Genomic DNA, 71,040 nt, shown 5'->3' with positions numbered 1-71,040 from the left:
ACTTGGATCCTCAAAGATGTTGGATTAGCCCTGGCTGTGTTGCTTTTGTTGGTGCTGTGTGAAATAATTTTAAGTTTTTGGATATGGCCAAACATGGCATACCAAAAGCTTAAAAGATTTGGACTCACTGGGCCTTCTCCTAGTTTTCCTCTAGGAAACATTAATGATATGGTAGCAGCAATAAAAACAAATAAACAATCTCTTTCAACTACCAACGTAATCACACATGATGTTCATTCGAGAGTCTTTCCTTACTATGCTTTATGGCAAAAATCTTACGGTAAGTCTCGACTGTTTCGAAATCCTGGTTAATTCTTCTGTCACACTATTTTTATTTATGATGATTTTGATCATTTTTGCACGTTTTTGTGATTAAATATTTTTATGTATGTTTGGGCAGGAAAGGTGTTTATACATTGGCTAGGAACAGAACCATTTTTGTATGTTTCGGATGCGGAGTTTCTGAAGCAAATGTCTGCAGCTGTTCCGGGGAAGAGCTGGGGAAAATCAAATCTTTTCAGAAATGATAGGAAACCCATGTTTGGGAGTGGCTTAGTTATGGCTGAAGGTGAGGATTGGGTTCGTCATCGGAATGTTCTCACGCCAGCTTTCTTTCCGACCAACCTTAAGGTATAATTTTCGGAATATATTATTCCTTTTTAAAAGATATTTTTATTTTATCTTTTAAAGTAATGTAAATAATGAAAAAGTAATGGTAATATTTACGTGGTATTGTGGTAATAATATATTAGTGCCAGATTGGTAAATATTATATTTTCTTAGATTACTAAAAGTGAGAACGAGTATCTGCAGTATATATATTCATTTATCTGTTATTACCTGTGTTTGACTGATTTGCAGTATAACTAATTATTGACATATATTTTTACAAAATGGGCCTCTTGACTGATTTGCAGTATAACTAATTATTGACATATATTTTTACAAAATGAGCCAGAGGCCAATTTTAAGAGCACCCTCAACGGAGGGTCACTTGATATCTTGGGACTAGTAAAGTGGACTTCGACAATATTTAAAATGGATTTTACCATTGAATGAATAAAGAAAAAAGTGGGAAATCCCAACAAAATGGCCGAACCCAGTAAATTGTCATTTTATATCAATATTTAATTCAGAACCTGTTGTCTTTTCATTTTTTATGATATACCAAATAGGGCCACATGATCTTGTATAATAGTTTGTGCGTCGGATGATTTTATTAAGTTTGAAGCCTAAATCCACTAAAGATACTTATTTGGCAAGTTAGTGGGACCAATTAATGGGAAATGGGATCTCCCACTAAAGATATTCTAAGAGACGACTTAGTCACTGGACTAGACTAGACTAGGACCTCGAAAGTACTCTCATCATCCCAAATTAATTGTCCAGTTTGACTTTTACGTGTATTTTAAGTTGTCTTGACCGTATACATTTATTTTTAAGTTTTTTTATGAATAAAAATAAAAAATTTAAATTTTTATTCACAAAAAAATAAAAAATAATTAACAGAGATATGCGGTCAAGTCACCTTAGATTAATTTGAGATGGAGGGAGTATTATTTATGACCAGTAAGAGGTACCCAAAAATATTTTTCAAAATTTGTATCAAACGATATGGTCATCACAGGTTTTGATTTGTGAGCGGATATTATTATTATTGGGAAAGTTACCGGCTAGCTATATGAGACAAGGGGTCTACAGCATTTTCCAATATTTATTTTATAGTGTACAAGTACTGCTAATGAAGATGCCTGGAGAGGGAGAGGGGTGTAACTGTATATGAGGGCAACAAAAATTAATAAGATCCGTATTTTTCATAAAAATAAATTGCCAAACTTAACATGGCTGTAAATGATATGTCACAAATTATGTGCCAATGCTACTACCAGAGATGCTCTTTAGTTGCAGACTTTGTGGTGGTAACACATTCTGATGCTTTATATATGTGGGAATGGTATAATTAAGTTGAACAAACCTGAAACATGTAGGACTTGGCAAGCTTAATGGTAGCATCAACAAATGATATGATAGATAGATGGACCTCCATTATCAACTCCGGCCAGCAAGAAATCGATTTTGAAAAAGAAATAACCACCACAACCGGGGAAATTGTAGCCAAAGCAAGCTTTGGCATGACCAACGAGACAGGTAGAAAGGTTCTTGAGAAACTCGGAGTTCTGAAACAAACTCTGTTCAATTCCAACCGTTATGTTGGAGTACCATATAGCAAGTTTTTGTGCCTCAAGAAAAACCGTGAAGCAAAGAGACTAGGTGATGAAATTGATGCTCTTCTTTTGACGCTTATAAACGACAAAATTAAATCAAAGAAAGATGGAGATGGCTCTAGTGTTGCAGCCGACCGTGAGAAGAATCTATTGGGCATGATGCTGGCTGATTATGAAAGTGCCAAGTCATTAACAACTAAAGAAATAGTGGATGAGTGCAAAACTTTTTTCTTTGGAGGCCATGACACTGTTACTTTGGCACTAACATGGACTCTGTTTCTCTTGTCCGTGCATCCCGAATGGCAAAATCAACTCCGAGAAGAGATCAAACTAGTTGTAGGAGATCAAGTTGTAGATGCCAATATGCTTGCTGGACTTAAGAAGGTACATAAATGATTTTATCATATCTTACTACATTTTGTTTAGTAATTATTTCTAATTTGATCTGCATTTTTTTCAATTTTGTTGCAGATGGGATGGGTAATGAATGAAGCTTTAAGATTATATCCACCTGCGCCTCACCTACAAAGACAAGCAAGATATGACATTCAAGTTAAGGAGGTGATCATCCCTAAAGACACGAATATCGTGATTGATGTGATGGCAATTATGCATGATCGTGAGTTTTGGGGCGACACGGTGTACCAATTTAGACCTGAGAGATTTGAGGCTGATAACATATATGGAGGATGCGAACACAAGATGGGGTATGTCCCCTTTGGTTTTGGAGGGCGAATGTGCATCGGTAAAAACCTAGCAATTATGGAGTACAAGATTGTGTTGACCTTAATTTTGTCGAGGTTTTCGTTCTCGCTTTCACCATACTACAGCCATTCCCCTGCTATCATGTTGTCTCTCAAGCCTGCCAAGGGAATGCCCCTAGTAGTTCAGCCTTTATATTAGGTTAACAGATTGATTTTCAATCGCATGTTTTTTCAGGTAAGGTTGACAATTTAAAGCAAATGTATCTTAGACCTTGAATTGTTTTGGTGCTATAAGACAATTTCATTTGCTTGCTTATGTGTGTTTCTAGTAATTGTGTGGGCGTTTTGATCATCTTTTGCATCAGTAGATGAAAGTAAACATTATTTCCGAATATACGAACATGTAAAACTTATATTCCCCTATTCTTGTTGTTAACAATATATTATTTGTAATAGTAACATTTATAGTGTTTCTAATAAGGGTCTTAAGGGTCTTAATCCCGACAATACGTTACCGCATAAGACTTATCTAACATACCGTTCCAAAACCCTTATATCTATATTTTTAGGGCCCAAATTTAAGTTTCTTTTTTTTTGTGTTCCGCAGATATTTATAGCGGAAAGAATTTTCTACTTTTCTCGGATATTTTCCGCGAAAAGGAGAAAACCCTTTCTCCTATAAATATATGCGGAACACAATAAAAAAATCTTAAATCTGGGTCCTTAAAATATAGACTTGACGCTTGCGACCCATTCTAATAATTGTTGGTAGCCACATTACTCGTATCCTAAATTACCGAAGTATAAAAAATAGCCCTTAGCAGGGGGTGAGCGGAAAATCGGAAAAACTGCTCGCACCGTACCAATCTGCACCGCAAAATGTGGTTTCTGATTTCCGTGGTGTGGTTGCGGTTTGAAATTTTGACAAACCGCGCGGTGCGAGTTGCAGTTTTAATATTCTGAAATGCAGTTCAAATCGCATCGCAATAATTAATAAATATATATATATATATATATATATTAATGAATATTTATGAAAGTTTTGGTTAATCTGCAACTCCTTTCTTTTTTTATCGTAGTTAACCCGCAGCCGCTACCCTTTGGATGCGTACTGGGTAAAACCCGCAGCCGCTACCCTTCGGGTGCGCACCGGGTAAACTCTACAGGCTCACGGAATAACCTGCAAACCACGTGAACAAAGATAAGTGATTTAAATTTTAAGTCCAGATGCAGAGATAATCAGATAAATATTGAGAAACAGAAGATGCATGCTATCTCCCGGTAGCGTGCTACTTTTTTTATAGATATTTTTTTCATTATAATGGTGTCTCAAAAAGTTAAATTTTCATATGTACTTTAATTAAGAATGTGTGCCCCTCAGTGATAAATTTTAAAAGACCAGTTAAATTTAAATTTTGTTATTTATTTTAATTTTTCCACGATAATTTAAATTTGGATTTATGTACAAATTTAAATAATTAATCGAAGGTGTAAATCGCGATAAACCGCACCACACCGCATCACATTTTCGTGATGCGATTTATGCAGTTTTAAAATTTCGTGGTACAGTTGCGGTTTTATAATTGAAGAAAACCGCATAAGCGGTTTGGTTAGCGATTTCGGTAAAAAAACCGTACGGCCCGCAACACGATCACCCCTAAACTCACCTTAATCTCAAGAGAATAAAAACACGGGATGAAATGAATATTTAGCTTTTTTGATTTATCAAAGTGTACAAATGCTATCAACGATTTCTATAAACATGTATGTATGCTAAAATGACTAACATAAGATCCTAAATTTGAACCAATACTTTCTACACAATAAATAAACCAACGAGAATATAACTAATGAAATTAGTAATATAACCATCGGACCTTTTGAAACCTTGATTAGAGTAGCAAAATCTGCACATGAAAGATTTAGTTAACTTGATTAGTATGATCGCATTTGTGCTATGACTCAATGTAGTATAACGTCATTTGTGCTATGACTGCATTGTTGAATAATGAAGATCTGATTGTATGAGACGCCTTAGTATTAGCCTATTAGGTTGTGGCAAGTACTGTCACAAGGATAAGCACAGTCGATCTCCTTGGTGACCCTTCTCCCAAAATACCAATCACCGACAGCATCTGCAATTGTCTGCAAGAAATTCTGGTTAATGATAGTAGCAGAAAACCAGAAATCTTCGATGAGATATCACCAAAGCACAGTGTTTGGATGTTAAATATAGGTTCGATTCTTCTATTTAATGTAGTAACTTATAACATGTGGTGTTTGACTCTACAACTCCATCGCCACTGAACAAATAAATCTCAGACTGGCATGCTCCTAAAAAGTTGCAACTAATAGATTGCGCAAGTATAAAAGTGAATGATGGATTTTAGTTCATTAATAAATTTGATCATTAGCACAATACACGACATGCTACATTTCTTTTTTTTCCTGAAAACTGAATCATTTTCCTTGTACTGCTCAGTTTTTCACAAGGTAACGCAACCCCTTACAGAAAATTCAAATTGTAAAATAAAGATTGAATGATAGATTACAAACTTGAACATCTATCCTTTCTTGATATGCTAAACTAGCAACAAGATTGGCTCAAGCCTTACCAGACCACACGAATTTGCTTTGCTTCAAAAAGGTAACAAGTCAAATTACCATAATGGTCCGACTCTATTTTCTTTTAGAGTTAGTTTAGCATGGTATTAAGGCAGTCAAAGAAAATGAATAGTAATGACTGCAATTACCTTATTATGCTGCATGGGATGATTTAGATTGTGTACCTTATTGTGCACTCTTGGTGAGTCAGCTGCATACCAAGTATCTTGTGATTCACTTTGGCAGTGAGTAAAACAGGAATTTATAAACATCCCTCCCCTTCTTGAGTATTCATAGAAAAAATACAAAGCTGCCAGCATTTCTTTCCTAAGTCCTGAACAACCGAACTGTCAATTTAAATTTCTAATCATGTGATGGGTAAATCAATGTTGATAAAATCATTATATTATGAAAAGACATAAGTTCCAGAAGACCGACCTTGTAGAGTATCTATCTGTGCGGGACTACATGCTGCTGGATTAAGCTTGCAGTGATTCCAATGCCCATGTGGATCGGCAGAAGGTGGCACAAATGCATGATGAAACTGTGGACAGAAAAGATTGTTTTCACTTCCTATCATTTTCCCAAAATTAACAAGAGAATATATAGGTAACAGACTCTTAGGAATTGACACGAAGAATATGGAGAATATGTCTTACTTGGTACACATCATATGCTGAATTTAGAACAAATAAAGGTGTCCTAATGTATCTCATTGCATGCTGCGGGAAGAAACACTGCAAGAGAACTTCCTGTTATTAGTTAAAAGCTTAGTAAATCTTAAACTAAAGGAAGTATCTTCGACTTTTCATACTTGAGTCGGATAGTAGAGAGACATTGTGCAGTTTTTATCCAGGTTTTGTTCTACTCCCTGCAGCAATCACAGATCGAATAAGATATTCCTATATTTGCTCATGAGGAGTACGTGAACTAACGTCAATCTTTACAATTTCTAGTTCCTTAAACTACAAAGAAATAATGATAACCTAAGTTATGATTTAAATTAATATCCCATCTTTCCATACAATTTTAACCATTTACTTGTAAAAAAAGTGGCTGTATAAAGATGATATATTAATAACTAAAAAATCAAATATGTCCAAAATTCTTTTCTGACGAATGGTGTACCTGTAGGGAAATTAGGTCTTCATAAAAAGTTCTTGAAGTATGGTTCAACATTATGTCCCTCCTGCACAGGGGAACCCAGAAAATAAAGACAATGTAGGAAGTTGTGACAATTCTACTTAAGATATGAGTAACGTACACATCCAAGAAGAATCCGGCATCACTTAAGCATTTGATACTTGCATTATTTGGCAGATAACTGGTGAAGTTATCACAGTGTAAAAAGACTGCCAAACCCCCTGCAGAGCACCCGGAAAGTAAAGCCTGAACAAGACGAATCAAATTTACTAAATAAGAGTGTACATATCTGAAATTGTACATATCTGATCTAGTGAATCTCCGAGTCTTCATATTTTCAATTCATTTTAATTATATTGCCTTTAGTTCCCTTGATGAAATGACCAGTTGGTGCAAAGCATTTGATTTCAATGCAATAGCTTCTTACAAAATTAATATTACATTATTACTATTTGGTAAAATCCATGAATAGAAGAGTACCATAAGAAATGAATATATCACCTTAAGCAGAGGACTACACCTTTTTTGCATGACGTAGACCTTTGGGAAGAAGATCTAGAACAACAGATTTCCAGATCCTTTGCCCTCTAAAATAAAGTAATGATGTCTGTTTCCAATTCAAACAAGGAACATGAAAAATCAAAACATTGTTAGTAAGCATCATGAAAACTACAACTTCCTAAATATATAAACAAGGAAGGCCTAACAAAGACTTCTATCTTGTTTTAATTACATTAGTAGGTTCAACTAAATTATATGCATTTTGAAGGAGTATTAGAGACACTTTGCATTTCTCAGACTGAAAATTCTGGCCTTCGTAGAAGAAGAAAATCCTCTGGAGAGATAATTAAATGTTTCATTGTCATTATTATCTTGGTTTTCTTTTCAGGGAGAAGAAAGTGATGATATATAGTTTCAGAAGTTTTTTGAAGCTAAGGTTAATTTCAAATCAGCAGCAAATGAATATCTATTTAAACTACTTTTTAATAGCTACTTAGCCCTGGTAACACTATCCCAGAATACCAAGTCATGAACTTCAAACCAAATGTGAGGACTAAATTAATAGAGCATGTCCACAGATCACATACCCCATTGTCAAATTTGGCATCCCCCGCAAACGAAGCTCCATCACAGTATCTAATCTTCACACGGTTCCAATTGTAAAAATCTGCCAATAACACACATTCTTTAGTTTATTTTGTTACTAACATTATCATTATAAAGTTTAATTTTATGCAAGTAAACAAGATTATTTGAACTACTTAGTGTAAGATTATTCATACAGAACAAAATTAATCCCCTAATGGATAGCATCGTTGCATTGCATATAGACATTCTTATCACGGGGAAAAATACCGGGGCTGACTACGTAGTTCTGAATACTGACCAAAACCTCCAACAGAAAATTACATAAAAGTACTTAAAATACCAAAAAATTAGCCCTCCCAAGAACAAAAATATAAAAGATAAATATTAATTTTATAAATTTTTGTTTTTAGATCCATGTCTAAATTGTTCCGGTTTCACCACAGATGGCACTAATTCAGTGTTAACATGAGCAAGCCAGGGTGTAATGGATTATTTGATCAATGCGTTAAGCCACCTGCCCCAGTAGGTGAGTCTAATCTTGTACACATGTGGTGTCTTCATTAACATATAATTTTTGTAATAATGTTGATGGAGTGATGTCGGTGCCCCATGCACACCACAGACAACAACAAAAGATTAAAAAAGTTAGAAGGGGCATGATTATTAAAATGACAAAAGAGGTGATGGTGGGACTATGACTTGAGGAATGACTTTTAAAACTTGTAACTACTCTCTAGTTTAGGTGACGAGCACAAATAGAACATGGATAGTTTTGGCATTTAACAGTCTTGTACTGAAAGATTGGGCTGGCAATGGCAAAGAAGAGAAAAAGCTTCAAGGGACTGGGCTAGCACGGGTAGTGAAAGCTAGCTGGAAGGAAATAGCCACAAGCACAAAAGCAATTAGCTGTCTGCTTGTTGCACATACCTCAATTATTTATCACGTGAAAAGGTCGACAAATATGATAGTGACATTGACTGATTTCCTTTCTTCATATCATATCATATGATACCAAATCCTAGAATAGGCTTATAAGTTTTAAATATTTATCATTAATCATGAATTTGTACTTTTCTCGAAATTTATAATTTCGCACTTTATTTCTTCCACAACTTCAAAACTTATAATTTGACACTCTACTTCTTCCACGACCAACCTGGTAATTAGTATAATGTATCAATCAAAAATTCTCAATGGACAAACAAATTGAGTTTATAAGTTCATTAGAGCAACTTAAACACGACAAAGAAAAAACTCGAACCATTTTAAATTATGACTTTATAAACTTAAGTTTGCGAGAAAAAATACTAGAAAATAATGAATATAACTCGTAAAGTAATCATTTCCGAAATTAATATTCACTTCCCTCCAGGCTCCAACTAAGCATAGAAAACTAAAACTGGAGGCTTACCAGGATTCAGAGAAGCATTGTTGCTGAGAATGCCTGAGAAAACTTCCCATTTGTTCATGTAACGCGTCGATCCACGGCGTGTCTTGGCTCTATCCAAACATGAATTCAGGTCATTACACCACCCACCACCCTGTATATTAAATAAGAACTGGATATATTTAATACAGGAGTACATTATTCTTAAGTTCACGCATTTGTGTAGGATGTAACAATAAATGAACTACAACAATCTTCTTTCTCTTTGATTATTTGTTTCTTTATTGGGTAATGTGAATACAATTCTTTGATTGGATGCCTCAAATTACTCCCCCAACACTTTATTATCTACTTTGTAGCAGTACATCCGTCCCATTTTTGGGTCATTTCATTTATCTGAGATACTATATACAATATATTAATCATTTATATTAAGTTAAAACGGCAAGACGACGACTGAATTAATATGATTTTATACGACTTTTTAATCATATTGTAAATTTTTATACTAATTTTTACCAAATTGTTTCAAGTTAAGATATGGTGTTGTGGCATTCGCTAACATGATTTGAAAAAACAATTATATTTACGGAGATGACTTGAAATCCGAAAGATCACATTTACGAACATGACTTAAAACTCGGAAACAATGAGAATGTTTTAATTTAACGAATTATTTTAAGTTGAAACATAGGTGGGATAGTGCAAAGGATAAAGAACAAAACATTGACATACTCAAGAAGAAAGAGTGTCCCGTATTCCCCAATAATTACCTAATTTTTTTAAAACCTTTTTTTCTTCCAAATAAAATATAATTTCAAAAAACATATATAAATTAGTATAAAAAAATATATATAAAAATTGCGGAACTATACTTTATACAATTTTAATATGCATGCCAGAAAAAAATTGTAAAAATTAAGTGGGTCGGGGAATATAAGAAAAGTGACAAAAAACACAAAAGTTAAATAAACGTATTAGTTACAAAATTACATACATACCTCAAACTGCAAAAGCCAATTGTTAAGTCCAGCTCCGAAGCCTCTGTGCAAGTGATAAGCCGGTAAACTCCCATCCAAGCAATCTAAACGATACATATATAAGTATTGTGTACACGTAGACAAAATTATTGTAAATAAAAACTCACACAGAATTGAAATTATTGAAGCGTACAAGCGCCGAGAAGAGAAGCGTTTCGAACTAGAGTCATGTTCACGAGTAACCTGTTGTTATCGGAATAAACGTACGCCGGTGCGCACATTAGCACTAGTACTGCACAAAACATTAACATTTTCATTCTGCTTTCCAATTTATCTAAATCTGCTATATGTTGTGTGTGTGAGAGAGAGGGAGAGAGAGAGGGAGGGAGGGAGAGAGAGAGAGAGAGAGAGAGAGAGAGAGAGAGAGAGAGAGAGACGTTGAATGAAAGAAGTGATGAAGATTTACAAAAGAATTAAAATGAATGTATTTGTATGTAACAGAGCGCGAATGTTGATGATGTGAGAAGTGAAGGTGAAGAGAGAGAGAGTCGTACTTGTACTCCTATCTTCTTTATAGATTAGATGTTAGGAGTAAGAAGATGGGGGAATGAGGAGGGAAAAGTATGGTGATATTTATACACACGCCAAATAAATCGTGTGTAATGACCCTGCAGTTGGTATCACCTGTTCAGGAGCGCAAACCAGTTGAATTGAGCCGAATTTTCAATTATTTATTTTTTACTTAGTCTAAAAATCAAACTAATTTTTTTTCTTTGTATATCGATTCGTTAACAAAAAAATAATATTGTCATTTTGTTGAGCATGATGCTCAAGCTGATTTGCTATCTGTCGTAATGTCTGAATGTTCACCTAATAGAATTACTTCATTTCACAAAAATAAGACTTAATGAATTTTTGATTTTTAAAATATAGGAAATTTGACAAATAAACCAATTTTTGGATATTCATTTGCAAATATACTACCTTATTTAAAATTTTACAAATTTACTATATTTTTAAACCTACAAACAATTAAATTACAAAAATATCATCTCTCTAATCTCTTTATCGTTCTCATCCTTTCTCACCTCATCTTACTCCACCACAACCTCTTCCTCAACCTTCTCATCTTCCTTCATAACCACAACATCCCTCCGCCGCCTCAATCCACCTCGTCCTTTCCAATTCACCACATACGGCGACGGCGACACCGATTTCGACAACGAATAGACAATCGGCGTCGGCTCCGGCGTTATATACAATGCCGGTGAGATATTTTGTTATTCTTGTATTTTTAATTTGGCACATTTGTTGTTCTTTTAGTCTATTAAATTTGTTCTTTTAGTCTACGAAATTAGCTTTATAGAAATCAAATAAGCATGACAAAACAGAATTGAAATTAACATAAAAAGAGGCATTCAGATATTAATAGCCGAATTGCATCGATACAAAGGGAGATGGAGATTCAAATCGATACCGATAGGGTCGGAGCAGAGTAGTAGTAGCAAACTTAAGTATAATTTGATTTGCTTTTATTTGATTTCATGGTTACTTTTGTGATATTAGTATTGGCACCATATGTGCACTCATTTTTCGCCATTTGCAACCACTTGAGCAACTTATTTTGCAACTAAATATAATTTTCAACATATTTTTTCAAATTTGCATTCGTGGTTGCATATATGGTTGCTAGCAGTTACAGATGTGGTTGCAAATGCAATCTCCGCATTTTTGCAAATATTTTTTGAAAAATAGTATTTTTGCAATTTATTTTAAAAATTGCAATATTTTTACAAAAATTTTGTAAAACTTGTGTATTTATGAAAAAAAACCCTAAAATATATAATGTTACACTCATCAGTCCCAATAATTGAACTCGTAATTTTTAACCCTCAGAGTACGAGATTTCGTACCCTTTAATCCTTTTTACAATTACCGGTATAAATTGGAGGGGCGAAAAAACATTTTACCCTCCTCCGAGTTGTACCGTTATTAGTTAAAAGATACATTTCTTATACATTGAAGTCTTGAGGATGAAAAGTTACATCATAATATAATTTAAGGACTAATAGATATGTAAGTATAATTTTTGTATAAGTTTGGAACAATAACAAAAAACAAGATGATATTAGAGTCCTTGCTTGTTCTTTTTTTTCCCAGTTATTAACATCATGATTCTTGAGTTATTAAACATAATTTCAGCAGCCGAAATGACAAACCATTATCAGATCCGGGTCCGGCACAGTCGTGTATCACTCGTATCGCATAAGATATTCCGATAAAACACGATTGGAAGAAGGAATAGTTTATTTATAACATTAAAAGTTAGAAACCAAATAGGAGGTTTTCGACTTTCATTTGAGGATAATCAAGCCAGGAGTACTTGCAAGAATGGGATCTTGAACGTTTCGTGCTGATCGATTGAACAAATAGATGGAAAGAAGTATTGAAGGGCTATTTGTTCTAGTGAAGAGTATAAGCTTATAACTACTAGCTAGGAAAATATTAGTCACCTCAAACTCCTTCTACCTTGATGCCATAAATGAAGTAGATATGAATGATGAACCTAGAAATCTTACTCCCTCCGTCCCAGTCATTTGTATACAAATGGGTTGGGCACGGAGGACAAGAAACATATTAAAATATCTTTCTTACCCCGCCAATTTTTACCGTTAGCGGTAAAAAAGTTAAAGGGTACGAAACCTCATACCATGGGGAGTTCAATTATTTGAAACTGATGGGTATAACGCTATATACTTTTAGGATCAAAAGGTCACTAAGCCAAAAAATAAACTACTAAATTAATTCTTAGACAAATATATATACACACGATAATTTATTATCGTGTCATGAACACGTTCATGAAATTTGTTTAGAAGTACATGGAACACGAACTACGTTGCCAAGCTTGTTTACTAACAATGTTCGCGGACTTGTTCAATAAATTATATTAAAAAATATGTTAACAAAAACTACAACCAAAATTATTTGCGAATTTTCAAGCCTATATTATATTCCGGTTCATCTCACTTTTACACCGAACATTTAAATACATTCAAATTACGTGACTAAATTATAAGTCCAACCAAATTCGAACCGAAAATTTTCAAGTCAAACACCGAATTGCACGTAAACGTGCTCATTTAGAGCTCTAAGCATATAATTGCACTGTGACGATCTTGTATATTATTTTTATACAATACAAATGTGGCTCTTGTATAAAAGCTAATGTTTTATGAATTAAAATAATTAACTTTAAAAGACGACTAGAATAATGCATTTCTTTAATTTTAATTGATATATGTTAATTGTTTGGAATGTACTTGTCTAATATATTTGTTCGCTTTATTTTACTTCTGGTAGTACTTATTAATGAAGTATTTAGCTAGATTGAAACCAACACTTAGTGACACTAAATTTTCTCTCCAAATTATGAGATCTTTGTTTTCTCTCCTTTTTGTCAAACAGATCTGTGAGAGCGTCATGGCACATTATCAGAATATTGATGAGCAGATGGCTAATCTTAATATCGAAGAATAAGAGAACGAGGAGTTTGTGTTCGATGAAGGTATTGAGGAGGAAGTGAACAGATATGAGAAATGTCTGGTGGGTCGTTTCTTGACTGAGAAAAACGTAAATACGAAAGCCATGATGTCAAAGCTTGCAGATGTGTGGAAACCAACCATGGGAATCAACATCAAGGAACTAGAACCAGGCATATTTTTGTTTCAATTTTATCATAAGGAGGATTTGTTGTGGGTGATTAATGGAGGTCTGTGGTCATTCGATAATGTTATGTTGGTTATAAGTTGTATTCCGCCAGGGGAGGAACCAGTCAAGGTGTCTCTTATATTTATGGATATATGGATCCAAATACATGGCTTGCCAACTGGTTTTATGTCAGAAGCAGTAGGTCATCACCTTGGAAATTTCTTCGGGGAATTTTTAATGCATGACACGAAGAATAATTCTGGGATTTGGAAGGAGTATATCAGGGTGAAAATAAGGCTTGATGTGAGGAAACCATTGAAAAGAAAGAAGAGGATTACACGGAAGAATGGAACAGAGTTTATGGTGATATGCAAATATGAAATGTTAGGATAGTTTTGTTTCAAGTGTGGATTGCTATCGCATACAGAGCGGTTCTGTAGAAGGAACATTGATAATAGAAGTGAGGAAGGAGGTAAGGACTGGGAAAATTGGCTCAAGGCACCACCCAGACGTCCAACGGGGAAAGCAAAAAGCAAATGGCTGAGGGATGAAGGAGATGAGGATTGGGAGGCGAAGATTGGGCGGGATAACAATAATCCAAGATTTACGGGAGATAATTCAGGAGGGTCAAGTGAGGATTCAGTTAGCAGGCGAGATTTTAGGCCGGGGGGATCTTTTGTGAATAAAGATGTTGTGTTGACTATTTTGAGTGGTGATATGGGCCCAGAATCGGGCCAAGCACTACTTTTAAATAGAAGTCATGGGCTTGTAAACGAAGAAGAGGACGGGCTGGTTCTGCAGGAAAGGAAAAGAAGTAGGTGCGACCCAGATGTGCAAAATATTATGGATACTGATGACAATATTAAGTTGAATGAAAAACATGACGGTAACGTCTCAAACTTGGAAGTTTCGCTTTCTGGAAAGGATTGTGCTACTTCATCAAAATCTCTTTTGGCTACGCTTGCTCAACAAGCTAGCCAATCATTATAAATTAGCTTGGAACTGTCGAGGGTTGGGGAACTCTCGATCAGTTCGTATTCTTGGAGACCTTGTAAAGTCTCGTAAACCCAACTTTATTTTTTTGTCTGAAACACTGGTAACTAGCAATGAGATCGCAAGTATTTCTGTAAAGATAGGGATGCCTAATTTTTATGCAGTTGATAAGGTAGGGAGAGGAGGGGGTTAGCAATTTTGTGGAAGAACTATGTGGCTTGTACAGTCATGGACTCGTCTCTTAATCATATTAATGTCATGATTATGGATCAAACTATACCAAGTTGGTAACTGACGTGTTACTATGGTTATCCTGAAAGAGAGAGGCGTACCGAAGCGTGGGATTTCTTAAGGAACTTGGCTTAAAATGTGAATATGCCATAGTGCATTTTTGGATATTTTAATGATCTTTTATATGACACGGACAAGAAGGGGCCTAATCCTCATCCACATAATCTTATGGATGGGTTTCGTATGGTTGTAGCTGATTGTCGTCTGGATGAAATCAGCCTTTCTAGTGGTGAGTTCACATGGGAAAAGAGTAAGGGTTCTCCGGCATGGGTTAGAGAAAAGCTAGATAGAGATTTTGCAAATATGGCTTAGTGGCAGAATTATCCATTATGTAACCTTGTGGTTGAAGGGTTTTAGCACATAAACGCAACGAAAACGTAAATTTAAATCTTAAAAAAAACGAAACCCTCCGCAGGATCCATGCGAAAAATAATATTGAATTCGTAGTTCAGTATGTTTACCTTAAGAAGCTTTACGTTAATGGAAAGATTGAGGTCTTTAATAGTGATCCAAGAACGATGAACGGAAATCCCTAGCAGCTGCTCCTCAAGTGTGAAACACTCTACCGGTATCCACCAAGAGTACAATGTGATGGAGGAGGAAGAGGTTGAGAGAATTAGTTGTCTCCCTCTTGTTCTACTTTAAAATTAGGGTTAATTATTTGGGTTGAGGCAAATAGGGTTTATAATAGTATATTTATAGGCAAAATTTTCAGCTGAAAATTTTCCATAAAATATTATTATTATTAACTCTTTAATTGATTAAACTAATAATTAAAATACCTTTTAATCATTAATCCCTTTTCTAAACACTTTAGAAAAATAATTCTCTCACCTGATTTAATTTTCAAAATTAAATTCTTAATTAATAATATTAAGAATTAATTAAATCTCATTTAATCAATTATTAAATTTGCTAATTAATTATTTATTTCACAAATAAATAATTACCAGCCATTATTAATTAATTCCTCCACCATTAAATCATTCTCTTTTATGGTGTGACCCTATAGGTTCAATATTAAGCCGGTAGAAGAAATAAATAATAATAAAACTATTTTATCATTATTTATATAATTCTCTAATTCATTAAATATGATTAATTAATAAATTAATCATATTTATTCTACATCGTGAGGGCTTCTCAGCATATCGGGACTATCCGGATAATACGAATTCACTGCTTAGAATACCAAGAACCTATTTAGTGAGTAGGTACCGTACAATCAATTCCTTCTACCCTGCAATGTCACGATTAAATACAAGGCATGGAACTTGTGTCAAGCCTATCTTATTTAATCATTTGCTTTCTCATTCACTATGTTTAGTTCTATTTAATGTAAATTAGAAACTCCTTTATAATTTCATTCACTCTGGCCAGAGATTCCTGAACTAGCATAAGTGGATCAGCATTGAACATTCTCTTCCTTCACTGGAAGGGGTAGATCCTTTATTGATCATACACTATCTTCGTGTACAAATTCCTATACCCAGTACAGCCCTTATAATTGTCCCTGGAGACTAAGAATTAAACCAAAGCATAGTTCAGTGTACACAAGATGACTATGATGACCTCAAGTCTAAGGATACTTGTACAACTATCACTATGTGAACAACTGCTGACACGTGAGTGAACTCCATTAGTTGTTCAGCTGTGTGAGTCATGTTCAGTGAACTTATTCTATAATAAGCACCTACATACTAGCTATAGTGTCACCACACAAATGTCTATAAAAACAAATATCCTTCATAATGAAGCAAGCATAGTATGTACCGATCTTTGCGGATTACTAATTACCAGTTAGTAATCCTATGACCAGGAAATATTTAAGTTTAGAGTTATCATATTTTAGGTCTCATTATTATGATCTCATCATAATCCATAAAAAGCTTTACTCTAAACTATGGTATATCTTATTTAAACACTTAAATAGATAAAGCCCGCAATAAAACCAAAACAAGTCTTTTATTAATATCAATGAAATCAAAACAGATTACATAAAAGTTATTCCTAAATCATCATACATGATTGGACTTAGGACACATCTCTTTCAATCTTCCACTTGTACTAAAGCCAATCACTCTGGTATCTAATACCCATCTTGTCTTTATGACGATCAAAGTGACTTTGAGAAAGTGGCTTTGTGAGTGGGTCTGCTACGTTGTTATGTGTGTCAACTCTCTTGACGTCTCTTCTTTCAATACAATACAAGAAATGTTATCGCGCTCCCATTAACCTTTTTGTAGACACATGGTTCATCAATGTTTTTGATAAAACCAAACTCTTTGATTATCTCATCAAAACGGATGTTCTATCTACGAGAAGCTTGCTTTAAACCATATATGGTTCGTAGCAGCTTACACATTAGGTGTTCATTTCCCTTGGAAAGAAAACCCTCTGGCTGTGTCATATACACTTCCTCTTCAAGTTTCTCATTGAGGAAGGTCGTTTTCACGTCCATTTGCTAGATCTCATAGTCGTAGTAAGTAGCAATCGCAAGCAAAATCCGAATTGATTTTAACAGGGCTACAAGCAAAAAAGTTTCATCAAAGTCAATCCCTTGCCTTTGTCTGAATCATTTTGCCACGAGCTGGCCTTATAGGTCTCCACCTGCCCATCTGCTCCAATCTTTCTTTTGTATACCCATTTGCACCCAATAGGCTTAACACCTTCAGGCGCCTCAACTAGAGTCCATACTTAGTTGGTATACATAGATTCCATTTCGGATTTCATGGCACTATGTCATTTCTCTGAGTCAACACTACTCATAGCCTCATTACAGGTCACAGGGTCGTCATCATCAATGATTGACAACTCATTGTCATTCTCAATGACAAGGCCATAATACCTCTCAGGTTGGCGAGACACTCTCCCTGACCTATGAATGGGTTGTTCCACAGAAGATTGTTCAGTCTGAACAGGTGTTTCCACTTGATCCGTAGTAGTTTGTGCTTCTTGAACTTCATCAAGTTCAATTTTGCTCCCATTGTTTCCTTCAAGGATAAACTGCTTTTCCAAGAAGGTAGCATGTCTGGAGACAAACACCCGATGATCGGTGTAAAAGTAATACCCTAAAGTCTCTTTAGGATATCCCACAAAATTACATTTTACAGATCGAGATTCCAGTTTATATGGGTCAACTTTCTTGACATAAGCTGGACATCCCCAAATCTTAACGTGTTTAAGACTCGGTTTCCTTTCTTTCCATATCTCATATGGAGTTTGAGGAACATATTTGGAAGGCACCTTATTCAGTATATATGCTGAGGTTTCCAATGCATAACCCTACAGGAATACTGGAAGATTCGCATAGCTCATCATGGACCGAACCATGTCTAACAAAGTTTGATTTCTCCTTTCAGATACCCCATTCAACTGTGGAGTATATGGAGGAGTCCACTGGGAGACTATACCATTTTCTTTGAGATAAGCTAGAAACTCTCCATTCAAGTATTCACCACCTCGATATGATCGAAGAGTTATAATACTATGTTTGGTTTATTTCTCCACTTCATACTAATATTCTTTGAACTTTTTAAAGGCTTCAGACTTGTGTTTCATCAAATACACATATCTAAAACTAGATCGATCATCTATGAAAGCAATGAAGTATGAAAATTCACCCATGGCTTGCGTAGACATTGGTCCACATACATCTGTGTGTACCAATCCTAGCAAATCTGCAGCCCTCTTTCCATGTCCACTAAATGGAGATTTGGTCATTTTACCCAATAGACAAGACTCACATGTAGGATATGATTCAAAATCAAAGGGGTCAAGTAACTCTTCCTTATGCAATGTCCGCAGTCTATTTTCACTAATATGACCAAGTCCGCAGTACCACACGAAAGTGAGATTTTCATCATCCCTTTTTCTTTTATTAGTATGTTCATTTTGTAGTAAATTATGCTCTACGTCACATACATACAGACCATTGTTTAAAATACCACTTCCATAAAGAACGTTATCTCTAAGAATTGAACATTTATTATTCTGAATAATAAATGAAAATCCATCCAAGTCTAACATAGAATAGAAATAATATTCCTCACAATCGAGGGAACAAAATAACAATTATTTAGAACAATAGTCTTGCCCGTAGGCATATGTAAATGAAATGATCCTACAGCTTCAGCAGCAACTCTTGCTCCATTTCCCATCCGTAGAATCACCTCCTCTTCTTCAAGAGTCCTACTTCTCCTTAGTCCCTGCAACGAATTGCAAATATGAGAACCACAGGCGGTATCTAATACCCAAGTAGAAATTTGACTTAGTGACATATTAACTTCGATCATGAACATACCTGAATCAGAAGCGGTAGTCTCACTACCCTTCTTCTTCAATTCTGCAAGGTAAACCTTGCAGTTCCTCTTCCAGTGCCCCACCTTGTTATAGTGAAAGCAAACAGCTTTGCTCTTGGGGTCTTCAGCTTTTGGTGGAACCGACTTTTTCTCACCTACTTTCTTCTTCTTGGAAGGGTTCTTCTTCCTTTTCTTAGGATTGGAACCTTCACCAATTAGAAGAACAGAACTCTTCTTAGGGGGGAAATTCGATTCCGCGGTCTTCAACATGTTGTGGAGTTCAGGAAGGCTGACATCCATCTTATTCATGTGAAAGTTCACAACAAACTGCGAGAACGAACTCGGAAGTGATTGCAAGACCAAGTTTTGGCTCAGCTCCCCATCCATGGCAAAACCAAGTTGTCCAAGACGTTCAATCAATTGATCATCTTAAGTACATGGTCATTCACAGATGATCCCTCAGACATCCTACAACCGAACAGTTCCTTCGATATCTCATATCGAGCTGTCTTCCCTGTCACATCATACAACTCTTGTAGATGCATAAGGATAGTGTGAGCATCCATATGCTCATATTGCTTCTGTAGCTCAATGTTCATGGAAGCTAGCATGATGCATTGAGCAACATTTGCATCATCTATCCATTTACGATACACAACATGTTCATCATTATGTGCATCGCTAGCAGGTTCAGTAGGCTTAGGTGAGTCAATCACATATTCCAGCTTCTCAACCCTGAGAATAATTCTCAAGTTTTGAAGCCAGCCAGCAAAATTAGGACCAGTCAACTTGTGAGCATCTAGTATACTCCGGAGTGATAGTGCAGAAAACATAAAGAATATAGTAAATCTGTAAATGATGAACACATAACAACACTTAGCAAATATTCAATTTCATTTCAAGATACTATATGAATCGGGTCTTTATTCATAAGTGGCTCCCACTAGTTTATCTAATTTATACAACCCCTAAGTGAAAATTAAGCATTCATAATGCTAGTGGGAATAGGGATCCTACATTCCATCACACAACCTCGGCTGTAGCACGAAACGTCATGCGATGTTCAATAGGCAGACAACTATTGTCAATTACATCTTATGTTATTCCCTAATAAAACTTTAGCCTCTTGAATAATTGAGTCACGGCTGTAGCACGACAAACTCAATATTCTAAGTCAAGTCTAACCCAACATTTCGTACAATTGAATCAGTCTCCAACGGCCCACTACTGTAGCACGTAATGATCTTTAGATTCTAATTCAATGTACACATCTCTATGTAATAGACAAGTATTTCTTATTTTGAAATCAAAGCCCTCGGTTGTAGCACGAAACGACAATGATTTAAAAATAAGAACCACTTTCTACCATGTTGGAAGGCTATGACCGACACAAGCCCGTTGTGTCATTGGCCAAATACTACTTGATATTATTTAATTTTAGAGGGATTATATTATGTTATAATCATAATCATATTATAAAGAGATTCTTCCTTTTAAATTAAATATTTCAAATCAGTAATCGATAATCAGATGATTCCCAGATCGGGGGGAGCATTGTCAAGAGGCGTCACTTAATACCCCTTTCTTACAGATAGAAATCTGCTTTTGACAGAATCATCCTTTCTCTCAATATTGAAAATTCATATTTAATTACGTGTTTCATAAACACAAGAATCTCATGATTGTATTCATAATATTATTGCTAAGGCAAAAAACGATTCCTATTCTAGATTTTCTAGAGCACGCCTTATATTGATTTAAGTTCACCTAAATCTATCATCGCATGGTAAACATAGGCATATATCTCATATATAAAATTAAATAAACAAGTAAATGTAAAGTGCAATAAAGTAAATGTGTTTGGTTATGGCCACATCTTATGTGATCTTTATCAAGCTCATGATAAAGATCAAGGTCAATCTAATATGGTGATGGAAATAAATACAACTACTTATTACATAAGTCTTCTTCTTTGTTTAGACTTCTTGTATGCCTCGTCTTCTTCTTTGTATCACCTCCATTGGATAGCCTTCTTGAGTCTTCAATTACATTACATAGATTGGAAGTAAAACTAATCTAATGAACTTACAAGAATAACTCGAGTTACATTCGAGATTTATGATTACAAAGATTGACGACATGCAAGTCGTATTTAAAACCAAAACCAAAACCATTACACTAAGGTCGAAAGGCCATAACCATCCACCATGCTCATACAACACATAAAAGCATGTTAAAACATATAATCTGATATTAACATATCATATTATCCATGATCTAATCATAAAAAAAATATGACAAAAATCAGAAAAATCAGAATCAAATCAGAAAAATAAGAATCATTGTTTACGGGTAGTAAACGACGTCAAACGCCTTACAGACGAGTCGCTGATAGCTTATGCTATCAGTTTTGTTTAGACGCTCGTTTACCTATGGAATAGGGTATTCGTTTGTGTAAATCGGACACCAGACCCAGATTTCAGCAAATCTGCAGCAGCCAATTCAGAATCCGTATCTAATATGATTCTCATAATTAGAACAAACATAAATAATGTATATATCAGTATATATACAGATTACATAATCATCTTATGATTATACAACTCACATGAACATCATATATTCAAAACCATACATATATAAGCATATTATATCAACATCAAATCATGGCGAATCACGTACATGCTCATATATCGAAAACAGTTAAACACATAAAGGAATTAAAAACTTTTCGCAAGTAGCTCTGATGCCATTGAAGGGTTTTAGCACATAAACGCAACGAAAACGTAAATTTAAATCTAAAAAAAAAACGAAACCCTCTGCAGGATCCATGCGAAAAATAATATTTAATTCATAGTTCAGTATGTTTACCTTAAGAAGCTTTACGTTAATGGAAAGATGAAGGTCTTTAATAGCGATCCAAGAACGATGAACGGAAATCCCTAGCAGCTGCTCCTCAAGTGTGAAGCACTCCACCGGTATCCACCAAGTGTGATGGAGGAGGAAGAGGTTGAGAGAATTAGTTGCCTCCCTCTTGTTCTACTTTAGAATTAGGGTTAATTATTTGGGTTGAGGCAAATAGGGTTTATAATAGTATATTTATAGGCAAAATTTTCAGCTGAAAGTTTTTCATAAAATATTATTATTGTTAACCCTTTAATTGATTATTCTTATTAACCAATTAACTAATAATTAAAACACCTTTTAATCATTAATCCCTTTTCTAAATACTTTAGAAAAATAATTCTCTCACTTGATTTAATTTTCAAAATTAAATTCTTAATTAATAATATTAAAAATTAATTAAATCTCATTTAATCAATTATTAAATCTGCTAATTAATTATTTATTTCACAAATAAATAATGACCAGCCATTATTAATTAATTCCTCCACCATTAAATCATTCTCTTTTATGGTGTGACCCTGTAGGTTCAATATTAAGCCAGTAGTAAAAATAAATAATAATAAAACTATTTTATCATTATTTATATAAATTCTCTAATTCATTAAATATGATTAATTAATAAATTAATCATATTTATTCTACATCGTGAGGGATACTTCTCAGCATATCGCGATTATCCGGATAATACGAATTCACTGCTTAGAATACCAAGAACCTATTCAGTGAGTAGGTACCGTACAATCAATTCCTTCTACCCTGCAATGTCACGATTAAATACAAGGCATGGAACTTGTGTCAAGCCTATCTTATTTAATCATTTGCTTTCCCATTCACTATGCTTAGTTTTATTTAATGTAAATTAGAAACTCCTTTCTAATTTCATTCACTCTGGCCAGAGATTCCTGAACTAGCATAAGTGGATCAGCATTGAACATTCTTTTCCTTCACTGGAAGGGGTAGATCCTTTATTGATCATATACTATCTTCGTGTACAAATTCCTATACTCAATAGAGCCCTTATAATTGTCCCTGGAGACTAAGAACTAAACCAAAGCATAGTTCAGTGTACACAAGATGACTATGATGACCTCGAGTCTAAGGATACTTGTACAACTATCACTATATGAACAACTGCTGACACGTGAGTGAACTCCATCAGTTGTTCAGCTGTGTGAGTCATGTTCAGTGAACTTATTCTATAATAAGCACCTACATACTAGCTATAGTGTCACCACACAAATGTCTATGAGAACAGACATCCTTCATAATAAAGCAAGCATAATATGTACCGATTTTTGCAGATTACTAATTACCAGTTAACAATCCTACGACCAGGAAATATTTAAGTTTAGAGTTATCAACTTTTAGGTCTCATTATTATGATCTCATCATAATCCATAAAAAGCTTTACTCTAAACTATGGTATATCTTATTTAAACACTTAAATAGATAAAGTCCGCAATAAAACCAAAACAAGTCTTTTATTAATATCAACGAAATCAAAACAGATTACATAAAAGTTATTCCTAAATCATCATACATGATTGGACTTAGGACACATCTCTTTCAGTGGTTACCCACACAATCAGTTCAGATCATGATCCTGTAGTGTTGGAGTTATTGGATGCTTCAGTTTCTTGAAAGCAGTTTCGTTTTCGTTTTGAAAACACTTGGCTAAAAGAACCAAACTTTCATCAGGAGGTAACTTCTTACTGGAAAACACTTCCTGCTTCTCATCTTATGCCAAAGCTGCTCTCAGTTACGTCCTTCATGGCTAAATGGGGTAGAAATTTCTTTCACAAGTTCAGAGACAAAGTAAAAAAGCAAAAGGAAATCATGAATGAGTTTGTGAATAGAGGGGATGAGCTTGGTATTAAGAGGTACTTTGAAGAGAGATTGAAACTTGATGAGTTGCTGCGTCATGAGGAACTGTACTGGAAACAACGAGCAAAAGCTTTTTGGTTAACTGAGGGTGATTCAAATTCAAAATTCTTCCATGCTCAGGCCACAGTAAGGAAGAAATTGAACCACGTTCATGAATTGAGGAATAAGGATGATGTTACAGTTAGTAACCATGAGGGTATGTGTTCTATTGAGTATTTCAAGGAGGTTTTTGCTAGTGCTACTGGCAGGGTTAGAAAAGGTGTGACAGAGGCGAATAATATGATTACTACAAATCAAAATACTTTGTTGACTGCAGAGTTATCGTATGAGGAGGTTTTTTTAGCAGCGAAACAAATGCATCCGGACAAATCTGCTGGTCCGGATGGTTTTAATCCTGCTTTTTTCCAACAGTTTTGGGAGTTGGTTGGTCGTGAGGTGCATAAGTGTTGTAGTGAATGGCTGAGGGCTGGTTCTTTTCCAGCAGATTTAAATGAGACGATACTAGTTCTGATCCCGAAAAAGGAGAATGTTGAGAGCATGGGTGACCTGCGGCCTATCGCACTTTGTAACTTGCTTTATAAGATCCTGAAAAAAGTGCTTACAAATAGACTAAAATCTATTCTTCCGGGATTAATTTTTGAGAACCAATCTGCGTTCGTTCCTGGGATGAATATATCGGACAGTGTTTTGGTGGCTTTTGAGGTGCTACATCATATGAAGAGAAGGAGGTCAGGTAGTGAAGGGAAAGTGGCTTTGAAACTGGATATTAGCAAGGCATATGATCAAGTTGATTGACAATATCTTAAGAATATGATGCATAAAATGGGGTTTAGTGACAAATGGATTCAGTGGGTAATGTTATGTGTGACGACAGTAAACTATAATGTGGCATTTAATGGTGATATTGTAGGTCCTATTACTCCGAGCAGGGGCTTAAGGCAAGGTGACCTGTTGTCACCGTATCTCTTTCTTTTTTGCGTTGAAGGATTGTCACAAGCACTTAGCGAGGCTGCAAGTTCTGATCAGATTCATGGATGTAAAGTAAGTGTTAATGCTCCACCTGTAACACACTTGATTTTTGCTGATGATACCTTTCTCTTTTTCAAAGCAGATGTTAATGAAACTCGGGTCATTAAGGAGTTGTTAAATAGATATGAAAGTATGTCGGGGCAAGCTGTGAACTATCAAAAATTTGGGGTCTTCTTTAGTGCAAATGTGAGGAGGGACAAACAACAGGAACTGAGAGATATTCTGGGAGTTCAAAATGAACTAGGAGATAGCAGGTACCCGGGTCTGCCTTCGCTAATTGGGAGGTCGAAGAAAAATGTGTTTAAATTTGTTAAGGATCGAGTCTTTAAAAAGGTGCAAGGTTGGAGTAACAAGATTTTGTCGAGAGCTGGGAAAACGATTTGATTAAGAATGTTGCTCAGACAGTGCCATCTTATTGCATGACCTGTTTTTTGATTCCGAAATCGTTATGTGAAGAGATAGAGAAGATCATGAATGGGTTTTGGTGGCAATCAAATGGTAATAACAATAAAGGGCTGAGATGGCATTCGTGGGACAAAATGTGTGTGTCAAAAAGTAATGGAGGTTTGGGCTTTAGAAGTTTACATGGTTTTAACGTGGTGCTTTTGGGTAAACAAGTGTGGAACTTTATGCAGAAACCAAATGCTCTGGTCACACGTATTTATAAGGCTCGATACTTTGAGGATCGTGATATTCTTCATGCCAATAAAGGGACTGATCCAAGCTTTGTCTGGTCAGGGTTGTGGAAAGCAAAAGAACAGTTGGTAGGAGGATTTAGGTGGATTTTAGGTGATGGGAAGGATATAATGTGTTTCAAGATGCCTAGTTAAGGGGAAAAAGGGATTTCCATGTCGAGGGTCATCCTGTGAATAGAATCAGAAGTGATAAAGTATGCGACTTCTTCCGTGACTCCGTCCAAATACCAAGGAGTGGGACGTGCATAAGGTTGAACAAACTTTTCACTTACATGACATTCAGCCAATGCTTCATACAAGGGTTCCGCAAATTGAAGTTAGGGACAAGGTGGCTTGGATTCACTCGAGTAATGGTCAGTACATTGTTAATTCAGCATATCACTATTGGTTCTCTTGGAATATTAATTTTCCAGTTGAAGGTTTTTCTAAAGGTTGGAACATTCTGTGAAATTTGAATCTCCACCACAAAATTAAAACGTTTATATGGCGGTTTAGAAAGAATACGGTTCCTGTGCGTAATCGGTTGAGAGGTAAAGGGGTACCAGTTCCTATTTTATGCCCAGTCTGCGAGGTTGATGTAGAACATCTACTGCATGTCTTCTTTGACTGCAGTTTTACGTCGCAATGTTGGTAGAAGGTTGAGTATAATCCTGATATGGCGTTAGTAGAATATGCTTTAACTTGGCTTTTAGATAAGCTCTGTTTTGAAACGGAGGAGAATATTATCAAGATTACAACTGTTCCGTCGGGAGTGTGGTTTGCTAGAAATAAAAAAGTATGGGAGAACTCAAAGATAACTCCAGCACTTATTGTTGAACTTAGCTCTAAACATATTGTTGAATGGCAGGAGGCTATGGCGAATAAGAGAAGAATTGCTACGAGCATGGGACCAGTTAAGTCTAATGTTCCAGTTAGATGGGTAACTCCTGAGGTGGGGTGGATGAAACTTAATGTAGATGCATCAATGTTTGTAGGTGCTAGTAGCTTTACAGTTGGTATGGTGTTGCGAGATGATCTGGGGACGTTTATCCAAGGAAGGAACTGTCGTATGGGAGGGGAGGTGAGTGTTGTCGAAGCAGAAGCTTTTGTGTTTTAGAGGCAGTAAAATGGATTGAAGTTAGTGGCTGGAAAAATGTTATAATAGAGAGTGACTCTCTCCTGGTGGTCGAGGCTATTCGAAGGGGTAGTAATTATCAGACGTAGGTGGGAAATCTGCTGGAAACTTGTCGTCAGAAGCTTAGTCATAGGTCGGATGTCAAGGTTCAGCATGTTAAAAAGCAAGCAAAGAAGTTAGCTCATTTGTTAGCTAGGCATACTTGTTTGTTAAATAGCTGCAATGTGTTTATGTCTCCTCCAGAGATGTTGTTGGAGACCTTATTATCTGATTGTTTGTTTAAGTAATGAAAGTTTAATTTTCAAAAAAAAAAATATTTAGCTGGATTAAAAATCTATGAGTGACAGAATGTAATGAAAAAAATGGATAATTTGATCACAGTTTGTAATAAACTGAAAATGCAGCTTGTGTTTGATATTATTATTAAAGACAATCAAACTATCATTTCTTAAATGATGTTGACTTGAGATTTTAGAACGATCTGCCGATCCAGCTTCACAACGATTTTATCTGATTATATATGAATGAATCAAGTATCTCATCTGAATCGCATATTATATTGTATTCAATTTTTTTTTAAGTAATTAAATTTTACTTTAATTTTAAAAAAGAATTTAATATAAGCTAAAAAATAATCAGCATGTTTCCATAGAAAAACACGCATACATTAAGATACATTGACCAAATACGTTAATTATTTTTCAAATTTTTATTAATAAAAATTTCACTATTAAATTTTTATTTATATATTTTTTTTCAAAATTATTAAACGGAACTATGCGGTCAATGCAATTTAAATTAGACACAAAAGTCCGGACAAGTAAATGAGGACGGAGGGAGTTATTAATTTTCAGAATTAATTTTTGTAAGTTTAGCAGAGACTAGCATAATAACTCGTGCGAGGCACAAGTCATTTTCTAGAATTTTTTTATGCATCATGCAATTATAATATTTTTAGAGCAACTCCAACCCTATACTTGTATAGACTCTTAAGTCAAATTCTGAAAAAACGGAGATAAAATTTCTCTCCAACAAGCTCTCTATCCCCTCTATAACATTAGGAGTTTCGAATATTTCCTCACTTTTAGGAGTGAATACCCACTCTTCAACTATTATTATATTATATTTTTCTCACCCGTCTATTTAACATAAATGACCTTAATGAGTAAAAAGATAGATACATAGTGAGTTTAAGGAGAATTGTTGGAGGAATTGTTTGATATTGGCTTCTAAATAATTAGGATCTCATTTATTTATATTATTTGTAGTGAAAATGCAAGGAGGTTATTGGAGTTGCTCTTGGTTGTTTTCTTATTTGTAAATGTTGCACAATGTTGTATATCAAATACAAATTGATTGTTTATCAATGTGTATTATTTTCATACAATAAATTACCAAATTACAGAACGTTTCTAATATAGCTTATTAAGCAAAATATATATATTATTGTTTGTGTTGTATAATTTGTATTTATTAAATGAATATAAACAAGGTAGTCAGTGTATGTTTAAAATGAAACGATTAAATTTAATCTGTAGAATGCCGTTAGTATGTTTACAAATAAAAAGCTAAAAATCAACATATATGTTGAATACCGAGTTGACCAAAAATTTTGAATTTTATTTAAATTAACTATATGTACTGCTGCTCTATACTATTGCTGAGTTCACTACTAACTTACAATTAATTTACTCAATTTAAAAAGATAAAAAATGCATAATTGAAGTCAGAATGACTTGCGATCATAATATACAATAATGTAAAATTTACATTACTGTTAATATTAAAGTTGATTTTAATAAAAAAATATTAGTTTTTGAAATTCAACGTATGTATGTATGGGAAAATGTTAGTTTTTTATTTACATTAGTGTTAACAAAGTAAGATTAAGTTATATGTATGTGTGTGTTTTAGCATGTAAATTATTGTATGTTACATTTCTTAGTAAATTATGATGGTTTCAATTATTTATATGCTAAATATTTGATTTATGTACATGTATAATCATTATTAATATCTAGTGAGACAATTGATTCCTTAAATAAGATGCATTTATAATTATTCAAAAATTAAAATAATGTAATAAATAAATTGCTATAATTTATATATGGTATTCACATTATCACTAACAAATAATCTATATCTATTTTTTACGCAACCAAGTATCAATCATGGTTATAACATAAAAATAAATTATATATTTTTAAGACTTATTATTGATATTTATGATTTTTTAAAAGAATTCGAAGGAAATTTTTTAATTATATCGTTATTTAAACCATTTTAAAATTTATTTCATTACGACTCTAATATTTTTTCATATAATAATTTGTTAACATTATATACTATTATCCTTAAATTAAATATTATTCAATTCGATAAAGTTTATAAATAGGAAATTTACCAAAAATACCACTTTTTATGAAGATATTTGCAAAAATATAGACGCGGGTTGCATTATCAGTTGAACTGCTTAATTCCTTCAAATTATTGAACAATATATATTTTTTCTTTAAATAATATAAAATGAATTGAATCAAATGCTAAAATATAGTATAGATATAACTTTTATTTGAATAATTCGAAATATTAAAATAATTCAAAATATTTGTACAATATTATCTTGATCAATAAATATTGCTAATCTAAAAGAATTCTTTTATAAAAGCTAGTTTTTTTTAAAGTGAAATATGAAAAATAAATTGGTTTAATATATCATCATAGTTTTAACAAATCTCGTGAGATCTCATATCAAATTTCGAATATTCTTAAAATCGGGACAAATCCCAAAAATAATAATGTGTTACCAGTAAAATTAGTAATTTTAATATAAATAACCAATTGACTTGATCCTATAAAGATCTCAAACACATTAATTTATATTAACATAACATATTAAAAAAATTCACATTATTAGTAAGATATTCTCGTCGAGCTTTTAATTTAAATTTACTAAACATACAATGAGATGATATTTTTCAGCTGGGTCATGTAGTCAAATTTCGAGTATTTTTTTAACAATGGGGCAAGTTGTGATTTCAAATTCGAAATAAACTAAAATGCATCGACTCATTATAATTCGAACTTATCTAAATATGTAATACCAATATAGATTATTTATATATAAGCGATTTTATTTTCAATATTTTTTAAAAAATTATATATGTACATTTTAATTATTTTCAATAATAATAAATATGTTAAAAATATATGAGATATATTTTCAAACTAAAAAATAATTAATAATTAAGTTAATAATCCATTTATGTACTATGCCTAACTTTATATTTGGAATTTAATTCTTTAAAATTAAATGTACAAATATTCAAGTAACTATCTTTAAAGTTAAATAACATATTCATTTAACACACTTACATATTATGTGTATGATAAAAAATATATGTGGCAATAGTGCAGTTGTACGGGGTTGTATGTGTATGATAAAAAACACATAACAATATGGTGTTGTGGGATGAGGTTGTATAGGTAAATGAAATATATTCCCACAAACCACATTTTTTATATAAATATTAAAAAATGGGTAGTTTGATCTTTTAAATAAGACTTTTTAATCTCATGAATATTATACCTTGTTCTTCTATTATATATAGAAGAGAAAGAGATTATTTCAAACATTTTCGATAAAGATTTATTGAAATTGCTTATATATATAATTTTAATATATAAGTATTTTCCAAAGACACATTAATGAAAGAAAATATAAATTTCAGTCGGCACCTAAATTCGATTCATAAATTTCCACCGCTGAGTGCTAGCGAACAAGTTCTCACATCGTTGTAGTTGGTAGAAGATAAGATATATAATCTGTCATATACATAGATTTTACCAGCTGATAACAAACAAAAACAACATCATCTTCAAAACCCTAAATTCAATTTAGTTTCCATCATTTCAAAACCCTAGAATTCACTAATTTCACCATGACTTCTATATCTACGACGTGGAGTCCGAGCTCTTTTCAGCTGCGATTAGCTTTCACTTGTCGAAAACAACCGCCTCAATTTGTTCGAATTCGTCGAAGTCACCGCCTCGATTGTCGATTCAGAGTGTTTTGTGTTGATGGAAATGGAACTGGAAATGGAAATGCTACTGAGGTTGTACGTGTGGAGAATGATGCTTGGGGCGGTGAGAATTTGAAGAGCTCTAGTGATGAGTTTTCGGGGTGGTCTGGTGTTAATGGGAGCGAATCGGATGAGTCGAATGGGAAGAAGTGGAATGGGGGTAAGATAGGTGTATGTTGTGGTTATCATTTTATTGGATTATGTGATTATTGTAGTTTGTGAATTTGGTGAATTTGTTTCGGTAATTTACGCTTTGAATGGGGGAATGTATGTGTTTTTACTGTTTATATGAATTTTGTTGTACTAGTTTTTAATTTGTAATGCTAAGAGCGGAGGTTAGGTATAGGTTAGTGTTACGGATAGAGTTGGATATGATTTGTCGTTAAGCTTTGGAAATTGAGTTTGGAGTTTTTGAGCAAGATTCAAGAAATTGGTAGTTATTTGACGGATATGCTTTAGTAGGTAGGATGTAATAACCACGTTACAGTATAGAAGAAATGTGCCGAGTCCCGTTCTCCCATCAAAGCTAGTGGCCTTTGCCGTGGAAACACACATAGATCTCTTTCCCTGGCGGAAAATCCTGTTTTTCTATTTACCGTGTTCTCTTACATCACCAAGTACTTTTGCTGTGTGTTTTTTATTGACCAGTAAATTTTGTAATCTGTGTGTTTTGTATAACTATTAAGAATTACATGCTTTTGGTGTAGGTAATATCTCTTGACAACTAATAACGCTTTTAAAGTAGTTTGTTATCAGGGATTGTGGGAGCTGGAGTTGCTGGAGTTATTTTATTTGCTGGACTAACCTTTGCTGCATTGTCTATAAGCAAGAGAAATTCCAGTATGTACTTAATTAGTTCTGTGTAACATTTACAGCTGTATTATTAAATATATTTTTTCCTCCTTCGTCCCCTGATTTCATCTGTAAGTAATTATTGGTTTTGACAGAACCTGAAGAATACATGTTACCTCTGGAAACAAAGCAAGAGCTAGCATATGATACAGCTGATATTAATGATACTTCCGAGGAGCAAAAAATTGAGAGGAAGAGTCCAACACTTGACCCTGATGGTAGCGAATATAGGGCAGTTATGGATCAGGATTCTTTTTCTTATAAAGAAACTGATGAAGGCATATCTGAATCTGGACTCAATTCTGATAAGGAAATGGCCAACTCAGCTGATGTTGCCTATGATAATTCCATTCAAGAAGATTTGCAAAATAAAGGGGATGCTGATGACATACCCGTTGCTCCGGAAGGTACCACACCACCTTTCGTTGCATCCAGCTTTGTGGAATCCGAAGGGAGACTTGCAGAAAATTTGAAGATAAATTCTGAATTCAAGACTTCTGATGATTCTCAGCTTAACGATTCATTGGTCTCAAATACTAGTAGTACAAATTTAAGTACTAACCTTCAAGAGGGAGTACCCAGGTCAAATGAAAGAGAGGATTCCAAAATTTCACCAGATTTATCATCCAGTTCCATTGCTGAAACTCCTATTGCGTCTCTAGATTCTAATATGGCGGTCAATTTGGAGATAGATGTTGATTTAGAGGATCAGGTATCAGGCCAAGAAAATATGGAGGCTATAGGTTTGCAAGTGGAGAGCGAAGGTCTCAATGTAGTCAAACTGGTGGAAGTCTCAGCTGAGCAAGTATCCCTAGAAAATAATGTACCTGAAGGTGGACCTTCTGCATCAACACTGGTCTCACCACTAGCTTATCCTTTTGCAAATGAGTCGAATGAGATTGGTTTTGATGAGATGAAATGGAGCGGATCATTTTCTGACTCGAATTCTGGGAATTTATCATTTTCTGCCGGCATGCCTGCCCCATCTGTAGTTTTTCCAGCTCTACAGGCCTTTCCGGGGAAGGTCTTAGTTCCCGCAATTGTTGATCAAGTTCAAGGGCAGGCGTTAGCAGCTTTGCAAGTTTTAAAGGTAACTTTCTTTTGTTGCGAAAATTAGTGAAGTTGGTGTTAATGAAGGAATTGTGTTTCGTCGACAAATATCTTAGTGACATTTCAGATTCTATGGCATCATACATTGGCATTTAAGAACTTTAAAAAGGAAAAGGAAAAGTACTGGTACATCGAAATTCTTCAAGGAGGAGGACACGTGGAAGTGAAAAGACTCCTTACCAGTCTGGTTACCTTAATAATAGTTACTACTTCATACTTGGATATTGGAATGTTCTAAAACATATTTTTCTATATGCTTATTAAACCAACTTGTATAATAAGCCAAATACTTTTTCATACTCTGAGGTTTAAGTTAGTGTTAAAGTTATGCTGATTTGACGAGATCAGTGGGAATGAGTTTTTTCACTGTTTCCAACCATCTTCTTATCAATGAGTGAATAAGTTTTTCTTCTCTTGCTGTCCAATTTTGAAACAGTTTTACCTGAACCCTCTAGCAAACATACTCACTTCTCAGGTTCAAGTATTCCACTTGCTCTTAGCTCTTGCATTCATGGTCTGAAAGGGGTATAGATTGTCTATAATATAACTGTTTGTTGCACATCAATATTGTTCGCAATCATTTTTACACTGTATTCTTTTTCACCAAACTAGAAAATAATTTGATTATATAAAATGTTTTAAATTTCTAGGGTTTTAGTACTTAATCTTGAAGCATAAACTTTTCAGGTCATTGAAGCTGATGCTCAACCTGGTGACTTGTGTACTCGTCGGGAATATGCTCGCTGGTTAGTTTCAGCCAGCAGTGCTCTATCTAGGTATGCATGGGCAGCATGTCCCTTGTTTCAAACTAATAGAAGAGTGTATCCCCACTTCGTCATTTAAAAAATATATATTTATTCAAATTCCGTGTAGGAACACTGTCTCGAAAGTTTACCCTGCAATGTGTATAGAAAATTTTACTGAGCTTGCATTTGATGATGTTACACCTGAAGACCCTGATTTTCCTGCCATTCAAGGTGAAAATAGTAAAAGATTCTTTTTTTTTTGCTTGAAACTATGTTGTTGTGGGCTACTTTCTAAATGGCTTGGACTTCTCAGGCTTAGCAGAAGCTGGGCTTATTGCCAGCAAGCTTTCAAGACGTGACATGCGTTCTTCTTCTGAAGTTGAAGAGACTTCCCTCTGCTTCTGTCCTGAAAGGTAGTCTCATAGTTCAATCATGCTTTCATTTATAACTTTAAATAGTCTGCTCTATTTCGATGCTCCTGAACCACCAATATGTTGTAAAGCAGAATTTGTGATCGTTCATTTATTTCTTGCCTTGTCAATTAGCAGAGCTATATGTGTAACATCTCCTAAGGAAATTTTTTGAACTTTTTTACTCTTCCAAAAAATACTTATATATGACAAAGAAAAATAAATTCATTTGAGTTTTTAAGTTGAAATTTGAAAATGAAAGGTCTCATCTCCTGTAAATTACTATCCATGACCCATTTAAATTTCTTTACCTGCTGGAGGAAAAGAGAATGAGTTAGCAGTGAATGAAAAGCTAAGATGTGGATATAAGAACAAGCATATGACATGATAACCATATAAATTTTACAGTATATGAAAACAGACAGACTTGCTGAAGAGTTGCAGACAATAAAAGAGTAAATTACAGTATCAGACTATCAGTAATGGGCTCAATAACATTTTCATATTTTTAGTTAAAACCTACATGGAAGTCTAGAAATACAAATATTACGACCCTGAAGTTGATAACTTGGCATTTAATCCTGGGACTAAAATAGTTTGGTTAAATCCTATCATGTATAAGTTCCTTTATTATTTTTGCGAGTTTTTCTTTTTAGATCCATTGCATGTTTGGACCTTTTGATGTCTTGTGATATTCAGTGAAATTCTTTTTTTTTAATCATTCAGAGGGTCCAAATTGTCAACATTGTCAGCTCTAGAATCACATATTACATTTAAACATTAAAGTTTGATGATGTGTATCTAGTCTTAAAGTTGAGCTTCAAATGTTGTTTAGCCTAGGTAATGTTTTGACTCACAATTGTAAATATGCAACCTTCCCGGACAAACTGTGGGAATTTTCACTAACTTCTACTAGCAACAAGTATAAAAAAAATTATATCGAAAGATAAGCATACATTTGGTATTTAAACAAGGTATTTTTTTAATTATTACACTAGTCCAAAGGTATTTAACCATGCATTAAATAAATGTTACATATTATTAGATCAACAAAAAATGAATTTACCAGATGTAAATTATGGGATTTGTTTTGATTTGTTTTTTAATGATTATATAACACATAAACCTCTGTAAAATTTTGTTTCCACATTTTACAAATATGTGGTGCGTGTATGATGTATTCTATTTTTTTATATCTTTATTTTAACATATTGACATCTCTTTCTCCAGTCCCTTGTCTCGTCAGGACCTTGTGAGTTGGAAGATATGTCTTGAGAAAAGACAGCTTCCGATAGCTGACAAGAAGGTACTCTAAGTTCAATACACATTTAATTGCATCGGTCGTTTATATTAGACTTGTATGATAAAGTTTGAGAGTAATGTACCATGTGCTTGACCAGATTCTCCAACAAGTTTCTGGGTTTATAGACATAGATAAAATCGACCCGGATGCATGTCCTGCACTAGTTGCTGACTTGTCAGCAGGAGAGCAAGGAATAGTAGCCCTTGCATTCGGTTAGTTTGATTCCTACCTGACTGTGTCTTCATTAGTTTTCATTCTTACAAGATTTTGAGATTAATATTTATTTCTGACAGGTTATACAAGACTATTTCAGCCTGATAAGCCAGTTACAAAAGCTCAGGCTGCTATCGCCCTTGCTACTGGCGAGGCATCAGATATAGTTAGTGAAGAACTTGCGCGTATTGAAGCGGAGTCTATGGCAGAAAATGCTGTTGCTGCACACAGTGCACTAGTAGATCAAGTGGAGAGAGATGTCAATGCTAGTTACGAGAAAGAGCTTTTGCTAGAAAGGGAAAAGGTTGATGCTGTGGAGAAAATGGCTGAAGAAGCAAGGGCAGAGCTACAGAAACTGAGAACTGAGCGAGAGGAAAGGAACGTTGCGTTGTTGAAGGAACGTGCTGCTGTTGACACAGAAATGGAAATAATGTCAAGGTTAAGGCGTGAGGTTGAAGAACAGTTGCAGAGCCTGATGAGTGACCAAGTGCAAGTATCTTATGAAAAGGAAAGGATAATTAAGCTGCGGAAGGATACAGAGATGGAAAATCAGGAGATCGCCCGGCTACAACATGAACTGGAAGTGGAGAGGAAGGCTTTGGCTATGGCCAGGTATGCAGTTTACACACAGGAAAATGATTATTTTTGTAGACAAAGTTCTAGTCTTTTGGTGTTAACAAGGTCATGAATAAAACATGCTAGCGCTAACTGTGAATGCCTGCACAAGTCAAATCAATCAAGCATTAGCCCGTAGAGGTAGTGGTTAGATGAACTCAGTGATAGCATGCCCTGTAGGGCCAATTCGTGGAAGTTCTTTTATTTTTTTCTGTCAAAGCTGTTAGCCTGTTGGATATTTAGCATGCCTCTGGTTACCTTACATATCAAGCTCTCGTTAGCTTTGCTGTTTGTATGACCTGTACTAATGTGCAAGTTCACAATTCGTCATGCAGGGCTTGGGCTGAAGATGAAGCGAAAAGAGCAAGTGAACAAGCTAAGGTGCTAGAAGAGGCTAGAGATCGGTGGGAGAGGCGTGGCATAAAAGTCATTGTTGATGATGATCTCAATGATGAGGCCAATGCTGGGGTTTCTTGGCTCAATGCTGGAACTGAAACATCAGTTGAAGGAACCGTCAGTAGAGCCGAAAGCTTGGTGGATAAGCTTAAGGCACTGGCGTTTGATTTAAAAGGGAGATCCAAAGATACAATCGACAAGGTCATACAAAAGATACATGTGTTAATATCTGTCTTAAAAGAGTGGATAGTGAAAACAAGGGGCAGCTGTGTAGAGCTAAAAGATGCTACGGTATCCAAAGTAGCGGGGTCTTTACAGGAGTTCCAACAGAGTTCAAGTGAGTTCATTTCAAATGCCAAGGAAGGGGCAAAGCGTGTTGCAGGAGATTGCAGGGATGGAGTTGAGAAACTTACACAAAAGTTCAAAACCTGAACATTACTCGTATCCTCTTCTGGAGTGTTTCCAACAATCCGATTTTGCCTAAAGCTAAAATGTACTTCTATATATACCTTGTGTTATTTTTCCCTGTAACCTTGATGATAATGCCCAAGTATACTTCAGTGACCTGCTTGTGGTTAATTGTGTTGTACACACTGTATCCTACAGTCCAGTCAGAGTCAGGGGTCAAGAGTTACAGGCGTGTCTTTGTTGAACAAATTATGTAATGGTTATAGGAAATAAATGCCAATCCCAAATTTATGCCAAGACACAAGTCAGTTGTTTCCGAATAAATTGGTACTCTGTTCTGATAATCATTTTGCTAATATAAATTGCTACTTTGTTATTTCTAATAAGTATATTCAAGTGATTTATAGGATATGCCAGTATAAATTACTGCAGCCATGTTAGCTTTTGTCCAAAAATTATGCAGGTTCTTTATGCTTGGATCATGTACGTTCTTATTTTTGCACTAGTCTTTAATATACTATATTAATGAGGATCCCACTGCTAATTGTTTCTGGTTTGGAATCGTAGTGCATATGACGTCTAAGTTTGCACTTTCTAGTGATTTTTTAAGTGCAAGCTTGAGCCATGCACCAACTCTGGTATATAATAATTTGAATCTTGTCGATACTTTCTTGAGCATATTATGAATATTTAGCTAGCTACTATTCTACAGAAGATTAATATAAACAATTAGTACTCCTGGTTAGTTGGGTTTGGAGTTGACTTGTTACCAGGTATCCCTCCCTCTTTCCACATTTTCTGTTGTTCTTCTCTTTCACTCTCTACTATTGTTTCATATCAATTCTTGTTTGAATTATACTACAACTCTAATTTCACTGTTATCACTCAGGATTCTCCCATTGTTATACAACAATCTATACAATTTCAACCACTTCTCTTGATCTTATTCCATGCATGATACACTTATATTCACCAGTTCAAAGTTCGAAACCCGGCCTTTTAGCTAGGAATGTGTTTGCATACAAACTAATTCAGCCAACAAAGTACAAACAAGTGAACATTACCTGTATTGTTAGTTTATATTATTTGTAGTGAATCATGCATCTGTGAATTAGGATCATATATGATGTTTTAGATTCTGTAGAACATCTTATATTAATCTTTAGTGAATTGTGTGTGTGTATATATATAGTGAATCTTGGATGTTCGTATTTAAGATGATTTGCAGTAGAATTTGAAACTTATGTATACAGGCATGCTTCTTGTAAGTTGTCATTCTGTTAAGATTTTGTCGAATTGAAAAAACACCACAGTTTCTGAGTACCCAGTTCTGTTCTTTCTGGTATCATAAATTTGCTACCAAAATTTGAGTGCCAGCTTGAGAGCTACTCTTGTTAATCTCTGAATTCTGAGAATATCTAACATGTCACCTTTGTTAAGCACACTAACTTTGCTGATGGATATAATGAATATGCCTAAGTTGTGCCAATAGCACTTTTTGGACGGATGCCAAATTCCTCCATCCTGATCATCTTATAAACAGTAAATCCAACCTAAAATGTCCATTTTATGTGGCCTCCCGCTCCTTGAATGTGTTTATTGTCTGGCATGTGCCAGTTGGGCATGGAAACGTTGTCTTCACACTGCAGGCCATGACAGTGAGACTTGGGGGCTAGCCAGTGCCCAAGAATTCCAGCCGGTGCCTCGGCTATGTCGGTACATACTAGCCATTTATGAAGATGATATTAGGAACCCATTGAGAGAACCTCCTGGAGGTTATGGGGTTGATCCAGACTGGTTGATTCAGAAAAGAACTTATGAAGATACCTATGGGCATTGCCCTCCATATATTTTGTATCTTGATCATGCCCATGATGACATTGTTATTGCCATCAGGGGACTTAATTTGGCAAAGGAGAGCGATTATGCAGTTCTATTAGATAATAAGTTAGGTAAAAGGCAATTTGATGGTGGTTATGTTCATAACGGACTACTAAAAGCAGCTGATTTAGTTTTGGACGCGGAATGTGACACTTTAAAGGTATTAATGGAGAAATACTCAAATTATACTTTGACTTTTGCGGGGCATTCACTTGGCTCTGGTGTTGCAGCATTATTGGCCATGGTGGTAGTACAAAATCTTGAAAGATTGGGTAATATATCAAGGAAGAGGGTCAGATGCTATGCTATTGCTCCTGCCCGTTGTATGTCTCTAAATTTGGCAGTAAGACATGCAGATGTTATTAATTCGGTTGTGCTACAGGCAAGTGCTTTTTTCTTTGTGTTGCAGGTCTCAATTGTACCTTTTTTCTTTCTGTTTTAGCTATCAACTTGTTTACATGTCAAATTCCATTGGTCTTTAAACCATTGTGAATAAAATCTATATGAAACGGGAAGGACACATGAAAACAGATGAATGCAAACTTTCATTAATATGACACGAGCGTCTTTATGTGAAACATATTAGCTTCTTTTGCCATAAGATTCTCATCTGAACTGCCTCAGATTCTAGTAGATGAATTCCATTGTTCTTAAGTTATTTATGTGTATTTATATTATTTTTTACTACGAGTTGGCCAAATCTTGCTGGTTCCCATGTATTATGCTTGTTCTTAAACTGCATAAGATATTCTGATTCCCAATTAAATGTTGGATGCTTCTTTAATGAAGCTGTGAATTGTGATCAGTATGCCATTGCTTTTCATACATCACCCTAATGCTGGCTTTATATTTGCTGAATGCAGGATGACTTTTTGCCACGAACAGCCACCCCCTTGGAAGACATATTCACGTCACTTTTCTGGTAAAATACAAATTGGAATTTATTACTTCTTGGTACCTTCTGCTGTTGTCAGGATCCTGAAGTTATACGATACTCTTGCACAAGAAAGATAATTCATACTTAGTATTTCTACTCACTTGATTTACTTTGCTCTTTTAATCATGGAGGACTTGTTGCTCTTTAAATCATGGTGGACTTACTGAAAGATGCCTAATACATCCAAGTCTTTTTTTTCTTATTTGCTTATTTGATATCTTTAGGTGTTCTACTGAAGTAAGCTTGGAAGTTGACTGTTCAGCTAATTGATTGTTTTTAAGATGTTTCGATAGTTTCTTTTCAACTTTTTGGAGATTTAATGCAAGTCTTATATCTCCCTTCAACAGTTTGCCATGCATACTATGCCTAAGGTGTATGAGAGATACATGCATAACAGAGGAGAGGATGATCAGAGATCCAAGGAGGCTGTATGCACCTGGTCGCCTCTACCACATTGTTGAGCGAAAGCCCTTTAGGTATATATACAAGTGCAAATAGCAAATATTTTATGTACATTTAATCAATGGGTTCTTGATTACGACAGAGAACTACCTCGAACACTCTTAACATATGTTCAATAGCATACTCTTCATGTTGCCTACTTGAATATGTTGAAGGTGTTTCTGCATAGCATGAAAGAATTCTATTTGTAGTTGGTTTTTTTCTCTAGGAAATAAAGTCCACTTTCAATCTGATTCTAGTACAGTAACATAATTTCTCTTAGGTTTCTCATAATTTCATTGTCATCCCCTTATTTCTTTGTAAGTATCTATGGTTGGCATGAATTTGGACCAAAATAAAATTTTGATATGAACACTTAAGGAAATTTGAGTCTTTTTTCCCTGCAGAACATTAAGTTTAAATGCCTTTTAAATTTTAGATGGCACATATCTGACATGTGATATGTGATCTTCTACCAAATCATATTGTTCTTTACAATTTACAAACAAACACATCCCACATGGATATGTATTTAATAAGTGGTTGATGACTAGGGATGTCCTTCCAATTGACTCACTTAAATCGGCACTGCAAGTCTATAAGAGTCTGTCATTATGTTTTCATAAATGATCAGTCTGAAATTTGAATGTTCTATGTACGGTTTTGTTTTGCAGATGTGGAAGGTTCCCACCAGTTGTGAGGACAGCAGTACCTGTAGATGGGAGATTTGAACACATAGTCCTTTCCTGTAATGCTACTTCTGACCACGCCATTATTTGGATCGAGAGAGAAGCCAAAATAGCTCTGGACGTGAGTCACCATTCCTTACTTAACTAGTAGCTGACTTGGTGATGACAAAATAGCATTTCTAATGAGAAGCAAGTCTTGGTCAAGAATGCATTTTGTCGATGAAAGATAAAAGTAGCATTCTTTTCTATTATCTATGTTAAAATAGAATCAGAAGAGAAGATGATCTGCTTGTAATCGTTCACAACTATGTATCTGGTCACCGTGCTTGCAAGAATAGAACTCAGTATTTGATTACTATGTATAAACTATAGAGTATGTTATTTATTAAATCTTGTTATTATTCAGATAATGCTGGAGCAAGATCCTATTATGGAGATTCCAGCAAAACAAAAAATTGAGCGACAGAAAACTTTGGACAAAGAACATAGCAAGGAGTACAAGGCTGCACTGCAGAGAGCTGTTACATTGGCCGTACCCCATGCTTTTTTACCTTCTACATATGGAACCTTTGAAGAGAAAGAAGTCGGGGAGAACTCAAACATGTCAAGTGGAGATTCATGGACTGAATCATTCAAGGCGAGGGAAAGTTGGGATGACTTAATAGAGCACTTGTTTGAAAAGACCGACTCTGGTAACATGGTACTGAAGAACATCACGCCCTGAAGATTAATATGTAAATGCAATACGATAACTACAATTTGCAGTAGCCTAGTTGTTCATGCTTGGATGTAAACATAAGCTGTTCGCGACATACCATGGAGGATCTAGGATTGCAGCAAACACAATTTGTACAGATGCCAATAGGCCTAATGCATTATTGTACTATCATTTTGTTCATTGTATTTGTAAAGTGCACAGATAAGTAAGTTGCAGACTTGCTAAACATGGATTCATTATGTTAATTGTTTTTTAATACATATCTTTAAGGTAGAGTCGATCCTTTTTGACAAAATGTATTCTATTACCAATTTTTTGTTATTTTGGATAGGCATTTTCACTACTTTCCACCTTCAACTGCCCCCAGATGCGCGCGAACCGTGCAAAATACCCACGAAATACGTATTTCAGGGATACATATTCAGCCATTTAAATTTTAACAAAGAATAACATGCGTATTCACTTTTGATTTTTAAAAAAAATACGCTTTTGATTTTATAAAGAATTCGCATGTTCAACATGCGTATTTATAAAAAAACAAAAAGTAAATACGCATGTTGAACATGCGTATTCTTTGTTAAAATTTTAAAAACTAAATTCGCATCCCCCACATATGTATTCAGTGAGTAAAAAAGGCGGAACATCCCGTTAATAGATATTTCAGACAGATTTTTCAAAATGGTGGGCATTTTAGTGCAAGACCACTCAATGAATATGATTGTTCAGAACAATTGAGTAAAAGTTATTTTGATGCAATTGTATGGCCAACATTGTAGTTTCTTTTTCTTTGAATTCGGGCATTTACAATATTTCCTGCTAATAATGCAACAAGATTCTAAGGAAATGTTTTTTAAGCAAGAAAGCATTAAAAATGTGGTACTACTTTCTTTCTTTTTTCAAAAAATATTATACAGCAAAATTCTCCTTATGTGTCCTGCCAATACAGTATAATTTTGATCAGAAAATTCAAATCACTACACAGATAATTAAAAGCATTGCAGTAAAGAAAAATTAATTAACTTGAATAATTAAATGACCGATATGATTCAAACGATACACTATCGAATACATCAAGATTAAATTTTATTTCAAGATTTTTTACACAAAAATAAGTGAAATGATAGTACAATAGCCCGTTATCATTGTCAGATCCCGTCTCACCAGTAAAGTGCATATCGAATCTATATTTTGGAAAAAAAATCAATAAGAAATTAGTTAAGGGTAATTTTCATAAATATACAAGTTTAACAAACGTTTTACAAAAATACATCACTTTATAAAAATATTTGCAAAATATGTTTCAGCAATTTTGAAATCATTTTGCAACCCAATTTGAATTTTAAAAAATATTTAAGAAAATATATTTTGCAAATTTATAACCATATTTGCAACAAAATTTGCAACTTAAAATGCAAAATCGAATACAACCCGAAATACAAATTAAAACACTTATACAATTCACACTGAATGCAACCTAGTATGCAATATCGTATTTTTGCTAATATTTTCTTAACAAAATAGTATTTTTACAAAAAAAAATTATAAATTGGTAAAATCGCAAACAATTTTATAAAAGGTAGTATTCTTGATAAATTCCCGGATTTTTTCATAAATACCTAAGTTTTACAATTTTTTTGCAAAAATACTATCAATTTTTAAAATATTTGCAAAAATATGTTATGCAACTTTGGAACCTTTGCAACCACGTTTTGCAACTTGAATTTTAAAAAATATTTGTGAAAATACGTTCTGCAAATTTGTAATCATATTTTTAACATAATTTGTAACCTAAGATGCTATATAGAATGTAACCCAAAATTAGATCCGACAATTTTGAACACAACACGACTTACACAACACAAAAAGACACAAAAATTTAATATTTGTATTTGTCTTTTTAGTACACAACACGAAAATACATGAATACGAAAGTACGAGATTTAGTGTCAGTTTTGTATTTTCAATTTAAGTACACGACACGAAATATATGACATAAAAAATACTATATTTAAATATTAATATTTATAATGAATATATGTATATTTATAATAGATATATGAATATTTATTTTTAAAAAAGTACTTAAATTTATAATATGTATATAAATGTGATCTAAAAATATATTTTTAATATATCTCATAAAATTTTACCTAAAATATTATATTTTTATTTATTTACTCATTTATTTATTTTAATTAATATTAATATTTAATTTTACACAAAAAAATGACACGGAACGAAAGTACACAAACTCCAAATATGTTGGTTTTGTATTTGACCTTTGAATATACAAACCATGAAAATACACTACACGAAAGTATACAAAATGAACGAATTGCCGGGTATACCCGTAATACAAACTAAACTCGTATTTTTGCAAATATTTTTAGAATAAAATAATAATTTTACAAATAATTTCAGGAATTTGGTAAAATTAATACAGTTGTATTTTTTGATAAATTCCGTTACTGTTAATTTTTTTTGTAGAAATTCGAAAGTTAAGAAAATAGGTAATACGTGTGAGCTTAAAATAAAATGACTATGATGATTGATGACCATCTATTCTTCAGGGTGCTATGCTAATGCTCTATGATCACTCCTTGGTATTAGCTCTGATCTGTATGTATACGTGTATGTATATCTGAGTTTGTTGAATCTTTCCATGGCGACCCATCTCTCCATTTGTGTTCTTCTCCTCACCTTGATATCTTCCTCCTCCATTCTTCTCGCTGAAACGTAAGCTTATACCATTTCCCTTTAATTTATTATTTTTATTTGCAAGTTATTATTTTTGTTGTTTAGTTTTATTTATTTCATTAACTTTGTTTAGTTCTTATACATTTCTTTAGAATTCTTGATATGGTACCGAAAGAGACTGAATTGGATTATATATGTATACTATGTAATGCTGAATTGCTGAGACATTTTTAGGATACGGGGTGTGATTAATTAGCGATTTTGTGTACTGTCTACTCGTATTTCGTTTGGAGTATTGATTTTCATATTCTTTGATGGAGCATGGAGCTTCAATTTTCAATTTATGCCTTAGTTCCTCTCTTTTCTTTTTCTTAAAGTTTATCTGGAACTAAAACAAAAGCATAAAAACATCATATAAAAGGCTGTCTTAAACAACCAACGCTATCACTAATTTCAGTGAAATAAGCTTTCTTGTGGGGAAACATGGTGGATATTGTTAGAATTTGGCAAACACTTTGCTATTTTAAGCTGGTGGAAGATAATAAATGGAGTATTATGTGGTAATTAGATGTCTAACAATGCAACAGATCAACTAAAATAGTGGAATCATCCCACTATAAATACTTATATATATTGATGTATTAATAGATGTAGAAGAGACAACATAAGTTGTAATAAAGAATAAAGTGCCTCGTAGAGAGCCAAGTATAGAGCCAGATGATGTGAGACAAAGGGGGGAAATGGGTAAAATAAGGGATAAACTACCCATCCACGCAGAGACATAAAGATTTTCCAATATAATCAATTCATATTTATCTCTCCTCATATATTAAAAGATCCATTATCATAAACCTTTTGAAGCAACAACACAAAAAATGCGTGGGATATTTTGCAAAAATTCATTTAAAGGTGTTGAAAAGTAAAAAAGGTGCTCCAAGTACTCGGCGATGAATTTAAAATACTAAATGAAAGGCTTTGGAAATATTGGTGAGTATGTCACTCGTTTGAATAGTGTGACGAATGAAATGAAAAGAAATGGCGAGTGAAAAATGAAATGAAAAGAAAGGGCGAAAGTCTTGATAATGTTTGGATCATGGAAAAATTCCTACCTTCGTTATCAAGAAAATTTGATTATGTTGTTACATCAGTCGAGAAGTCAAAAGATTTATCTACAATTTTGAATAATGAGCTTGTAGGTTCTATTCAAGTAAATGAATAATGGATAAATAAGTACAATGATAAGTCACTTGGATATGGCTTTGCAAAGGTGTCCGTCAACTATAACCAATGACTAGTTATGTACGTAAAACAAGTGGTTCTAGAGGTGGCTATCAAGGCGGACAAGGACATGTGAGGCAAATTCATGTTCCACACGGCAAAAAAGCTTCGGTAGAGGTCAATAAAAAAAGGCTACAAACCATCCAACCATAGTCAAAATTTTAGAGGCCGAGGAGGAGGTGAATATAAAGATTGAAGAGAAGTCCCGACTTTAATGTTACAATTGTAACAAATATGGTCATTTTAGTTATGAGTATCGATCAACACATAAAGTGAAAGAGGTAAATAAGTATTAGCAATAGATAAAGAAAAAGATGTAGGATATGCAATTTTTTTAACATATAATGGAAACGAAGAGTGTCGGAAAAAATATGGTATCTTAACATAGATGCAAGTAATCATATGTGTGATCAAAAGGACCTATCCACAGATTTGGTTGAAACAGTTAATAGCGAAGTTACTTTGGTGATTCATCACAAGTTTCAGCTAAAGGAAAGGCAAGATCATGATTGTCTTAATAAATGGGGAGAAGAATTTAATAAGTGATGTTTATTATATACCTGCTTTGAAGAGTAATATAATTAGTCTTTAACAAATTTAAGGGAAAGGGTATGACATACATATGAAAGAAAACTCTCTATCAATAAGAAATCAAGTTCGGGATTTGATTGCAAGAATGGACATGACAAATAATCGTCTTTTTACATTGGACATGCAAACGTGGATACGAAATTGATTAAAGTCAATGATTGAGAATGGCTCGTGGCTATGGCATCTAAGATTTGGTTATCTTGGTTTCACCGATATAAAATTATTATCAAATACAAATATAGTGAATGGAATATCAAAAATATATGAACTATATCATCTATGTGATGCATGTATCAAATGAAAACAACACAAGAAAAGTTTTCCTACTGCAAAATCATGGAGAGAAAGAAGACCACTAGAGATTGTTCATACATATATAGCTGGTCCATTTGATGTTGCATCACTGTATGGGAACGAGTACTGCCTAACATTTAATGATGATTTAAGCAGAAAAAGTTGGGTATGTGTTTTGGAAGAAAAAGTAGAGGTTTGTGATATCTTCAAGCAGTTTAAATTAATGGTGAAGAAACAACATGGACAATATTTGAAGATACTAAGATCAAACCGAGGAGGCGAGTATACATTAAACATGTTTAAGGAATTTTGCCACATATATAAAATCAATCGTTAGTTAACAACAACATATAGTCCATAATAGAATGAAGTTGCTATACAAAAGAACCGCATGATTCTTGACATGGCAAGAAGCATGTTGAGGGGAAAGCACATGCCAAGGAGTTTTTGGGTTGAAGCAGTATTATGTGTAGTTTACTTGCTAAATTGTTGTCCAACAGAAAGTGTAAAATTTTAGACTCCAAATGAAGTATGGAGTGGAAGGAAACAATTAATTGAATATCTCATAATTTTTTGATGCATTGTTTATGAATATTTTCCAAATAAAAAGAGAAAGAAGCTAGATAATAAAAGTACGAGGTATATCTTAATCAAATATGACAAAATAAGCATGCGTATAGAATATATAATCCTCTTACAAAGGAGATCATCATTTCAAGAGATTTGAAGTTTTATGAATCCTATTGCTGGAAATGAAGCACATAAGAAAGAACAGTTGCGGGTCTATTTTTTTATATTGATGATGATAAAGGTCTTTGACTCCAACATATAAGTTAGTGGAAACGATGATCTGATTCCTTCACAAAATCCGAATAAACAAACTCCTCAATCAATACGAATGACATCAAGAAACAACATTAATGGTAGTAGTTGAAGTTCAGGGGCAGCACCGAGAAAAATGAGTAACCTAGATGAAATTTATGACTTAGCTAGTCCAGCATGAAATTTTGATTACTCATTATTTTTTTTAATAACTGAGTGTGATCCTGTGATGTTTGGGGAAGTTAATGAAGAAAGCAAATGGAACAAAATCATGGATGAAGAATCTGGTGCAATCATAAAGAACAATACTTGGTAGCTCTTACAGAAGGATATAAAGCAATTGGTGTCAAATGGGTCTACGAAACATGGACCAACCAAGATGGAAAATTGAAAAAGTAAAAGGAAAGACTAGTAGGTATGGTTAGGGTTGTCAAACGGATAATCCGTATCCGCATACGCAATCATCGGATTCGAATACGGATAATATCCGCTTTATTTCGGATACGGATAATATCCGCTTTTTCTCGGATACGAATACGGATATTTCGGATGAATATCGGATTTTTTGAATTTTTTTGTTGCCCCTACCGTTTTGACGATGATTATAGAACATTTTCTATGATTAAATACACATAATATATTTATATCTGTATAAAGTAAGTGTACAATATATATAAAATTTGTATAAACGTATTATTTAATATATTTACACACAATATAAACTAAAAAATAAATTTGAAATTATATATAATTTTATATTTATATAATTTAAATATCATATATGTATTTAGTTTCGGATTCGAATATCTCGAATTCTGATACGGATAATATCCGCTTTTTCTCGGATACGGGTGCGGATTTTTCGGACGAATATCGGATTTTTCGAATTTTTTTGACAGCCCTAGGTATGGCTACAAGCAGAGATACAGGATTGTCTATGATGAGACATTTGCTCCAGTTGCAAGAATTAATATATATTGCTTACAACAATTGCAACCCGTAGTAAGTGGAAGATCTATCATTTGGATGTGAAATTAGCATTCTGAAATGGGTATCTCGAAAAAAAGTTTAAGTTGAACAACCACTAGGATACTATCTTACGCGGACTCTTCATTTTATCTTCGAGTACCCGTGTCGGACACACGACACTCAGATTTTAACACTTATTTTAGGCCAAAATCATATATATTTTTCAAAATATTTGTCGACTCCAATACTTGGATACGTATCCATATTGGGCACTTCTAGTCTATGTTACTCGGACTCTTCATTTTACCTCCAAGTACCCGTGTCGGACACTCGACGCTTGGACATGGACACTCGGACTTGGACACTTATTTTAAGCCAAAAACATGTATATTTTTCAAAATATTGCCGAGTCCGATACCTGGACACGTGTCCATGTCGGACACTTCGAGTCGAGTCCGAGTAACATAGCTTCTAGTTGAGTCTGAGTAAAATAGCTTGGATATGTTCATAAAAGTCAAGATTATAAAGTATGTAGGTTGAAGAAAGCACTATATGGGTTGAAGCAAGCTCAGCAAGCATGGAACACAAGGGTTGAAGAATACTTTTAGAAAAATAAATTATGGGGAAATATCTTGATAGTGTGCTTATATGTGGATGACATGATCTTTACCGGAAACAACCTTGGTATGTTCAACGAGTTTAAGAAATTAATGATCGTTGAATTTGAAATGACTAATATTGGTCAAATGTCTTACTTCCTTGCGTTTAAATTAAGCAAAACAAAGATGGGATCTTTGTGTCATAAACAAATTATTTAGAGCAAATACTAAGTTTAAAGTGAAAGAATGTAGGCAAGTAAGTACTCCTGTATAGGTATAAAGTGGAGATCTAACTCAGAAAATGAGTATGTGAATCCGACATGGTTCAAAAGTTTAGTTGAAAGTTTGAGGTATCTAACATTCACTCGTGCAGATTTTATGTATACATTTGGACTAGTAAACAAGCATATGGAGAAACCTAAGTAAGATCACTTTTATTGCAGCTAAAAGATTTTTGAGATACATACGAGGTATACTTGATTATGATTTATTTTGCACACATTTTCAAGATTCAAGATTAGTTGGCTATTTAGACAGTGATTATGGTGGTGATCAGGATGACGAAAAAGTATTTTGAACACACATTTCGTAGTAGTTCAGCAATATTTTAATGATTGTCAAAGAAGCAATAAATTGTTGCATTCTCAGCATGTGAAGCAGAATGTATTGCAACAGCACGTGCACATGTCAAGCTATGTGGTTAAGCTACATACTGAGTGAGTTAAACCTTGCAAACATGTTACAATTTATGTGCATAAAAAATTTGCTATTTCACTCGCAAAGAACCCGGTATCTCACAGTCGAAGTAAGCGTATAGCTTGACATGTGCATGCTGCTGATGCTGCAATATATTACGCTTCACACGTTAATAGTGCAATAGTTTATTGCTTCCTTGATGATCATGAAAATACTTCTGAACCGATATAAAATGTGTATTCGGAAATACTATTTCCATTATCCAAATCACCACCGTAATTACGGTCTGAGTAGCCAACTAACTTTGAATCTTGTGAATGTGTGTAAAGTAAAATATAAGTGTATTTTTAATGTATCTCAAAATTCTTTTTTAGTTGCAATGAAATGATCTTGTTTAGGGTTCTCTATGTACCTTCTTACTAGTTCAACTGCATACATAATATCTAGTTGAATGAATGTTAGATACCTTAAACTGCCAACTTCCTAATTCTACTGGAGTACTTACTGGATTACATCCTTTTCATTCTAAACTTGCTAATATTTGATCTGTATACTTCATTTGTGAGTCAAGGATGATTTAACTCCAAGAAATTTGACCAATATTTGTCATTGCAAATTGAACAATCATTTCTTTCTTAAACTCATTGAACATGCCAGGGTTGTTTCCGTTAAGATCATGTCGTCCACATGTAAGCACCAATATTTGTTTTTATGTAAAGAGCATGCTTGTATGGACTCCTCACAAAATCATTCTTCTGAAAGTATTAATCAACCTATATGCTCCAAGATCGCGGAGCTTGTTTCAACCCGAATAGCGCTTTCTTCAACCTATCGCGGAGCTTGTTTCAACCCGAATAGCGCTTTCTTCAACCTACATACTTTGTCTACTTGATCTTTCGGAATCTGGGTGGTTGTTCAATGTAGACTTCTTATTCGAGATATCTATTTAAGAATGTTGATTTTACATTTATCTGATAGATCTTCCACTTATTATGGGCCGCAATTGTTGTAATAAGTCTTACGGTATCAACTCTTGTAACTGGAGCATATACCTCATCATAGTCAATCTTGTACCTTTGCTTGTTGCCTTTAGCTACTAGTCTTACCTTATACTTTTCCATCATGGTAGGTCTTTGTCATGTAGACCTATTTGACATCAATTGCTTTATGTTCCTCTGGAAAATTTGTGAGCTCCCAGGTATCGTTCTTTATGATTCCACCAATTTCTTCTTCGATGACTTTGTTCCATTTATTTTTTTTTAGTAGCTTTCTCAAATGTTACAGGATCACACTTGGCCATTAAACAAAATAATGAGTAATCAAAATTACATATTGGACAAGTTGAGTCATAAATTTTATCTAGGTTTCGTTTCTCGATGCTCCCCTGAACTCCTACTACACTACCATTGATGTAGTTTCTTGACATGGTTGGTGTTGATTGAGGAGTTTGTTGATTCACAGTTTGTAGAAGAGTCGAATCATCATTTTCCACCTATGTTGGTGTCGACACCTTTATCATCATTATCAACAAATAAACCTACAACTTTTCTTTCTTGTGTACTCTATTTCCAATAATCTGCTTCAACAAATTTCACATTTCTTGAAATGATAATCTCCTTTTTTTGTGGATTGTAGAGTCCGTACACTTTACTTCTTGTATCATATCCGATGTAGTTTTTCTCGATGCTCCCCTGAACTCCTACTACACTACCATTGATGTAGTTTCTTGACATGGTTGGTGTTGATTGAGGAGTTTGTTGATTCACAGTTTGTAGAAGAGTCAAATCATCATTTTCCACCTATGTTGGTGTCGACACCTTTATCATCATTATCAACAAATAAACCTACAACTTTTCTTTCTTGTGTTCTCTATTTCCAATAATCTGCTTCAACAAATTTCACATTTCTTGAAATGATAATCTCCTTTTTTTGTGGATTGTAGAGTCCGTACACTTTACTTCTTGTATCATATCCGATGAAGATACACTTCGTACCTTTATCATCTAGCTTCGGAACATGTGCATATGCAATGCATCCGAATATTCTGAGATATTCAACTGATGATTTTTCTTTCATACCCTGCTTCATTTGGAGTCTTGAATATTACACTTTTTATTGGATAACGATTAAGCAAATAAACAGCACATAATATGGTTTCGGCTCAAAAACTTCTTGGCATGTCCTTCACCATGCTTCTTGAGATGTAAATAATTGTACGGTTCTTTCTTATGCAACTCCATTCTGTTGTGGAGTATATGTTTTTAATTGATGATTGATTCCATGTGCTCTGCATAATTCCTTAAACATGTTTGTTCTATACTCATCCGCTTGTACATAATTGTTATTACCTTGATCATCAATTGACACCTTACTTTGCAAAGCTTTCTCTAAATTATCAATATTATCATACAGGTTTATTCGTTGTTGATAGCTCTTTTGACTCCTCGATTGATGTGACAACATAAATCAAATTTTCTTATCAAAGAACGGATGAGTTTTTCCATGACCTAACTTTAGCTATTCCATTTCATTTCATTTGTCACGATTTTCAAACGAGTGACATAGTCACAAATATTTACTGAGCTTTTCATTTTAATATTTTCGAATTCACCGCGGAGTACTTGGAACCGGACTTTTTTTGCTTTTCAATACCTTGAAATGATTTTTGCAAAATATCCCACCCATTTTTTGTTGTTGCTCCTGAAATTTTCAAACATTGATTGGTCCAACTCCTTGAAAAATTGTAAACAAGGATGTATTGTCCTTTTTACGAGTATCTTTTAATATCGACTTTTCAGCATTCAGAAGAGTTGTATATACAGTTGCATCTTTGGGCTCGGTATACCCATTTTTGCGACATCTCAATTATCTTGGGAACCGAGTAAAACCTTCATTTGTATGCTGGAATTCCCAAAATTTGCGGCTGTCCACCTTGGAATTTGCGGTTGAATCATATTCGCCATATATTTTGTTTTTCTCCTTTTCTTTCCGAAAGGAGCACTGATGTCGCTTGTTGGAAACGTGGTAGGTTTAAGCGGGTGTATGCATTTTACTCAAAAATTGGACAATGTATTTATATATATATATAAAGAACATAAAAAAAATTATTACAAGCACAATACACTTGTATTCTTTTTATTTTGGAGATGCTGCTTTGTGCTCTCTACGGAAGCATTTTATTCTTTATTACAACTTGTGTTATCAATTTTGCATCTATTAATACATCAATACATCTAGTATTAATATTTGGATGATTCCACTATTTTACCTAGACTGATTGGTTACATTTTTTATTACTAATTCTGGAGACACTGGAGACACCTACGTACCACATAACCATATCTTGCACCAGCTTAATATAGCAAAGTCTGTATGCTAAATTCTAACACTTAAGACTTGGAGCTTAATGTTTATAATCTGCATTTTGGTGATTAGTATTAGCTTTCAGAAGAGAAATTAATTGTAGCCTCTTTCCAAATTCTGTAAATAAAACTTCAGTCGTGTGGAAATTATAGTACTTGCTGTCTGAGTTAGGGTTTGATTATTGTGGAATAAGATCATGATTCAAATGGGAAAAGCGAAAATGATGCCGGTATTTAGCTCCTACGGTTATGTGGTATCATATTTATAGCATATATGTTGCAGTCATGATATTTTTGTCAAATTCGTGCTGCTTAGCATGTTGATTTTTGTATTATATATATAGGAGTAATATTTTTTTGAAGACATGTTCATATGTCTGGTTTGAATTTTTTGTAATGTTGTGTTTGATTGGGGAGAATGGAATGAAATTTAAAGGAAATAATGGAGGCTGGAGGGGAAATTGGGAAAGAATTGAGTCGGTGCAAATTTTAATGAAGAGATTTGGCTAGAACGTGGGTATGATGGAGAATGAGCATTCCTTCTCGAATTGGTGGCATTGAGCTATAGTTTAGGTTGGTTGGAACGGAATTTAGGAGTTCATAATTTTTAACATTTAACATTTACCCAAATCTAGTTCAAATTTATTCCATTTCCTCCAATTTCATTCATCCCAACCAAATACAACACAAGTATTTGCTAAAAACAATTTAGGTCTATAATTTAAATGTTCAGTGCCTGCTGATGTGCTGACTTTTGATAGTTATGATGTAATAAATGTTTTTATTGTGGTATTTTACTGTATATATTTTTGACTTCAGTAGTAGGAAGGAATTAAGAACCAAGAAGGAGACCCAAGATACTGTTATACAGCTAACAGGTCCAGTTCAGTCAAACAAGTTTAATCCAACACGATCTGTTCAACTCTCTTTGCGACCAAGGTCAGGTACTACCATGAACCTATTACTTCCTTTTGTGTTGGTAGATAATGTCTTGTACTCTAAGTGCATCATCAGTAACTTTTCTAATTAATGTTGAATCGTATATTTATCTATGGAGCAGCTGTTGTTCCATGTACATTATGACAAGGGAAAAGAGAAGTTTTGACACACTTTAGTTCTAATAAATTTTTAAAATGCTATTGACATTAGTTTCTTGGCATAGGGTCTTTCTATATAAAGGCTTTTTATCAGATGAGGAGTGTGATCATCTAATTTTACTGGTACAAAAAATATATTCCCTTTATATTCTCTTCATCTTTTTTTCATTTCCTTATAAATTGTACTGAACTTTGTTGAATCTTTTCTAGAATTACTTTTGTTGGACTACTATGATCTATATATGTATATGTGATGATTCAAATATATGTTGGCTTAGGGGCATGGAAAGGAAGAAAATTTGGTCTCCTACATTGATAATATGCAGAAAGTAAGTCCAACTTTTTTATATCATCATTAACAAATGAATGATTTCATATCCTCTTATTACTTGCACTAATTGAGAGCATGTGCTGTAAACAACAATTGTATTATCATTTGTGTATATTCTACTGTTTTAAAAATGCCGAATGTGTGTGTGTGCGTATATTGCTTAATGAGTAGCATGTCAGGCATATATCATAATGTGATGAAAGCATATTCGAAATGTATAGCTTGTATATTTGATCATTCGAAATAAGTGAGTAACTTCTTTTACCATATACAAAAAAGTTTAGATGAATTTCAATGCGTTGTTAACTCCTGTTGAACCTATAATAATGCGAAGCAATAATACTGTGATGAAAGGGAGTAATAGAGTCTGATTCTATCCCGCTTTAAATTTAACAAAAAAAAAATTAGCTTTTGCCAAACAATAGACAGGTTACCAGGTTCCATAAAGGTTTAACTGTATAAAATTGTTGCACCAAGTCAACTTTTTTCTGGTTTTCAGGATGAGGTGATTTCAAGGATTGAAGAGAGAATTTCAGCTTGGACTTTTCTACCTAGAGGTGTTACCCTCATCATGGTTCTTCACTTCCTAAACTAAATTTTATTTTGTTGGGGTTAATATCTTATATGGTATCTTATGTTATTTCTAAACGTTTTTGGTGGTCTAGAGAACAGCCACCCCATGAATATTATGCATTTTGGAGCTGAAGATAACAAACAGACATATGACTTTTTCGATAATCAATCCAAGTTGCTTCCTACTGAGCAAATAATGGCAACAGTTATATTCTATCTTTCAAATGTCAGTCAGGGTGGTCAAATCCTCTTTCCTCAATCAGATGTAAGTAAGCAATCATGTACCTGTTTTTATTTGCTCAAGCCGACTGTAAATGGTTATCTTTGTTCTTCAGGATTCGCTGTCGGTAAATTCTCATGTGAGGAACTTGATTTGGTCTGATTGTACTAAAAGCAGTAATGCCATGAGACCTACTAAAGGAAATGCAATTCTTTTCTTTAATCTCCACCTAAGTGCATCTCCCGACAGGACTAGTTCTCATTCTAGATGTCCTGTTGTTGAAGGTGAAATGTGGTGTGCTGCCAAGTTTTTCAACATAAAAGCTGTTGACCCTCTAAACTTCAATTTGCAAGTAGATAATAGTGACTGCACTGATGAAGATGAGACCTGTCCAAAGTGGGCTGAAATTGGGGAGTGCGAAAGAAATCCAGTTTTCATGATTGGCTCTCCTGATTACTATGGGACTTGTAGGAAGAGTTGCAATGCATGCTGAGGGGTAACCTTTCTCGTGATCATTTCTCAGTTGCGGGAGAAGTTTACCCAGTCAATGATCTTTCTGATAGAGCAAGAGGGCTATGCATATTCTGTTAATAGAAGCTGATTGAGGTGTCGGTGAAATTCACCTCAATGAGCTAGGATGCAAATTACAGCTTATTTAGAAATGTTACATTGCAAATGCTGAGTATCATAATCTTTATATGTGATGGGTAGCTCCTTGTCATCCTGGGAATGACCAAATATATGCTTCTCATTTTCTTTGTATAATTTGATTTTTGTGATTTTTTGTTAAAATAAGATCATTGAAGGAGAAATAAGATCTTTGTTGTTATCGTCATTTTCATTTGGTTTTTCTATGATGTATCCATGGGCACACAATAAACACAAAATTTTATAAGTTTAGCGTCTTTTGATTGGCTTCCATTCTTAGCTGGAACTCCAAAATATTTGTGTGCATTTGTGTAGGAACAGGTATCCAATTAGAATTGTTATACAATTGGCTTCCATTCTTAGCTGGAACTCCAAAATATTTGTGTGTATTTGTGTAGGAACAGCCTGTTGCTACACATTTTGTGTTGTTAGCTGTAACAGATTCATTACAGGTATGAAAGTATGACTGATTTGTTCACTCTGTGAATTACTACTTAAATACTAGTTCAAATAGTACTGAACCTAAACTCACTAGGCAAATAACACTCTATACCGATTGATTTTATAATGATAATACTATTATAATTGGTTCGGTTAGAAGGTATAACCGGAACCGAACCATTTAAATCGGTTCGGTCTTTCAATTTATTGGTTCCGGATCGTTTTTTTTCAGATCGGTTTTTCCCGGTTTCCTCGATTTCGGTTTTAAATCGGTTTTTTCCCAGCCCTAGGAACAGGTATCCAATTAGAATTGTTATACATTTCATATTTAATTGAAATCTTGTTCAGGCGAGAAGAATCAGGTGACAGTTTTAAATCTGTGCATCCCAGAAGTAATTATAACGCACCACACAACACATCATGGACAGTTAGGAGCATAAAACAAATGAAGAGTTACGAATGACATTTTTAGTCCAAAAACAAAAACTGGTCATCTTCACATTGCAATTCGAGACAATTCCGCATTAACTCATCCAAAAAAAACTAAATCCTTTGCACTTCACTTGTATTACAGGTTGATTGATAATAAAAAGAAATGAAGACAAATAACGAAGAAACATGTGAAAGTAGCCAAACACATCATATTAAAAGCGCCACCCGCCAAGTTGCGAGGTGTTTGTCACCTTTCAGTTTCTCCAACATAAAGAAGGCCACCTGTAAAATTGCCAAGATAAGCAGTGCACAGCCACCACGCCACGGCACCTTCATTATAGTACTCAACCTACACATCGAAAAGTGACTCGTTATTTTTCACTCCTTCGATATCCAAGATTACAAGTTGTTACTGAAAAAACGTTTTAGCACCAACTATTTGTGCACTTCGTAGTGGAAAGCTAGAACAAAACCCTTCCTATCTATGTAAATGTTTTTTGGAAAGGTTTAAACAAAATTCTTCCAATCAGAGCAAATTGCTGACCCAACAATCTGGTTTTTGGGTACAACAAAGTACATGTTTCTGTATACTGTGATCTCACAACTTCTGTACTCATATCTAGTTACTGAATCCAATTGCAAGTATCATTATATCACACAAGACAACTAAGCATATTAGACATTCTAATGCTATAGCTACTAGTTAGTTAAACACTTTCTGACAAAAGACAATGAGAGTGAGTTTAAAATTAAAAAAAAAGAGAGCAAAATTCATGTTTTTGGGATTTGCTTGCCTGAATATTTTGCAACAGAACTGTTGCCATGTATAGAAAACGGTAAAACCCTTCTTTCTTGACCCGAAGATAAGATCTCCTGCACCCTATCTTGCCACGCTGTGTTTAATATCCGAGCAAACTCTTCGACTTCCCTACAATTTGACAAATATGAAGTATGTAATATCCGCACAAATCAGAAAAATATAAAAACAGTGCAGTATGCACCTCTAATCAGAAAGTCAATTATTAATCGAGAAGCATATGGAGCAATAAGTGCAAAAAAGAATATTCTCAACTGAAAATTGAGAAGGTTGGTGTTGGCCGTTTTTGGCAAATTTTGGAGTCAAACGAGCAAAGATAAATAGCAATACCCAAAAAGTCGGCCAATATAGGACACAAGCAACGCATATTTGTATGCGACACCACAAAACCACGACCCATGCATTTAACATTTTAGTTAATATTTTTGCCCTACTTAAATGCATGTGTACGCACATTTGGCAGCAGGGACTTGTACTTCTTATGAGCACACACATCACATGCATTTGATGATGAATTTTAGAATAAGGAAACAACGCGAATTTCAACTTGAGCACATCCTAATGTACCACCGCAGTTCAACCACTTGGACCGTCCGATAAGTGTTTTATAAGTTTAACGTCCTTAGACTATGTTCATCATTATAAGTGCCAATATGAGCCAATTCTCCTATTGTGCCAATTTGGGCCCCCGCCCTTGTTTCTGTGCTGCTTTGGTCCGTCACCCAACACTGTTGCACTGATAGTAAAGTTCTACTAATCCATTAACCATAGATTAATATTACTATTGCAGTTATATCTATTTTCATAATGTTGTAGGACATAATTAGTTAGTTCAGTTTATAATGCACATACTCCACAATATGGAACAAATAAAACCCAATACTGTAATAACCAATATGTAACAAGTAGCCCTGATAGAGTATGTGTTTATATATACTTTTATATGATTTTATTCTAATATTTATAGTATTTAGTAAAAAATTGGATATTATCAATAATATTTTAGTGTTTAATGGCACGACAATAGTTCTTAGAGTTAAAAGGAATTGATAATAAGAAACTTAATTGGGCTCAAATCATACGAAAATTCGGATTTGTTGGGGGGGCTTGTGCAGCAATCTGTGTTTGGTCCCGAAGTCGAGTTCCAGACATCATATTTGGGCGATTTTATAGCTCATACAAAGACAACGGAATTATTTTTAATTCAGAAGTGGTCCAATACTCTTCTACAGCTGAAGCAGCCGAGAAGCAGGCCTGGAAGTCACACTACGAATTTAACAATAAAATCCAACTTGTTTTAGGATATGGATTGTATTTTCTGGAAAATCATTAAAAACACCTTTATATTCGGATATATGTTAGTATTGGGATTTTATTATTTGGGAGGTGTATTATTTGGGGAGAAAGAAGAATGGAGAAAAAATTGAGAGAGTGTAGTTGACCAATGATCGAAGGGTTCAGGAAATTCTTTAGGAATTGAAATGAATCAAGAAGAAATTATAGTTCTAGTTTATGATATAACCGACTTAATTCAATTATTCGATTGAGAGATTAAAATGCGAGTTATTAATCACAAATACCTTGGACTTTAACAGTTTATAAATATATTTTCATTGATCATGTGAGTGACTACAAGGTACAATTTTAGACATTATGTTTTATCTTGAGAGAAAACAATATAATCATTAGGGGGATGTTTTTAGCAAGAGTTGAATTATCACAAATTAATAGACTTACATTAACACCAATAAATAACCCTACTTTATGGATTGCTTTTTATCATCGTTAATTCTTGTTTTACATAGCTTATTAGTTTAATTTAGCTAGTAAACAAAACACCATTTATTCTTCTACATTTCTACATTGTAAGGCATTTCAAATTAAACTTGTCATGAAATTAGTCATTCCCTAAGAAGGACCTTCTACGAATTTACACATCAACAAGCCTCGTGTCCATGCTTCTCCATCCAACTGAGTACTGTTTATATAGATCTTACATGTTGAAGATTACACTCAGTGTATAGTAAATATAAATTTGAGAAGTCTAAAGTCTAAAACTCGCTCGCATGTCTACTATCCAAATTATATTGGTTGTGAATTTTAAAGTACGAATTATGAACTAAAAATTTAGACTTTGAAGTAAAAACAAACAAACCTGTCAATTTCTTTCTTCAATGCAGGATCCAATCCATCATCCACATCCTCTTCATTAAAATCAAAATTAAAATCTGATAAAGAAGTAGTAGATGATAAGTCTTGCAACACTAAAGCTCGTCTCGGACTAGAAACGTCTTGCATTTCACCATTATGGGACTCTGGTTTGACACCATCTTCTTCCTGAACATGAGATAACCACCAAATCGAACAAGGCATATATGCATGTGATTATGTGAACCCTTAAATGAAAAATCAGTGAAAAAATCATATCAACGTAAAGACCATAGAGGCGGAGAGACAGAGTAAGAATCAGATCAGTTAACCAAGCGAACCTTCTCCTGGCTCTCATTTTCATTGTTTGATGTGGTCTTTCTTCGCCGATCTTTTCGTCTACGGTTCTTCTTTTTATTCTTAGAAGTTTTAACACATTTTGAGTCTGAAAAAATCGAAAAAGCAGAGTTCGAAAGAAAATTGTTAATGAACACTGAAATAAAAAATAATACACACCACCATATATGTTCACAAACCAATCGAAATCCGGGCTTGACATTTTGACAATGTCTATAGAGCAGTTATACATGCATACAATTTGCACATTCTCATCAAAAACCAAGGATAGAAAAAAGAAAGAAAGCTTTTCTGATATAGAACTGCTGGTGAAAGTATTAACCTATTAGAACAGGAAATCAGGTACTAGTTTTTATGATTTCAGTAAAAAGATGCATTGTTGTATATAAATCAGTAAAAGATGCAATTTAAAATTCTAATGTCAAATGTTTTTAAAACATGCTTTACAGACAAGTATTAATTATTCCAAAATTAGGTAAACAGGGTGCTACAATACAAGATACTGCATCACAGCCAAGAACGAGTAGTTGTAATTTAAATCAGGAAAACATAAACTACCAAAAATTAATGAAAAATTATAGTATTTATGGTTATCATAAGTCATTCACCTCCCAAGAAAAAATATGCAAGAACAATCACATAATGAGAGAAGAGAAGTATGTCTATATTGTATTACTAACCACCATCACCGCCGTTTATGAAGGACAGGAGATCATCTACTGGACGTTTATCCACACACTCTTCTGCAACTTCAACATTCTGAAATGGACGAAAGGAGAAGAGGAAATTTGAAAATACAAAAATTAGATCCTGTGAGTACAGAAACACAGAACACACATAAAAGCACCATTTTTCAAGCTAAAAAACTGCCTATCATATTTGGTTCCTTCCTTCTCTGACTCTCCGTACTCATTTAACATTAGAATATAATTTTAAATAGACATGATATACAAGTATACAACTGGTTACAGGTCAGTGAACAGGGTAAAACAACATCAAGTACATTTAATCACCTTTGCTTTCTGTCTCTCTTTCAATTCTTTCCTCTTTCTTGCATATAATCGATTCAAGAGCCTGACACGTGGATCATCACCCAGGTTTCTTAAAGGCTCCAATTTTTCTTCCTGCCAAAACCAATTGGATGAGGCTCTGAAACGCAAGACAGGTATTACAAGTTCATAGGTAACTTGCTTTTTTTGTCAATGAATACCTCTGTAAGATCATCAGGTATATGGAACGTCTCGCGAATTTCCTTACAAGTTTTGCCTTCAATAATCCGAGCAAGTGCCCGACTTATAAGGGTAACCAAAGGCTTCATCTTCAGGCTATCAGCAGCAGCTAGTAACTCACATAAACTTGCGGTATCTAACCGGATAAACTTCTCGTCATAAGTTTTCAGCTCCTGCATAAATGGAGAGATGAAGGTAAAGAAGATTAGGCAATTGAATATGACTAAAATTCCAAGGGTAATGTTCTATTCCCCAAATATTTACAGCCTGACCAGAATTAATGATAGAATTTCAAACATTATCAAAGAGTTAAATTGCAGATAATTGTTCTGTTCAAGCCAGGTATCTATTCAAAAATAAAAACTGTGCTCTTCTTAAGTAGAGGCATGGATCTGCATACATCTTACCCTTCCCAAACACTTCTATGAGAGGAATAAACTGAGTGTGCTTGGTTGGGTTAGTAAAGAGGAACAAGAAATATCATACCATATTGGAGTGACCAGGTAACTGATGAAAACGACAATACTCCAATATCAAGCCCAAAACAGCGGGGTTCACCTTCTGAGGAAGTTTTATTGCATAATTTTTGGAAGATCCCTTGCCAGTCTGACTTACTTCTCGGCATATCATGGGGCAGAACATAGCAACCTCTTCCTCTACTTGTTGGATTGAGCCATCGGTAGTTTGGAGCCATATATAAGACTTCATCTTGATAGACACAAGGAAAAATTTAGGAAGATCATGGGTTCCAATTTTCTGGAAGTAGTATGAAAGATGTAGCAAGGTATACTATTATTTCCTACTGTCTTGAAAACAGGCTCTTGATGGAAAAATAAGTGGTTGGTGTATCAATGACACTAAATCCTTAAATGGAGAAAGATTTATTCATAAAAAGATAAACTGGTGCATTAAATTAGTAAATAGATTCCACACACAAATTACAATTGAACGCAATTTCTGAATGTTCGGCTAATTATCTGGCATTAAGAACAATATTTAACCATTTTTAAAACTCAACCCCTAATTCGGAGGATATAAGTAGAGGCCTACGGGGACACGATACATAAACTTTATCAAGTGCCCCCACTAAAAAGAGCTAGGTTCCTTGTATTGTTTGTATTAATATGGTTCGCACTGAAGATTAAATCCGGAGAACTAAACATAATTTTCTCATATAAATAGTGCCCCCACTGAATATGTTTCCTGGATCTGCCACTGCCCTAATTACTGCATCAAAACTCAAAATCACCAACTTAGACACCACTTTGTACACCAAAAAAGGACCCCACACTCCATGATGAATATCGTGCTAAACTACTATTATTAAACCAAGAAAAAAAAGAGAATAGCTTAAGCCAATTAATTTTATGTAGATGCCCATGCACATACCTCTGGTCTGACAATAGCCATTGGCAATCCCAACACTTTACACGTCCAACCTTGGGAATTTCTTTAAAAGTTGCACAGAATTAAAACTATGCAGTGTTGCGCTATCTATAAATCAAAAGCTTCGTCACAAGATAGTCGCAGCTGTGAACTTGAGTGCTTTTTAGCGCAGGTACCTAAACAAGGTTCTCCCCCCAGTAAATAAACGTTTTCAAATGATTATATAAACTTATTTATGTAATGAAAGCCAAATTGCACAATGTCAGGCTTCTATAATGTGACTATAAGCTTTGTATTTATAAAATGGCTACACTTGACCTTGTTTATCCACTCAGATGTGTAGCAAAGAATGTACTTGGCCGAAGAACCCACTAGGATGTCCTGAAAAGCATACTGAACGTCTTATTAACACAAGCTAAGTAGACTTTTAATAAAAAAATCATTTAACGACGGGAAAAAAGTAAAAGTGAAAAGAAAGCTACAATAGAGTGTTAGGATACAAAAAGACTAAGAGAATAAAAATGTGCATCAAGCAGGAAACCAGGTATTACAGGAGTATTCAAATTTAGGATACCCAGCTACTTCTCTACAAATACGTATTACAAAGGAAACGCCAAGATGGAATTTCATCCATTAACGCCCTATAATTTTTTTAAACATATCTAACATTGCATATCACACGAACAAGACAACATGTAAATTTTGCAAATGGATACAAAAAAGTAGGCATATTTTTAATAAAATTAAACGCTTAAACTGGTAGCAGTAGATATCTTGACCATCCGCGAACCTAATACACACGGGATGCTACGTTTCAGTACATAATAATTGTCTACTTTGTCCAATGACATGCATTACAGTAAAATTTAAAACATAGCATAAGGAGTTTTGCAATCAGGCTTACAGAGAACACAGTCCAAAATAAAAACTAACAAAAAATACTGAATAAGATGATACTAGGCACTAGCTACCGCAAATTCTCATGAAGTACTAAAATCAATCTATTACAATCTCGTGCATCCAATTACATACCAAATCAAATCACTCAAAGCAAAAGATAACATACATATATATATAAACGGAAACAAAACAGATTCAAATTGAGCAATAATTGATTAAAAATATTAACAAATCAAGCTCTAATCAATAGAATTAAAATACAATTACTAGACAACACAACCCACAAATCAAATTAATCAGTACATAGTATAAAACTCTCGAAAGCATGCTTAACTAGAGAACACAATTCACGAATCAAAGAGCATAAGCAACATACAATCAAATATCGAATGATTACGGCTACTGAAGTAATAAAAATCAATCTAGAACAAACTTGCAAGTTGCGCATCGAATTAAATACCAAATCAAATCACCGGAGACAACAATGACAGACACACACAATTGGCAACAAAACAGATTCAAGTTGTATGATGAATTCAACTTGAACAATCACATAATTAAGCTCTAATTAATTAAGAACAAGCAATACACATACGTTTATAATAAACTTTGATAATATCGCCTGGTAAAAATGAGAGAATTACAAATTTGAATGTAAAGAATGTGGAAAAAGGTACCTGAAAGTATTGAGTGAAGAAGGAGCAATTTATGAATGTATGTTTAGTTGTGTGGGGGAAGCAAATGGGGGGATGTAGTTGAGGGACTAGGGTTTTATAAAACCAAAAAATTTTGGTGAACTCGGGTCGGGTTGGTTTAAGTTTGGATTGTGTTTGACACGTGATTATGGTTGTACTTGCACGTGATTGACGGTTAGAAACAGATACCGTCGATGTATGGATTATAATCTTTGATTTTATTACGGGACCATTAATTAATTCTGTCTTCGGCCCTCGATCACCTAGACACGACCCGGGCTGCAATCTGATGGTCATGGCAAACACTACTGCAATACAGCTTCTTTTTCAGTCATCCTGATGGTCACCAGACCTGCAGCTTGGATGAATTACAATATTTAAGTTGATTTTATTCCTTCAGTTACATATCTTTGAAGCTAGGCAGACAAACATAGTCCCAAAAGAATTGACAACACCCTGTTATTTCCCGAGGATTTTTAGACTAACAATTAACAAATGGAAAAATATCCCCATACCATCTTAGCACCGTCAGATCAACTTAAAGAATGTACAAAAAACTCAACAAGAAATGATCAATATACAATGACGTGCATGAAAATTAACACTTAAATAAATTCTCACCCTTTAATCCTCTAAAACCTTCGGGGCTTTAACAGTAGAAGTGAGAACTTAATTTTTTTGACGTTACCTTTCTCACTACTCCGGGGAATTTCAGATAATCTGCAAAAACAAAAGGCTTAGATGTTCTCAAACTCCTTTCACCCGCCACTTCATTAGGTAAACATATTTCCTTCTCATTTTCAAAACACCAAAAAAAATACAGGGAACCTCAGCCAGCCATTTCTTCACGTTTGCATCAACTCTCCAAAGGGGTTAGCATTCAGTATAATGAGGAGATTCACCCCAACAAGATTTCCATACAGTACTATCTTACTTTCCAGTTACCAACATACAGAACTACTTCCTCTAAAGCTAAGCTAATCAAACTGAACTGTTTTTTTATCCATATAGAAGTCAGCATCATAGATATTGTTATTTAGCAAAATAAACAGAGAATATCACTGCACTAGCTTGGAAAGCAACTGATGATTTAGGTTCATCCTCACATTATTACTTTCCCATCAGGAGGAAAAGATATATAAATAAAGAAGGCATAACCCAGGTTTCTTGTTTCGTTTAATAGTGCAACTCTAGCCGAAGTTTTATAACACAACTTGTAGCTATAATTTGAAAAGGGAAGTCGATAAAATTAAAGCTTGCATCAGCTATAAAATTCCTTTTTACCACAGTTTAATTTTTTTCCCTTGAAAACACATACACAATCACCACCTACCGAAGGGCCTATTTTTAAATTCTCAGACTTTACACATCTCGCCTGCTTCCTGACTTCTACATCTCTTGGAATGGCAAGCATCGATACAAGTAACAAGACAACAGCCATTATAAAATCTAACAATTAGACAACACTATATTCTCTATCTCATAGTAACATCCAATATATTCATATCCTATTCTCCATTATACCAACATCTGATACATTTAATCCTACAAACTAGACTGATGCTATACAGCAAGTAAACATCACATCCCAAAGTTTAACATTAAACTAACTTAAACTCGACACCAGCAGTAACAAAAACAAACTTGGCCCCAACAGATAAGACAGGCGACACACCCAAACTCAGCTCATACAAATCAATATTACCACAAAACATAAATACATAACACGTAATATGATTTACTTCTAAAAAAAGTCTTGTTCTTGATAAAGTTAACAATCTTGACAAATGAAATACAAAAGTAATCGAACCCAACAACTAAAATCATCCAAAAACATTGTATAAATCACACAAGCTAATTTGAGTTTTACATAGTTGACAAAAATGAACAACTCAAATGCTTTTTACTTCTAAACAGTCTTGTTCTCGATAAAGTTTCAATCTTGACATATGAAACACAAAAATAACCTCAACCCAACAATTAAAATCATGCTAAAACATTGTATAAATACCATAATCCAATTTTGAGTTCTACATAGTTGACAAAATTGAACAGCTCATTAGATTCACTTCCATAAAGCCTTGTCCTTGATAAAGTTTCAATCTTGACATATGAAACACAAAAATAACCCCAACCCAACTATTAAAATCATGCAAAAACATTGTATAAATAACATAATCCAATTTTGAGTTCTACATACTTGAAAAATTGAACAACTCATTTGAATCACTTCTAAAAAGCCTTGTTCTTGATAAAGTTTCAATCTTGACATATGAAACACAAAAATAACCTCAACCCAACAATCAAAATCATGCTAAAACATTGTATAAATACCATAATCCAATTTGAGTTTTACATAGTTGATAAAAATGAACCACTCATTTGATCATAATAGAAATAAGAAAACAGACCAAAACAAAGAACATCCTCAAGAAGTGGCTTTTGTAGGAGGTTGTTGTTTGACAGAACAAGAAGACTTAAAAGCTTCAATATGAGATTGACATTTAACATAATCTCCTTTGTTTTCTTGCAAACATTTCTTGAGGGCTTCTACATCACAACTTGGTGCTATTTTCTTCACACTCTTGTTGTTGTCTTCCTTGTTTTTCTCCATTTTTAAAGCCCACCTGAATGATCAGTTTATGAAATTTTAGATGTAATTAAATTAAGAATGTAATAAAATTGCACAGCTTTTTTGCAAGAAAATAACAGAAATAAGAACTGTGATGAAATCAATGAGCTCAGGTTAGAGGTGGGTAATTGCAGTTTTGTTAAGTGCGGAATATGGGCCTTTAGAATGTAAAAGGCCGAAGGATAGAACAAGCCCACTCTTATGAGTGTGGACTTCTTCTAGACCCGTCCAGGTAAAATGAAAAATATGTAATGAGTGTTTTTTCTTCTTTTTTTCTAAAAGAGTTTTCTCATATATAAATGCAAATCGGCTTCAAGAATAAAACAAAAGAATGAAAATATAAGGGCAAAAGGTAAGTCAGTGTGAATAAATTCATGGGTCAAGGTACTGTTATTATACAATGAAAACATGTCTAGTTTGTTATATGATATATAGGTTCAATTTTACGTATTTTTATATATCATCACATATGATCAAATACAGTCGCTCGACTGGTAAGTACCGTTTGAACAAAATCACGGGCTATGGTATTATGCCAAAACTATCACACATACTGTTTTATATATTGTGCACTAAGTCGTGAGTTTTCACAGTCTCAGTGCAGGAGCACGGTTACGTACATTATACCATGCACATACCCCGCTCTAAGCGAGTTATACCGGGTACATTTAAATTGGTTTAGCTACAATTAAGAATAGCCTTGCGCTTTTTTCTGGATCAAGAGTCGAAGACGAATAGGGTGAGCATCAAAATTCGAAAACCGGATTACCCGAATTCTCGGTTCGGTATCCGATTAAAAAAATCCGTAAATTTAAATATCTCATCCGAGAAACAAGGACCGAATATATGGTCCGACTTTTGTTGTAAATTTGATTACAGGTCTGGATCACATTACTACAAGAATACAGATATTCGAATCCGATATAAATTCTACATATAAAAATGACAACTAACTAACTTTTTAAAGATATATTGAAAGACTCAACATCTAAAAAATCATTATGCAGTAAATATTTTTTACCGCCGCAAAACTACTATTATATTCTCATATAAAAGATTGGAATATGTTATGACATGTATGTCAACCGGTATAAGCAATCATGTATTCATGTGTTGAAGCATCTACAAAAAGCATGCAGTTGTTTAATGAACTATGATTGTCGAGTTTGTGTAGTTACGAGGTCATAACTGTTAAAGGATCAAATACTTGACACATCATAATTCTCATTGAAGCTAAATTTACATGAAATTCTACCACCACTAAACATTTAACAAGCACTCCAGTCTCCAAGTATTAGCTAAATTCTTTTAGATAAGAGTATCCATTTTTTAAACCATAAAAAGTCTTATGTCTGAATGTAGAACTATCCACTTTAAATAGATTTAAAGGTCAAAAATAATCACACACTGATGAACCGTACATACTTCTCATATTTGAATTCTCATAATCCATTTTCCGATCCGATTTAAATGAATATATGAATTTCCAGATATTCGGTTTAACCGGAACCGGACTGAAATTTTAGTAATCCAAGAAACCGAATATCCGGTTCATATTTAATAACCAGGTAAGATATCTGATATTTCTCACTCGGGTTGAGTTGAGTAAGGATATGTCAAATACTCAGATTGAGTTGGTCTACGCTTGGTCAGGTTAAACCCCTTATTTTCCAGGATGGAAGGTCACGGAAGAAATGAGTTCAATTCTTGTATTATTTGAATGTAGAATTACCCTCATTGAAAAATGATTAGCTCCTCTCTCGTCATAAAGTTATTTTTCACTTATTAAAGACCCGGTTATGTATTCTAGTTATTTACCCTCATCGAGGAATTATCAACTTATATATTTAAGGCACAACTCTGTATTCATATATGTAGTCCCTTCCGGAGAGTCTTGGGTTACTATTGACTTATGTTGAAGGCTACTTGGAGGTCATTTAACGATGATCTACAATCTTCAATCATGTGTTCTGGTGGATTATACTCGTCGGAAGATCGAGGAGATCATGTTTTTAGTTTTCTTGATTTCGAGACATTTTTCATGTATTATGGTAAGTTATTTTTATCAGGGGTAATTATTCGTTCTAAATATAAACTAGGCATTTCCCTGTGGTCATTGACACGTGAGATAGTTGACAGCGGTTGATGTTAACTCCAACAAACAGAGATATTGTTGTGTGATATATATGGCTATTGTTTTGTGCAAGTCATTACCACATTTGGATAATATTTTATAGTATGGGCTCTCGTAACTGAGATATTTACCCATGTTCAACTATTTACATCTGTTATTCCTAGAAGACTAACAATGAGATTTACAGAAGGGGGGTTGAATGTAAATCTCAAAACTTTTTCAAGTTTTGAGCAGTTTATAAAGTTGTGTGTTCAAGAAGAACAAGTGTGTGAATTGCTTTAAGCTAATACAGACAGATATATATTCAAGCACAAATGTAAAGAACACAACAGACCTTAAAAACTTTTCTGGTGGATTTGTTGTTCCACCAGAGATGGTATATTAGAAAATCTGTGTTCAACAATGTTGATCACAGCTGCATCCTAGTACAAACTAGATGAATTTTCTCTCAAGATATTTCTTAACAGCTCTGGAAAAATCTCTCTAATTACTAGCTTCTTCTTGGTTCATATATATTACCAAGTGTACAAGTGAAAAACAATATAAAATTACAATAGTAAAATAAGTTCTTCACTTGCTTCTTTTCCTGTTCACTCAAGTACTTTGTTGACTATTGCAACTTTGTACAAAAGAAGAACGGCTGCTTTTTCTGTTGATCCTGAAATTCGGCTACCACATCTCAGTTTTCTCTGTCAACCCACGTGCCTCTGCTTGTAGGTACAACTACCACTTATCAACGGCTGATTAGCAGAACATCCGTTGAAGCTTTCATCCGTTGATGACTTCATCCGTTGAAGGATGTTATCCGTTGAAGCTTTCATCCGTTGATGCTCTCATCCGTTGAAGGATGTTATCCGTTGAAGCTTTAGAGACATCCGTTGAAGCTTAGCTTCTCATCCGTTGAAGGTCTTTTAAGTCATCCGTTGATACCACTTCATTTATACAAAATTACAAGGCATGAAATATTTACAATTGGCCTTCCTATCTGCATATCATCTAGTAGTCAACATGACTCATAGTTTCTCTCAACTTCTAAGAATTACAATTTTAAATACAGAGACTGAAATATGCTACAATACTAGACTTATTTCTAAGTAAAGCTACACCATCAACGGATAGCCAAAGTGGTCTTATCCGTTGAGGCTACAGACACTAAATTTCTACTTAAGTGTTTTGTTAAACATATCATCAAACTAATGCACATATATTCCTAACAATCTCCCCCTATTTATGTCTATAAGAACTGTAGGCATAAATTCAGGGTTAACTTGATGATAACAAAACACTTAACAAATATTTGAATTGAAACTAAGTAGAAATATAAAAAGTGCTGCAAAAGTGTATGTACTAGGAGGTAATTGAAGATTTACAGTATTTCCAAGGGTGCTCCTCTAGCCCGAGCAAAACATCATTTTCTTCTTTGTTCCCTGGTTTTCTTTCCTAGCCCTTTGTCATTTCCCTCAATTTGGAGTTGGAGTTTTCTGAAGAATTCAGCTTCATCTTCATCACTGATATCCAACTTAGATTGCATTTCCTTGAGAGTTTCATTGCTGGCAATCTTGAGTTGGTCTTCAAGTCTGAAAAATCTTCTGACTCCTTTGTCATCTCTAAATTCCATCAACCAATGAGGTGATTTGTGAATTTTAGTTCCCCTTTCTTGTATGAGTAAGGTTCTGGGTAAAGCATTTGGTTCCCTCCAAGTCTTCCTTATGTTGGCAATCTTGTTGAGAATTTCAGTCTTGGCTGTTCTGGTAAAGCCAGAATCCTTTTTGATGGCTGAAAAGACTCTGATCAAGGTAGAGTAGCCTTCATTTAGAATCCTGTGGAGAGGCCA

General features: G+C 34.2%; 6 protein-coding genes across 16 annotated transcripts in view; 4 read left to right on the top strand and 2 right to left on the bottom strand.

Moving 5' to 3' along the window:
- LOC141692894 (cytokinin hydroxylase-like) overlaps positions 1-3,334 on the top strand; it is a 3,479-nt gene extending 145 nt beyond the window's left edge. Inside the window, exons 1-4 of the mRNA XM_074497848.1 lie at positions 1-280; positions 401-630; positions 1,989-2,609; positions 2,697-3,334. The exon at positions 1-280 is cut by the window's left edge and continues 145 nt beyond it. Coding sequence (XP_074353949.1) covers positions 1-280; positions 401-630; positions 1,989-2,609; positions 2,697-3,128 — 1,563 coding nt within the window. The 3' untranslated portion in view covers positions 3,129-3,334. The remainder of the gene's footprint in view (positions 281-400; positions 631-1,988; positions 2,610-2,696) is intronic.
- A 1,291-nt stretch (positions 3,335-4,625) lies between these two features.
- LOC141688925 (pectin acetylesterase 9) lies at positions 4,626-10,761 on the bottom strand. 3 transcript variants are annotated; one of them, XM_074493071.1, is made up of 13 exons: positions 10,687-10,736; positions 10,326-10,424; positions 10,154-10,236; positions 9,177-9,306; positions 7,765-7,844; positions 7,197-7,283; positions 6,798-6,922; positions 6,662-6,722; positions 6,348-6,404; positions 6,193-6,270; positions 5,972-6,077; positions 5,719-5,867; positions 4,626-5,074 (listed from the first exon to the last, which is right to left on the bottom strand). In XM_074493071.1, the coding sequence occupies exons 2-13, from the start codon at positions 10,411-10,413 to the stop codon at positions 4,970-4,972; spliced, it is 1,149 nt and encodes a 382-aa protein (XP_074349172.1). In that variant the 5' UTR covers positions 10,414-10,424; positions 10,687-10,736; the 3' UTR covers positions 4,626-4,969. The 3 variants fall into 3 exon arrangements, with proteins under 3 accessions (XP_074349172.1, XP_074349171.1, XP_074349173.1); XM_074493070.1 differs by having other exon boundaries at positions 10,326-10,754; XM_074493072.1 differs by lacking the exon at positions 4,626-5,074 and having other exon boundaries at positions 5,725-5,880; positions 10,326-10,761.
- A 20,032-nt stretch (positions 10,762-30,793) lies between these two features.
- On the top strand, positions 30,794-37,536 carry LOC141688957 (uncharacterized). The gene is made up of 10 exons (XM_074493106.1): positions 30,794-31,299; positions 31,896-31,979; positions 32,087-33,081; positions 33,789-33,877; positions 33,975-34,078; positions 34,161-34,260; positions 35,488-35,563; positions 35,658-35,772; positions 35,854-36,385; positions 36,724-37,536. Exons 1-10 carry the CDS (start codon positions 30,999-31,001, stop codon positions 37,214-37,216), a joined length of 2,889 nt encoding a protein of 962 aa, XP_074349207.1. The 5' UTR covers positions 30,794-30,998; the 3' UTR covers positions 37,217-37,536.
- Positions 37,537-38,666: 1,130 nt separating this feature from the next.
- LOC141689385 (uncharacterized) lies at positions 38,667-42,103 on the top strand. Its single transcript, XM_074493658.1, has 5 exons — positions 38,667-39,455; positions 39,937-39,995; positions 40,358-40,486; positions 41,126-41,261; positions 41,547-42,103. Exons 1-5 carry the CDS (start codon positions 38,751-38,753, stop codon positions 41,862-41,864), a joined length of 1,347 nt encoding a protein of 448 aa, XP_074349759.1. The 5' UTR covers positions 38,667-38,750; the 3' UTR covers positions 41,865-42,103.
- Positions 42,104-44,391: 2,288 nt separating this feature from the next.
- LOC141688825 (putative prolyl 4-hydroxylase 12) lies at positions 44,392-56,222 on the top strand. Of its 2 annotated transcripts, none has more exons than XM_074492935.1 (7): positions 44,392-44,594; positions 53,989-54,105; positions 54,329-54,386; positions 54,542-54,592; positions 55,094-55,151; positions 55,260-55,432; positions 55,503-56,222. In XM_074492935.1, the coding sequence occupies exons 1-7, from the start codon at positions 44,521-44,523 to the stop codon at positions 55,878-55,880; spliced, it is 909 nt and encodes a 302-aa protein (XP_074349036.1). In that variant the 5' UTR covers positions 44,392-44,520; the 3' UTR covers positions 55,881-56,222. The 2 variants fall into 2 exon arrangements, with proteins under 2 accessions (XP_074349036.1, XP_074349035.1); XM_074492934.1 differs by having other exon boundaries at positions 44,394-44,594; positions 53,986-54,105.
- A 682-nt stretch (positions 56,223-56,904) lies between these two features.
- LOC141690212 (SKP1-like protein 21) lies at positions 56,905-67,181 on the bottom strand. 8 transcript variants are annotated; one of them, XM_074494900.1, is made up of 13 exons: positions 66,852-67,178; positions 65,062-65,160; positions 64,423-64,792; positions 63,164-63,226; positions 62,849-63,021; positions 61,946-62,167; positions 61,441-61,632; positions 61,244-61,354; positions 60,911-60,989; positions 60,215-60,318; positions 59,881-60,062; positions 57,703-57,836; positions 56,905-57,257 (listed from the first exon to the last, which is right to left on the bottom strand). In XM_074494900.1, the coding sequence occupies exons 5-13, from the start codon at positions 62,867-62,869 to the stop codon at positions 57,253-57,255; spliced, it is 1,050 nt and encodes a 349-aa protein (XP_074351001.1). In that variant the 5' UTR covers positions 62,870-63,021; positions 63,164-63,226; positions 64,423-64,792; positions 65,062-65,160; positions 66,852-67,178; the 3' UTR covers positions 56,905-57,252. The 8 variants fall into 8 exon arrangements, 7 of the variants coding, with proteins under 7 accessions (XP_074351001.1, XP_074351005.1, XP_074351000.1 ...); XM_074494904.1 differs by having other exon boundaries at positions 62,018-62,167; positions 65,062-67,179; XM_074494899.1 differs by having other exon boundaries at positions 63,164-63,238; positions 65,062-67,178.
- Positions 67,182-71,040: the final 3,859 nt, after the last annotated feature.

Source organism: Apium graveolens, chromosome 10 (genome assembly GCF_009905375.1).
Source record: "Apium graveolens cultivar Ventura chromosome 10, ASM990537v1, whole genome shotgun sequence".
Classification (NCBI taxonomy): Eukaryota; Viridiplantae; Streptophyta; class Magnoliopsida; order Apiales; family Apiaceae; genus Apium; species Apium graveolens.
This window is presented reverse-complemented; position numbering and strand designations above follow the sequence as displayed.

What these genes read in the sequence shown, in the direction of transcription:
- LOC141688925 (XM_074493070.1), bottom strand. Translation starts at nt 10,449, where the DNA reads ATGAAAATGTTAATGTTTTGTGCAGTACTAGTGCTAATGTGCGCACCG. An exon ending in ATTGGCTTTTGCAGTTTGAG is followed by an intron (nt 9,307 to 10,153) that starts GTATGTATGTAA and finishes TTTAATATACAG; the next exon opens with GGTGGTGGGTGGTGTAATGA. An exon ending in GCCGGATTCTTCTTGGATGT is followed by an intron (nt 6,723 to 6,797) that starts GTACGTTACTCA and finishes TCCCCTGTGCAG; the next exon opens with GAGGGACATAATGTTGAACC.
- LOC141688957 (XM_074493106.1), top strand. Translation starts at nt 30,999, where the DNA reads ATGACTTCTATATCTACGACGTGGAGTCCGAGCTCTTTTCAGCTGCGA. An exon ending in TGATTTTCCTGCCATTCAAG is followed by an intron (nt 34,079 to 34,160) that starts GTGAAAATAGTA and finishes TGGACTTCTCAG; the next exon opens with GCTTAGCAGAAGCTGGGCTT. An exon ending in TTCCGATAGCTGACAAGAAG is followed by an intron (nt 35,564 to 35,657) that starts GTACTCTAAGTT and finishes GTGCTTGACCAG; the next exon opens with ATTCTCCAACAAGTTTCTGG.
- LOC141689385 (XM_074493658.1), top strand. Translation starts at nt 38,751, where the DNA reads ATGTCCATTTTATGTGGCCTCCCGCTCCTTGAATGTGTTTATTGTCTG. An exon ending in TTAATTCGGTTGTGCTACAG is followed by an intron (nt 39,456 to 39,936) that starts GCAAGTGCTTTT and finishes TGCTGAATGCAG; the next exon opens with GATGACTTTTTGCCACGAAC. An exon ending in ATATTCACGTCACTTTTCTG is followed by an intron (nt 39,996 to 40,357) that starts GTAAAATACAAA and finishes TCCCTTCAACAG; the next exon opens with TTTGCCATGCATACTATGCC.
- LOC141688825 (XM_074492934.1), top strand. Translation starts at nt 44,521, where the DNA reads ATGGCGACCCATCTCTCCATTTGTGTTCTTCTCCTCACCTTGATATCT. An exon ending in CAACTCTCTTTGCGACCAAG is followed by an intron (nt 54,106 to 54,328) that starts GTCAGGTACTAC and finishes TTCTTGGCATAG; the next exon opens with GGTCTTTCTATATAAAGGCT. An exon ending in TTGGACTTTTCTACCTAGAG is followed by an intron (nt 55,152 to 55,259) that starts GTGTTACCCTCA and finishes TTGGTGGTCTAG; the next exon opens with AGAACAGCCACCCCATGAAT.
- LOC141690212 (XM_074494899.1), bottom strand. Translation starts at nt 62,869, where the DNA reads ATGGCTATTGTCAGACCAGAG. An exon ending in AAAATGAGAGCCAGGAGAAG is followed by an intron (nt 60,063 to 60,214) that starts GTTCGCTTGGTT and finishes TCTCATGTTCAG; the next exon opens with GAAGAAGATGGTGTCAAACC. An exon ending in TTGAAGAAAGAAATTGACAG is followed by an intron (nt 57,837 to 59,880) that starts GTTTGTTTGTTT and finishes GTCAAATTGTAG; the next exon opens with GGAAGTCGAAGAGTTTGCTC.